Source organism: Henckelia pumila, chromosome 3 (genome assembly GCF_033568475.1).
Source record: "Henckelia pumila isolate YLH828 chromosome 3, ASM3356847v2, whole genome shotgun sequence".
Taxonomy (NCBI): Eukaryota; Viridiplantae; Streptophyta; class Magnoliopsida; order Lamiales; family Gesneriaceae; genus Henckelia; species Henckelia pumila.
In genome coordinates this window covers 83,024,442-83,096,530 of record NC_133122.1, presented here as the reverse complement: position 1 = coordinate 83,096,530, position 72,089 = coordinate 83,024,442, and the positions used below count along the sequence as shown (strand labels likewise).

The following is a 72,089-nucleotide window of genomic DNA, read 5'->3' as shown; positions in this document are numbered from 1 at the left end:
ACTTAGCTCCTTTACACCAGACACGGGCATCATCCCTGAACATGAAAGTTGCACATGTCACTCGATCCGCGTCAGTCAGTTGCATAAATTCAAAGATAGTCTCCAAATATTGCACCCACTCCTCGGCCACTATGGGGTCTGAATCTCCTTTGAACTCAGTTGGCCCCGACTCCATGAACTGCTTGTAAATCGGGTTCCTAACCACTCCCGTGCGATTATTCCCCACATTGGCGGCCTGTGCCTGAATCAACTGTTGAATCTGATTCCCCTTAGTACAACTATGCTCCTGCAACAAAGTGGCTAGTCCCGCCAAGAATTGGTTGTTCTGGTTATTCTGATTACCCTGATTGTTTGGGTCGTTGGTCTATTGGCCTGGCTTCTCCGAGTTGTCATAGTTTATGATGTCCAACATTGTCCACATAATCAATCACATTTTTTTAAACATAATAATTATACTTTCAACATGCGTAACTCGTAATTCTAACATACTTTCATTCATCAAAGTCAATCAATAGTATAAAACTAACAGACATAAAGACAAAGCATTCAAGTCAAGGAGAGTATGCATGTGTGCGCTAACTCTCAGAGCAAAATTGGCTCTGATACCAAGATATAACGTACCAAAATTTCTTCTTGAAATGTTACTCAAACATTCATACTTAAAACATTGCAGAAGAAAAAATTGTGGAAGTAATATCCTCTTCATAAAATAAAATAATTTAAAAGTGCAACATAAATAACGAGAATCAAATTCTTCAAACTTTGTCAATCATGGACATCAAAAGAAAATGTTGAAATTGATTTTCATCTCATCAAAACAAAATATTGTGCATAATAAAACTATTTTCTTAACAAGGCGCTCATGCATCTCTTGCCGACACGACCGTCTGCTCCTCTTCATGCCCTGACTCCATACTCATCAATAAATTCATCGATAGCATCATTACCTGCACCATTAAAGTATAGTGAGTCTAAAGACTCAGCAAGAAAATTCATATAAATTCATATGGAAAAACTTGAACGCAATACACTGCCATAAATGAACGTAACATAAAACTTATCATTTCCGTGTGACTAGATACATGTAAATATGGTAATCATATCATATGAGCACTTGGGGATCCCGTGATCACTGTCTTTGAACATCAAGCATAAATATGTATCTTCCCTACTATCCTTGACCAATATGCGCATTGAATACATTCCATACTATCCTTAGCTAATAGGTGCACCATCTTTGTACCGTCCATACTAGTCTTGGCCAATATGCTCTTTTTCATACCATCCATACTGGCCTTGGCCAATATGCGCTCTTTCATACTGTCCATATTGCCTTGACTAGTATGCGTACCATCTATTTCTTTACCATCCATATAGTATGCGTACCATCTATTTCTTTACCGTCCATACTGATTTTGGTTGATATGCACAACGAATACCGTCCATACATAAACTAATGAGAGAAACATTCGTGCATAAAATAATTTTTAACATTTCATGATTTTCATGAAAAAATAGTGTTCATGAAGGTTGAAGACGTAAACATGCATTACATAATATAATCGGTTCACGTGAGGCATTTCGCCCGACCCGGACATCGAAAACTCGAAACTTCTTCATAAACATTATTAAAATAATTAAAATATATTAAAATATTATAAACATCATTTTTAGGAACCAAAAACATAAATTTTGGGGTTGGAATTTCGAACCTGCTGCGCGAGGGTGCCACTTTGGCGGACAGTGCGGGCGCTTCCTCAAATGGGCGCCCTCGCACGGCCACCAGCAGTGCCCCCGCGCTGCAGCGACGTCCTGCACGAGCAGGACGTTGCGCGCAGGGCGTGACTCCGCCTTTTTTTTTCATACTTTTTCGACCCTTTTTCAATCCTAAAATATTTTGGAACATTTTTCCATCACAAATACCATTCAACACAAATAAAACTTCAGAATATTCGAACCTGAAACAACCCAACCATTCAAAGATTTGAACCAAAAATCCTCCTTCAACTTTTCAACCAAAATTCTGATTTCTTGACTTCAAATAATTTAAATCTCAATAAACTTGAACCGAAAACATCAGGAATACTTCACGTATCACAATTAAGAAACACACTCATGAATTTTCAAGAAAACATGCATACATCAACAATCAATCGCATAGGACTTACCTTGAAAATACTTATACTCTTGAATGAGTTTCAAAACAGTGAAAACTTGCCTGAAACGATTGCTTGGATTTAACCTGGACGGAAGGACGATCTAGTCTCGAGAAGAACAACCCTTGCCTTGGATGCATCATTTGAAACGTGAGAAAAGAGATTTGGGAGAAGAGAAAGCGTTTTAATGAGAAATAAAAACAAAATTTTGAACGCTTAAAATATTTTGTGACTAATGGGCTTGAACTAATCGGCTCATTAGTTAAAATTAAAAGTTTTAAAAACTTTAAATCTCCCAATAAAAAACACACAGCATCAACTTAGACTTAATTAAATAAAATATTTTTCTTAACTCGCTCGAAGGCTAGCTTCGTCCCTACAGCCCAGAATTAAATATCAAACTTGAAAACTTTAAAATAACATCACATAACATAAAATTTCAGGCATTAAAATAAATCATATAATTAAACATAACAATTAAATTTTCTAAAATAACATGAACTAAATCATATAATTTAATTAATTTATCATGATTAAGCTAGCAGGCTTTTTGGACCTTACATTATCTATAGTTCGCGTATCAAAATCAATTTTACTCAATTAGCTACCCCACTTTCAAAATATATTTTTATCCCAAAAAAGTGCATAATCGATTAAATTTTTACAACATGTTAAAATTTTAAAAATTGTGTATAGTTTTAGCTAAAAAAATAAAAATTTCACATACCCACAGTGCGTGTGTTTTGGTGACTAGTTTAAATTGTTGGTGTGCCTGACACAATAATGCCAAAATATAAATAAAATGCAAAAAAAAATACAACTTCAGAAATGTGAGTCTTGGATCGACGTTTAAGCGTCGAAAACTATATTAAAAAAACAAATCTATATATAAATGACTGATAAAAACAAAGAAAAAAAATTCAATAATGATAATCGAAATTAACTCCTCCGTTAACGAATGAAATATTGTTCATACGTGTTACAAATGACAGCAAAAGCTAGAAATTCGACAATAGAGTGCGAATATATATATATATAAATTGGAAAATGTAAGTCTAAAAACTGAAAAATATGAGCATAAAAACCAAGAATAAAATTGAAGCTATTGATTGAATTCTGCAGATTTGCTGCGAAGTGTTTTGGAACTGAGTTGTGTGTTTCTATCAAGCTTTTTGTCCTTCTTATCTATCTGGTTTGCCTAATTTAATTAATAGTATTTTCCGTTAATATTTATTTTATGGAAAACAAATCAAAGGTTTCTTCGGCCTTTGAGACACTGTTAGATGTGTCTCTCAAAGTTAGATAATGACTAATCAAAAAGGCTTAGCTGGAAGCACTAAGAGAAATAAATAACCGATAATAGTTTTAACAGTTAGAGTTGGTTATTTATTATTGAGCTTGAAAGTCAGCTGGATCTTATCTTGAGTGGGAGGACTTTAATCTTGGAAGTATAGCTGTAAAAGAGCTGGTATAAATACTCTAAGGAAGGGTTCATTGAGGGAGCATCGGATAGCAATCAATATCAAGAATACAAAGGAAATCCAAAAGAAGAAATCACAAAGGCTGGGAATCTCTCTAAGTTCTCTTCTGGTTATATTCTATGACTGATTTTGGGATCGCAAGCTTTGTATTTGAATACTTGTCTTGATCAATAAAGTGATTATCATTTCTCCCATGGATGTAGACTCGAAGTGAGTCGAACCACGCAAATTGCTTTTGAGTGTTCTTTTTTGTTCATATATTGTTCTGTCAATTGTCACATTTCTTGAGGGTGTGTTTCTGAGATTCAAAGAATTGGTATTGGTGATTAATCTCAACAGACATCAAACGTAACTTCGGTGGGAACATACTAGTTACTACCAAGAGATAGAAGAGGCGACATTAGCTGAAGTGATTCGAATTCGTTTACGTTGTTAGGCGGCCTCTTTAGTTTTTTGTGATGAGCTACATTTTATATCTTAAGAAAATCAGTGGACTCTCATCTAATGAAAATCAGTAGAACAAATATACCGGTAAACCTTTGCTGCTTTTAGGAAGTATTCCAGTAGACTATCATAAAATAGCTAAACGAGAATTTCAGCAGATCATGTTGTTTTATCCTAAAACAGATGCAACAATATTTGTTAACCTTCTCAGCTATTGTCATAAAAGTAGAAAACCCTTATGATCATAAAATCAGTAGATTGCATTGTATACTCTAATGTTACTGTATTTCAAAGAATGTCCCTATTTATGAGACCATTCTATTTTTTGGTACAATTCATTTATTGGATCGTACAAAACCATTTAATGTATGTTACTATTTCTAAAACAACTAAAAAATGCTATTTGTCGTACAGATACACTTAACAAATAATAGAGTCGTTCTTTTTCGGACGTTGGATAATCTCTATATAAAGGACGTCAAGACGATACAAATCCTTCTTCTCGCATTCTAAATATCATTTTTGTGAAATCATCTTTCAAAGACTCAAGTAACTCAAGCTCATCATAAGTCTCAAACACCCAGCAAACAAGAAAAACTTACATCAGATTCAGACGATCGATCGTGCTACTGCTTTACACACTCACCCATTGTCTTATCAATTGTTCAGTGTGAAGTAATTGTAATATGCATAAAGAGTTTTTCCGAGAAAACTTACTACTATTTTAATTGTACTGAGATGTTGTTAAGAGTTTCAGCAGGCAATGCTAAGACCTATTTAAGTAGGTTTGAACAAAATTATACTAGTCAAAGTTTTCTAGTGATACTTTCTGAAAAAGAAGAAAGGGGGAGACGTAGAAGGGATTTGGTCATTCGAACTTCCAGAAACAAGTGTTGTATGTGCCATTTTAACTTTCTACTGCTTTTTGTTTCATAAAGTGATGTGGATTGCTTCCGCACTATTTCAGCAGTCTACTGCATTTTTTATAAAACGAGATAAGCTTTTGATTCTTCAAAAAATTTAGAGGCATATTTTTCACAAGCAGAAAAGTGAATTATTGATAAGTGCAATTTATGCACTTAAATGTTAAATGCTTTGTCTTGGATTTTGTTATAAATTGAGTGATTTTATGCGTGTTTTGGTGTTGTTTTTATGATATGCAGGAAGTTGACAAAAGATATGAATTGCATGAAAAATGAGTGTTGATGATACAAGGCGGCTGAATAGAAACGAGAGTATGACTTTTGAGCAAAAAGGAAGAGCCTAAGTACCGCCTAAGCGCCTAAATGGGTGGAAGACTCGAAGCAGTAGTGCCTAGGCACAATTTTGGGGTGCCTAAGCACCTAGATAGAGGGGAAGATGCGTGAGTGCAACACGTAGGCACTACATCTTAGCGCCTAGGCGCCGATGACTGAAGAAGGGAAGCGCCTAAGCGCCACATCTTAGAGCCTAGGTGTGTCCCAACAAAAAATAGGGAAATAAATGAGTTTCTATTTGATGAAACTAGGATTGTTGGGCTTTATTTGTCGGACTTAAAGAATATATAAAAGATTTATATTATGACCTAGAGAAGGGACACAACACGTCACACACAAGAGCAAATCACAGAGAGAGAATTTAAATTCGAGAGAATTCACATACGCGAAGCACATGATTGGAAGAAAGGATCGATTGCGAAGACGAAGAACGCTGAATCTGGGGAGAGAGACGCAACTTCGGCTTTGTTTTTTCTTCTCTTTTCCTTTAAATTTTGCAAATTGATGTCTAGACTCATGAACATGTTTGGTTTTTGTTTCTTATCATGAAATAACTTTTTGATTCTAGAGGGATGATGTAGCTTAGTTGAAACGATTTCTATGATTCTTTGATTTATGTGATTGAATTCCTCAGGTTTAATTGTGTTTTTTAGATTTTAATGTTTTCACTTTACTACCATGAATTGAATGAATTAATTATGATCCTATCACTCAGGAGAGGGGATTTGAATTAAGATCACAAGAAACACACTGTTGAATGTTTATATAGTTTGGGAGGCATATAACGACAACAGATCTTAAGTAAGAACATCGTTTTCATTATATTGTTAAGTCTAGATTTTTAATAGGAATATTGAGATCAAAACTTAATTGATACATTATATTTGTTACTTGAAAAATAGAAATAAAATTAAGTAAGTATTCTTGGCTATTAAATGAGTGAAATTCATGAACATAAATTAGATAGAAGTAGTAATCGTGGAAACTAAGTGAAATCAAACTTCTAGATAATTTTCTCTTATTGATAACTCTCAATTGTGTGTGTTTGCTTGCTAGTTCTTCTAGTTAATTTATTTAAGTATGAAAGAATATGATTTTTTGAATTTTCTAGATAAAGTCTTGACATTTTAATTACAATCATTAGTATAACTTTGAATACATACTATTTGTGGGAACGATACTCTACTCAATTTTTATTAAAAATTGACTTCGTGCACTTGCGAGTAATAAAAATTGATACAAGTTTTTGGTGCCATTTTCGGAGAGTATTTTATTTGAGTTAATATCAATATTGTTACCAATTATTATGGATTTTAATTTAGAGGTGTTTTAAATTTTTTAATAGTCACTGAGTCGTTTTTCTTTGTTTTTCAGTTTATGCAAAGAACTCATAGCCTTGATTCTCTGCCTTTTGATCCTGAGATCGAAAGAACCATAAGAGCCTTAAGGAAGAAAAGAAGAGAGGAACTTAAGGCAATGGCTGAGAACAATGAGGACAATGAACAAGCGCTACCCTTGGTTCCAATCAGAGATAACTTCAAACCACTGATCCATGCCCACTGTTCCAGCATAGCTCGTTGGACTATCAATGCTAATAATTTTGAGCTAAAGCCTGCACTAATCAACATGGTACAACAGAACCAATTTAATAGAGGTGCCACTGCAGATCCTCATCTGCATCTGAGGACATTCCTGGAGATCACGGACACGCACTACAAGAAAAACTCTTATTAACAACACTCAAACAACAACAGTTTTATCCAAAAGCTGTTGTCTTTTACGTTATAACAACAATTTTAATTAAAACTGTTGTCTTTGGTCGTTTTTCTAATAAAAAAACAACAATATTTAAAAAAATGTTGTTTTTTGGCGGTATAAGACAACAATTTCAAAAAATGTTGTCTGTTAGCGGGTTTTGAATAGATACGACAACAGTTTTGACAACTTTTTTTGTCTTTTAATCTTTATTGTTTGTTTTTTTAAAAAAAAATTAGTATATAAACGTGTGAGAAAAAGAAAAAAGAGGGAAACACTTACCCCAAACCGCTAACTTTCATTCTCGCCTTTCTCTCAAACCCTCAACCTTTGAATGTTGTCTCCTCCGTCTACCACCGAAATCTCGAACGGTTTGAGGGGTTTTGTTCCTAAGATCAGTAGCTTCGATTTGAACCGTGAGTCACCATTTTATGCTCATTTTTGCTAGAACCGATCCCTATCCAGATCTGCTGTTGTGCGCATCTTCTCCCGCGATTTAATTTCAGCTTCGATTTCTGGATAATATAGCGGAGGATATGAGAGGAAAGCGGAATTTGCGTAGGGAGGAAGTGAAACCCTAAGAGAGGGAGAGAAGAAGACAGTGTTCTACTTCAGGGTCCGGCCCGAATCGGAGATTACACCATTTTCATGGGGTCTCGACAAGAACGCGAACGAGGAGCTCATTAAATATGGTTTTATCGAAGACATATGGTACTTTTTGTCTGATTTTTTCCTGATTTAAATTGATGGGTTTTTTCGCAAGTAGCTGTTTCAATTAGCTTATGTCAGCTGTTCGTGATGATATGATGTTGTTATGATTTTATGGCATTAGACAATCTTGAGAGTAGGGGCATTTTTATAGTGATTAATTTTGATTTTGATGAAGAATCCCTCTGATGGTTGTTTATAGCATTAATGTTTGTAGAATCTCTATTATTGTATGAAACATTGGGGGCAGTGGTCTTGATCCTGCTTCCTCTCCATAGTCCATACTAAGGAGAGGCTCATGCCAATTCCACTCCAGACTCCGTTGGATAATGTTAATTGTTATGAGGTAGTTCCCTTCTGCGGGAAAGCTTTTAAGTTCACCGAATATTTGGTTTTTGCATTTGGACCATGTTTTGTGTTCACTTGCTGCTGGGCAGGCCAGCAATATTATATATAACACTATCCAAAACTTATGGTGATCGAACACCGTTTCCAGGTCTCAATTCTCTATTAGCTCACCGAACCAAGTGCATGTTAAATAATTTCACTTGTTTACTATTATTTTTGAAAAAACCAAAAAATTTCGTTCCCATCAAATTTTTTAACCCCGTTTTTCATCATGGTTCCATATCAAGAACAAGATGTTTGATTAAATGTCAGAGTTGGTAGAAATGGGTGGAAGAAGCATTAAAGTCCGAGCATTCTTTATCTCCAAACAAACCCCATTTATATAGTCGTAGATTATTCCGGTGGTGCTTCGCTCTTGTTGTGGCGGCTCGTAGTTCTCAGATAAAACCTTGTTCTAATACTAGCGAATCCGGGTCTGCCTTCTGCCTTTAAGCTTGATTTGTGGCTAACAGTGGGGCACATTTAACTGATGTATTCTATGATATTTCTTTCAGCTACTTCATTTGGCAGGTCGGGGCTGCCGCTTTTGCTCGATTCATTGGAGATATTGTCTGATGAACTTCACGCCACAGTTCCCTGTCTTCTGGGCTTGGCTTTGGGTATGCATTCGTTTGTTAGTCTGATTTCAAACCTTGCTTTGTACTAAAAAAAAATGTGATGATTTTTTCACAGAACCCAGAAGAGTATGTTTCTGTTGCTGATTTCTTTGCTGCTCACCTCTTTCCTATTGAGGTACAAAAAAAACAATTCTTGATTTTTTTTGGCGTTTATTCAAATACAAAATCTGTATAATATTAGCTTTTTTAATGACTAAACCAGCAGATAATTTGAAATATAGGATGTCAAGTAGTCCATATTTTTCTTTATTTACTCTGTGAAGCTTCGGAGAAAATTCTCTGTTTTTTTGGGGCCATATCTCTTAATGGAGTCCCTTTTTTTCAGTCTTTTCTTATATGATTGGACTTTGATTATGGGATCGAATTCCAGCCTGTAATCTTGTTTGTTCTTAGTCTGACATCTTAGGCATTTTTTAGTTTAATTATTGCTGCCATCTGTGACACTATCTTGTTTCCACTTTGGATTAGCAACCGACAAAAGTTTGGAAATAATTGCAATTTTTAGTTTACAGATTCTTGATATTTTCTGCCGTTTTTCTTTTCAGTTGGGTATGTAAATAAAAAAAGCATAATAATATCGCTATAAATGTCGAGTTTCTTTTTAGCTATGTGGCCTAACAGAACGTTTAACATGGGAGGATCTATTTGGTAGTTATTTCCATTCTTTTTCCATACATGATCTATTTGGTAGTTATCTCCATTCTTTTTCCATACATGTGCAATACCTTTTCCCATACATGTGTGATACATGATTATTGCATCACGTAAAAACTACACAGTTGATGTGGTTATGGCATGGTAAGAACAAAAAAAAACTGAGCTGTACTAGTTTTAACCCATGGTTTTTATTACTTTGGAAGCTTTTTTTATTTTCAAGTGATGAATGAAAATTGAAAACCAAGAAATTTCAAACCCATAACAAAACCTTTATGATCCAAGAATTTCATGATGATTTTGATCGTGTGCTTTCAGGATTTATTTGGATGCGGAGTAGAAGATTCTAATGTGTCGTGTTATTTATGACTGAAACTTTGACAGAAAGTAGTCAACTATCAGTGGCTAGCTAGAGGACTGCTTGAGAATAGAGAAAAAAGTTCCAGAAGATTCGTACATTCTATCTGCTGGTTCTGGGGATACGAAGCATCATTGATTTACGATTCTTCAGATTTGAACAGGAATATAACTGATATATTTTTAGAAGCTCATTGACATTTACAGAGGTGAAAACTTGTTCTGCATATAATATGTAATATTATTTTTTGGATATAGTGATTTTAAAGGCTGAATTTTGTTGCTTTATTTTAATTAAGCCTTAGGTGATGATAGGAGGTCTTTTTAGCTATTACAAAGCTATCCCCAGTCATTGAAAAGCTACCTTTTAGAATTGAAAGTGCAGACCAGGTCAAGCACCAACCTGGGATTGGAAAGTCATTGCAGGATCATGTAAGAAAGTAGCTACAGCATCAGGCTTTGGATGCTTTTATTTCACTATTATTTCTCCAGCCATTCTTTTATCTTCATTTTATGGAACACTATTCGCATTATATTTGGTCTTTACCCTGCTTGGTGATGGAGGTTACAGATTGAGGAGATAGTAAAACACTGGGAAGCTATCCAAGTTGGAGCACTTCGAGAAGGATGAAAAGGTGTAGTATTGTTCTTGAGGCCAAATTTTTTTTTATGAAAGTACTAGTTTTTATCGGTACAATGTGACGTTTTGTTGCATCCGAATTGAATGTTGAACGTATGTTAGTTTTTGTTTTACCATTTGATGCTTGTATGGATTTATTATTACGTGTTTATATATTTAGGCAGAGGCGGATCTATAATTAGGCAGAAGTGATGATTTGTCCAAGTTTGTGATTTGTTGTCTATAAATGTTCCTGAGTCTGTGCTTCTAAGGTAAGGGCCTCCTAGCACTGTCCTTGAGTTATCCAATAAGGACTGCTAATTAAAAGCACCTGACTTGGTATATCTAGGTGAAGTTCATGAAACTATAACAAGAAGAATTTCACTAATTATTTTAATTTAATTTTGGCTACCGATCCTTGGATTCTTGATCTTCTTGATGAAACTAGATGATGGTTGCAGGTATTTATTTCTTCCCTCCAAATTTTGTCATGAAGGATTGTAACGGAGTGTGTTATATAGGATATAATCATCACAAGTTGGAAGTTTGTGGTTCAATCCATAAACAAAGAGAATTACCATATTTTGTTAATTTTTCTAAGGTTCGTACAATCAGCTTATTCGGAGAAGTATGGGCATCGGACCTGCTACGGCAAGTAAACTTTACGAGTAAGGACACAGGACCTGGATGACTTGAGGAAAGAGATTCAATGACAAATTCCAGATGATAGGTTTAAAATACTTTGATGACATCAAGACTAGAATTTCTCGTCATGAGGTGAGCCGTGATGGTTGTTAATTAGATCTTGTGGTCGGTACTTTAATGATGGATCATCATGGTGATGAACCTTAGATTTTAACCTGGTAATTCAATGCAATGAGAGATCGATGTTTCGTCTTATCTTTAAATTCTATTCTCCTAGATATGTTGGTTTTATTTTGTTTCATATTTAGTTAGGATTGGATTTGTTTCTTAAGTCTCATTTGGTTTTCAATACTAGACTTTGCAATTAGCATGTTTTGTAAAATCCCATGTTAGAAAAGAGATGAAATTGAGTAACTACGTGGAATTTGATATTTTCAGGTTGAAAAAGAGTCTTTGCATGATTGAATTAAATAAGTTCAAGAAAAGGCGAAAGAAATCTGTTGGAGAAGAGAATGGTGGGTAGATCAATTCCAACAACCATTAGAATACGCCCGAGTTATTAATTGAACTCTTTATACGTGTTCGAATATGTATTCAAACTGTTGTAAATATTATTTTCGAATGTTCAAAAATTGTATATTAAATTTTATTTTTGAATTTTGTATTTTAAATTACTTATAATATTGAAAAATTGGATATTAAATTTTAATTTTTTTTTGTTATTTATTTGAAAAACGACAACATTTTTTAGTTGTTGTCGTAGGAGTTTAAAATTGTTGTAAAAAGTCTTTACACGTTCAAAGACAACAGCTAAAAATTGTTGTTTTTGAGAAAAAAGACAACAATTTTTAAACGTTGTAAAACTGTTGTCTTTAATAGAAAAGACAACAAGTAAAAACTGTTGTCTTTGAGCGCGATTTTTTACAACATGGCTTTTTACAACATTTTTAAATCCTCTACGACAACTTATAAAAAATGTTGTCTTTAGGAGTTTTTCTTGTAGTGACGATAAAAATTAATAGTGTTCTTGAAGATATTATTAGACTACGTTTGTTTTCGTTTTCTCTCAGGGATCAGGCAAGATGTTGGCTTCAATCATTACCATTGGGGAGCATAAATACTTGGGAGGACATGGCAGTGAAGTTTTTGGAAAAATATTATTCTCCTGCTAACTCCACTCAATTGAAGATTAAGATCAACACGTTTAGGCAGCATGATTCCGAACAGCTGTATGAGGCATGTGAGAATTACAAGGACTTGCTGAGAAGGTGCCCGAACCACAACTACAAAGAATGGGTGCAAATCGAATAGTTTTACAATGGACTGAATGCACCCATGAGGATGTCTGTGGATTCGACTGCTGGAGGCACTATATTTGCAAAGGATCCTACTTAGGCGTATGAAATGCAGGAACAAATGGAGATCGATAACATTCAATGGCCTATTGAACAAGTTGGAGTCAAGAAATCAGTCGGAGTTTATGTTATAGACCCTATCACATCTCTGTCTGTTCAAGTCTCCGCATTGAAAATGTAAATAGCTGCTATGAACAAAGTGAGTACGAGAAATTCTGAAGGTGTGACTATCACCATTTAAGAGTCACATACTTCTGATGAGGCACAATACATCAACAACAGAGGCTATGGAGGCTATCTAGGTAATCCTGTCCCAAATAATTATCATCCAGGTTTGCGTAATCATGAAAATTTCTTTTATGAAAATAAAAAGAACGTATTGAATTTCTATCCGGGATTTAATACGAACAAGGGATAAGAGAAACAATCTTTTGAAGATTTAGCTGGGACTTTTGTTGCGGAATCTGGTCGAAGGATGGAAATGACTACATCTCATCTTGATAGCATGGAAACACATATGAGCAATATGGGTGCCACGATGAAATCTTTGGAGACACAATTGGACAGCTGAAAAATGCATTGAAGGATCAAAACAATGGTTAGTTTCCGAGTAACACTGATGTGAATCCAAAAGAACAGTGCAAATCCATAGCGTTGAGAAGTGGAAAATAAATCGAGGCTGATGAACCCAAAGCTGTGGTTGAGAAGGAAAAGATGGTTGAGATGCTAAATTAGGAGATAACAAGAATATAAAAAACATGCATACAGAGTCAAAGAATGCATCAAAACAAAAATCTGTTCAAAAACCTAATCTTCCTTACCCGTAGAAATTTCTACAGATTTTCAAGAAGATCCACATCAACATCCCATTTGATGATGCATTGGATCAAATACCCAATTATGCAAAATTAATAAATGATGTGATGTTGAGGAAGAGGAAGGTGAGGAGTATGAATTAGTGAACTTGATTGAAGAGTGCAGCGCCATCCTCCAAAAGAAGCTGTCACAAAAATTAAAGGATCCAGGGAGTCTTATTATTCCTTGCTATATTGGTGGAGCTCATGTAAGTAGGGTTTTATGTGATTTAGGAACAAGTATTAACTTGATGTCATTTTCTGTTTACAGAGACTTGGAGCTTGGAGAAGTAAAACCGACCACTATCACCTTGCACCTGACAGATAGAAGCGTCATATATCCACGTGGATTGTAGAAAATGTCTTGGTGAAGGTGGACAATTTTATTTTTCCTGCTGATTTCGTGATTTTGGATATGGAAGAATACCATGAAGCCTTTAATATTTTGGATATCGTTTCTAGCCACCAATAGATGTGCACAAAGGAGAACTCACACTACGAGTTGGGGGAGAAGCTATGATATTTAACATCTGACATGCCATGAGAGGACCCAACGAGGTAAGTACATGTAAAAGCATTGAAGTTATTAATTTTGATGTATCTTTTGAACATGTAGGAAGTAGAGACCTGTTGGAGTGGTGCTTGGTTAGTTCCACTGAAGCTACAGTGGAAGATGATTGGGAACTCCGTGAGCAAGAATTGGCTCCCAATAGTTTTCCTGTAGATAAGAAGGTGAGCTCAAAAAGAGAAGATGTGTTAGAAAAATGCGATACTGAGGTACCATTAGCTACTCATGATCACAAAGAATTGCCTAACCATTTATGCTATGCATTCTTAGGTGACAAGTCAACTTACCTGGTAATATATCTTCTTCCATTACTTTGAATGAAAAAGATAAATTATTGAGAGTATTAAGGAAGTTTAAAACTTCTTTAGGTTGGTCAATTTCTGATATCAAGAGAATTATTCCCACTATATGCATGCATAAGATTTTAATGGAAGAGTCATACTCTCCTTATGTTGATCATCAAAGGTGATTGAATCCCGCCATGAAAGAAGTAGTTAAAAATGGGGTTCTGAAATTGTTGAATGCTGGAGTTATTTATGCTATTTTTTATAGTAGCTGGGTGTTTCCTGTAAAAGTAGTTCCTAAGAGGGTGGAATGACTGTGGCAATGAATGAAAATAATGAATTGGTTTCTACTCGTACTATAACTGGTTGGCGAGTGTGTATCAATTATAGGAAGTTAAATAAGGCCACTCGTAAAGATCACTTCCCACTTCTATTTATTTATCGAATGCTTGATAGACTTGCTGGTTATTGTCATGACTACTGATTTTTAGATGGTTATTCAGCTTATAACCAGATTGCTATAGCACCGAAAGATTAGGAGAAAACTACATTTACGTTTCCCAATGGCACGTTTGCCTTTATGAGGATTCTCTTTGGGTTGTGCAATGCACTTGCTACGTTTCAGCGGTGTATGATGGCCATATTTGCAGATATGGTGGAAGAAATCATGGAAGTTTTCATGGATGAATTCTGGATATTTGGCTCGTCGTTTGATCACTATTTGCATAACTTTCCCTTATTTTGCAGAGATTTCAAGAAAAGAACCTAGTTATTAATTAGGAGAAGTGTAACTTCATGGTCCAATGGTGCATTGTCCTTGGAAATAAAACATCATCTAGGGGATTAGAGGTAGACATAGCCAAAGTGGTGGCGATCGAAAAAATTCCACCATCAAGGAAAGGGCATAAGAAGCTTTTTAGGACATGCAGGGTTTTATCGTAGATTTATTAAATATTTCTCTAAGATTACTAAACCCCTTTGTAATTTACTTGAGAAAGATTCCGCTTTTATTTTTTATGATGACTGTGTGCAGGCTTTCGAAAAGATCAAGAAGGCATTGGGGACAACACCTATTATGATAGTTCTGGTTTGGAAGGAGCCATTCGAGTTGATGCGCAATGCCAACAACTATGCAGTTGGAGCTGTTTTGGGCCAACGAAGGGAAAATATTTTTAGGGCACTCTACTATGCGAGTCGTACTATGGACGCCACACAACAAAACTACACCACCACTGAAAAGGAAATGCTTGTAGTAGTTTTTGCGTGCGACAAATTTAGGCCCTATTTGATTGGAACGAAGGTAGTTGTCTACACTGACCATGCGGCTATTAGATACATATTTTCAAAAAAGGATGCAAAGCCTCGTTTGATCAGATGGATCTTGTTATTACAAGAGTTTGATTTTGAGGTCAAGGACAAAAAGGAAAGTGAGAATAAAGTGGTTGATCACTTGTCTAGACTTGAATTGGAGGGAGAAAAAAAAAAGGAGAGGTAACAATCAAAGAAGTTATTTTTTCGATGAACAACTCTTTGAGGTAATTTCTAATCTCCCATGGTATGTTGACATTGCTAATTTTTTGTCTTGTGGTGTTTTGCCTCCAGAATTGAACCATCATCAGAAAAAGAAGTTCTTTCATGACGTAAAGTACTTTTTGTGGGATTACCCATACGTATTCAAAATATGCGCTGACCGAGTGATTAGACGTTGTGTGGGGGTCAAGAATCACGTGAAATTCTGAAGAAATGTCATTCTGCACCATATGGAGGGCATTTTGGAGCCACCCGAACAGCTACTAAGGTACCACAGTCTTGTTTCTACTGGCCAAATTTGTTCAAAGATAGTTATACCTTGGTAAAATCCTATGATAAATGCAAAAGGTTTGGTAATATTTCTAGACATCATGAGTTACCACTGACAAATATTTTGGAGGTAGAACACTTTGATGTATGGGGGACTGATTTTATGGGACCATTCCCACCATATCTTGACCAATCATATATTTTATTAGCGATCGATTATGTGTCAAAGTGGTTAGAAGCAATTGCCACCAGTACTAACGATGCTCGTGTTGTAGCAAAATTTTTGCACAAAAATATCTTCACGAGGTTTCGAACGCAAAGAGCCATCTTAAGTGATGAAGGTACACACTTATGCAATAAAATATTCTATTCGCTCTTGGCTAAATACAGTGTGAAGCATAAGGTGGCACTGATCTATCACCCGCAATCCAATGGACATGCTGGAATTTCTAACAGGGAGATAAAACAATTCTTGGAGAAGCCAATGAACACTAACCAGAAGGATTGGGCAATCAAGCTTGACGACACATTGTGGGAATACCGAACTGCATTCAATACACCTATTGGGATTTCTCCTTATAGGTTCGTCTATGAGAAAGCATTTCACCTGCCACTTGAATTAGAGCATCGAGCTTTTTGGGTCATCAAGAAGCTAAATTTTGACATGAAGGATGCTGGAACAAAGAGATTTCTCCAGTTGAATGAGATGGAAGAATTTCGCAATGAAGCTTACAATAATGCCAAGATATGCAAATAACAGACAGAGAAGTGGCATGAAAAACTAATCTTCCGAAGGGATTTTGAACTTGAACAACAAGAGTTGCTATTTAACTCTAGCCTAAAATTGTTCCCAAGTAATCTTAAGTCGCGATGGTCAGGACCTTTTATAGTGGAGAAAGTGTATCCACATGGATTCGAGCTAATATGCAATGATGGGCGGACATTCAAGGTGAATGGAAAACGAGTTCTGCACTACTATGATAATGAAGTGAGGAATATTTATAACATTCCACTAAACGAGCCAAACTGAGAAGTGACACCAGTCAGGCTAATGACTTTAAACTAAACGCTTCTTTGGAGGCAACCCAATGAAGTATCCTTTATTTGATTTACTTTATGTTGTTTTGTTTCATTTTTTTTTTCATTTTGTAGTCAATTATTTCTATTTGGTCGGGCATGTGGAGACTAGACAATAATTATAATCATGATTTTTTTTGTAGGTGAAAAAAAATTGTGAAGTCTCATGTGTCTAGGCCTCGAAATCAGCACCTAAGCGCTTAATTGAAGTCCCAAGATGAGAAGTTGCAGCGCCTAACTAGTTCCTCAGCGCTTACCACATTGTGGAATGCCGAAGCTGTAGCTCCTTGGCGCTACATCTTAGCGCCTAGGCTCCTTCTCCATATTCTTCAAGAAGTCTCCATCTCCCCTCACTTTATTTCACAAAATAGAGGCCTATTCCACCAACAATCCAAATCCTAATCTCCATTCCATTATTAATCTATATATGAATGGATTCTCTCCACAAAGAGAAACCTAGAGTTTTTTAAGCTTCGGAGTGAAAGAATCACAAATGACGGATTTGACCGAGATTTGAGTATATTTTTGGGGTTACGTCACAAGGTAACAATTGCTTTTGCAAATTTTTTATTTGTTGCTTAGAATTTGAAGGTGGTTGAAGGAGGTAATTGGTGCACAACAATTGTTTGTCGAATTTTTTTAGTTGAGTACTAAATTTGAAATTGGGAAGTCTTGGTTGTTGTGTTGCTGTTGTTGGATCTCGGTTCTTTCATGCCTGAAAACGCAGCGAAAGTTTAAAATTTTAGGTAAAAACCGATTACTTGTGTAGCATTCGAAAATCATTAAACTTTTGCTATGTTTCCAAGCACGATAGAACCAAAATCCAACAGTGGTATCAGAGACTAGATTGCTCTTTATCGTGTATCATTTTTTGAATATTGTATTGAGGTCAATTTCTAACCGCATGAGAAAATCAAAATCTCTCAACTTAGGGGATGTTTTTGTCTTATTTTCGAAAAATATTGTTGTTCATTTTCGGGTAGCAAGGGGCAACCCTTTTAATAATTAAAAAAAAATTGCCCGAAATCCCATGACGGAGCTTTGACAACGACTATGACGACTAAAGTTTCCAAAATGTGTTTTGGGATATCCAAGGTCCTGAACCTTAAGTTGTTGAGCCATTGAAGTGGTTGATTTTTTGTTTATGAAAATTCAAAATTTATGAAATATATGTATTTTCTCATGAAATAAATAACTAAAGTGAGACTTTGATTATTTATAGTAAATGATGATTTACAAGAAATTCAATTATAAATAAATTAATTGAAAAGTAAACAAAAGTTTTTGTTTATTTTGTTAATTTAATTTATAATCGTGTTCTTAGTGATTGGACCAAGATATATAATATTTTATAAATTGATTATTGTGATAATTAATTGATGGTCTATGATATGTGATATTATGCATGAAAAATGATCAAAAGTCCAAACCCAATTTTCTAGATGTATGTTAAGATATTTTATGTTGAATATGTTGTAATAATTATCAAATTTATAATGGGATTGGTTATAGTCCGTTCCCACCCCATGAGACATATCCCCATTTGTCATGGATATTTTATTGTAAAATATTTGATAGTGGAAGATCAAGATTGGAATATGGTGGACCATGATGAATTATGAAGATTCAAGACATTTAAATATTGGACGCTTATGTAATTGTGCATTTTCATCCCATGCATTTCCTAGGATTGGATCTAGGCTCGTGTTTGGCTCACACGGGCCAAATAGTGTTGGGGCGATTGATCATCCTTGTTAGTTTACTGTTTATAATATATGCATGATATATTATAAATAATGAGTATGTGCGTTATTATTTTATAATAACAAAGTTGCATGAATCCGGAAATCATACGAACAAACATGACGAGTTTTTAAAATTAATGATGAGACCATTTAAAAATTAAAAACCCTAATTTTGAATAAGATTCAAAATTAATATCAAGTATGAAAATGGAAATTATAAAGGCGTTTATAATTTTCTTGTCTTCCATCGACAATGGGTGCATGATGAACGCTATACGCGGTCAGTTTCCAGCTCATATTATTGGGGGTGGGGGGTCCCTGGACGCCAAAAAGTTGTGACATCAATTGAAATTGTGATGTGAACTACGTAGAACTCTCATGATTTTGGCTCATATTATCGGGGGAACTCATGGCCACCGTCCATTAAGCTTCAACACCGATGGGTAAGGATTGACACGTAAAGATGATCGACGTCATATTAATGGATCCTCATCAAGCGTGAGACAAATCATATAGATGCAATTGGAAACTACCTTTTGGAAATTGTGAATGAATGATATTATTCGGGATCATGACTGTCTAATTGGACCTTACGTACCTACTGAGGAAATGAGTTTCCCGTTTTCAATAGAGGTTAGTGAAAATGTCAAAAACAGTGGGAGCAAAAAAATTATAAATTAAAAGTCCATACTTTATATCTTATTAAATATTTTAAAATAGTCATTAACATTTATCTGTTATTATAGTTTTAGTACAAAATTTTTGACATGTCATCGATTCACAATCCATTATCTGCAATATTGGACAAACATGTACTGACCGGTCCAATTTACCTCAAATGGATGAAAAATCTGAAAATCGTCTTGAACTCGGAAAGGATAGCATATATACTTGATGACCCGCCCCCTGCTGAGGCTCCGGCTGAATGTAGTCCTGAGGAGCTACAGACTTTCAAGGATTGGTGTGACCATGACTTGAAATTCAAGTGTTATATGCAGGTTTCTATTTCTAATGAGCTGCAGAGGCGTTTTGAGGATGCTAAGAATACTGCTGACATTCATTTGCATCTCAAGGAGCTCTTTGGTGAGCAAACACGCCCTCTTAGACATGCGACCTTTCAGGAGCTGACCACTTTGTGCATACGAGATAGGGCTTCGGTCCATGAGCATCGCGTGAAGATGATTGGGCTTGTGGACAATATCATTGGCATGGATCATGTGTTTCCAGCCGAGTTGAATATGGACGTGTTACTCTTATCATTGTCGAGCTTGTTTGATTCTTTTGTGTTGAACTTCAACATGAACAAGATGGATCCATCCCTTGAGAATTGGTGAACATTATTGTTACGTATGAGTCCACAATCAAGAAGAAGAAGCCAAATCTTCTTCCTCTACTACTCTGGCAGCCTGCTTCGCCACCTCCTCCTCAGGGTCATAGGCAGTCCATGATATCTTCAGGGATGGCATTGATCACCTTCTGCAGGTCTGGGAACTTTGGTCCTGCATCAGCTTGTATCAGCCCAACCTCCTCAAATTTCCCCTTGCAGCCCTGGAATCCCAACTTCAAGAACTTGAAAGCTTTGGGACCTAATATCTCAAGGAAAGACTGGCTATGAATGAAGGCCTATAGTTGTACGACCTCTACAGCCCGGTACACCTCTAACTCTTCCTGAGCAGCCCTAGCCCCTGCTTCCCTAGCCTCCAATGCCCTCCTATGGCCTGCTGTCTCCGCTGTGATATGGTCACATTCGGTCTACATATAGGTGATGGAAGCCGAGTGTACCTCTTGGAACTTGGATATCTCCCGGGCCAACATTATTACTCGATCCTAGGCATGTGTGGCTTCTGCTCGGGCTTCTTGGCGCAACAAGGCGGACCGGTCTAGCCTACTATACAATTGCATCAGCCCCTGCATATAACATATCGTGATTATCATGAAGCACATATGACACGATACCTAAAAATGGCACTGAATTACTTGAATAATATCACTACTCCTACCCAGGGTGTAGGCCTTGAGTAGGATGGCCGCCAGATGTACCTTCTCTGCAGCAGAGCCCAAGGAGTGTAGAATATGGAACCCGAGGGCAGAGGATCCCTCTTGAATATGTTGGAAGTGGTTGTGTACTCGGGAGATAACCGGGGAGGTGAGAGAGGTTCCAACTGTGGAGTCTGGATCGCGTCAGGGCCCTTCTAGGAAGGACCTTCCCCTTGGTGGCCAATAGAGAGGACCACTGCCTCGGGACCCAGGGTCCCTTTTTTTCACATCCGGGGATGATCCAGAGCAGCGGAGTCATGCGGGGTCGCCACCGATCCAGCAGAATACCTCGAGGACTCGGGACTAGACGTTCAACGCGTTTCTCCTATTGGGGTGGATGTTGAGGCTGCTTGGAGACCTTGCAGCAGGAGCTCGTCCCTTGGTCTTTGAGGAGTTGGCATGACAGAATGGCTTGGAGATCCATTTCTTCAACACCTGAACGAATGGAAAAAGAGTTAGGATTACACAAATATTTGGGGAGGCTATGTAATAAAACCGTGTGAATGTGGAGTAAGGTGAACTCGTAGGATCAAGCGCACCAAAATATGAAATTCTCTGTCTCAACAAAATGAAGGGCCGCTCTCGATCGTGTGAACTCGCACGATCGAGCGTGCCCTCTGCCCAGAAAATATCGGAAAAGAACATGCTATAAACAACCTTCAACAACATTTCAAAATAGGGATTACAACATGGAACATCAACATTCATAACCAAATTCTCCTTATTCAATATAACAAGATAATGAAGTTCAATATCAAAACATGTTCCAACATAACTAGGTAGACATGCTGACACGACTTCTAAACCGAGTCCCACCACTAACTCTCCCTCTTGTTGATAACCGGGTCTTAGCTGACTTGATCCTGCCCCACCTGTTTCCAAGTATACATAAAAAACAAAAAAACAGCCGGATAACTCCGGTGAGAAAGATATTCCCAGTAAAAACAACATAACAAGTAATACAACAACAAACATGCTTTCAAGGCAACAACGTAATCAATATCAATGTAATGAAATGCATGTCTTTAAATCGGGATATCAATTCTGATAAACGATGGATTGCTGCTGTGCTTTTGGGATCCCGAGGATGAGATCACGTAACAACTCACCGACTCACCCAATCGAGGTGGTGCCACGTATCCCACTCCCCTAGACTTTGGTGCAACTATAAGAAGTATGCTGACACTAGGTGAACCTCTACACCCAGGCCAATCAATCAACAAAATACGAGTTCCACATGCTAGAACAAGTATTGATGCAAGTATGTGATTTTAAGGGAAACTCGAGAACCAACTATCCCGAGTATGCTATCCCGCTAACGATGACTGCTTTTACTTTTCAATGCAATAGCTCCAACTCTGGATAAGCTACAACAAAAGATTGTATCAAAAACTATACAACCTAAACAACAACAATGGTTCAAGGAAATCTCTTTACCGTTCTTCGTCCAACTCGCGACGATCAAATACTGCCAACACAGGGCTCGACAAAATCCAAACGAATCTGTACAAAGGCAAGGAAGATCAACAACGACGATCAAAATTCAATAGCCAAAGTTCTATGATTCAAATGGTTCAAAATCTCAAAACTCAAACCGGTGGCATAACGACTTTAACTGAATAAACCGGAAAGGCAGACAGCAGATCAATATCGATATCAACTCATATCAATGCTAATACAACAATAACAAAGCAATTCCAACACATCTCAAAAACCTCATTTTCGAAATATGCTTCCAAAAATCATAAGAATTCCGAACGTCGCTCTATTTCAAAACTGACAGATAATAAATGATCAGAACTCTGCCAAGAACAACATACTCGAAACTTAATCGATTCTAACAACATCCAAAAAATAAAACGTATCTAATCATAGAAAAACTTACGATAGAATGAAGCTCTCGCTGCAGTAATCGCTAATCTGCCTTCATAAATAATTTCTAACGGCTTGATCGAGTTCGGACTGAAATCCCAAAGCTTGGGAGCTCAAAGGGACGTCTTCAATGGAGGGAGGTGGCCAAGGGATGAAGATGGAGGCAAGAATGAGTCAAATATCCTTATAAATGTCTAATAAAACCGATATTTGCGTTTTAGTCCATGAAAAATCCAAAATTTGCAAAATAGACCCTGATCAAAAACAAGTTGGCTCTTGAACTCTGTAATCTCCGATTAACTCAAATAAACTCATTTAAGATAAAAACGGGACTTTACAATTCTCCCCCTCTAAGAAGAGATTTTGTCCTCGAAATCAATAAGAATCACAACTCATAAGATAGAATAAAGAACTAAAGGAAGTAAGAAGAACTCACATCATCCGAATAACTCAGGAAAACGTTGTCTCTTGTCGGATTCTGTCTCCCAAGTTGCTTCCTTGACCCCGTGACAGCTCCACTGTACTTTCACCAATGGAATCAACTTGGTTCTGAGCTGCTTCTCCTTCCGATCAAGGATCTGAATTGGTTGTTCAAAATAGCTCAGAGTCTCGTCTAACTCAGCTTCGTCAGGCTGAAGAATATGAGAAGGATCTGGATGATACTTCCGCAGCATAGAGGCGTGAAAAACGTCGTGAATACCAGATAAAGACGGAGGAAGTGCAAGTCTGTAGGCAAGATCGCCTATCTTCTCGAGAATCTCGTACGGCCCGATGAATCTCGGAGATAACTTCCCTCTATTACCAAATCTGACAGTACCTCTAAAAGGATAAATCTTTAGTAAAACTCGGTCTCCCTGCTCGAAACTCAGAGGTCTACATCTGACATTCGCATATTTCTCCTGTCTATCTTGAGATAACTTCATTCTCAACTGAATGATCTTAACTTGCTCTGCCATATCAGGTGACTCTTATGATCGTCCCAAAACAACGGAGATCGGCACTTCTTACCGTACAATGCCTCAAAAGACATCATACCGATACTCGCTTGAAAGCTGTTGTTGTAAGAAAACTCAACAAGAGGCAAAGAATCTTGCCAACTAGTGCCAAAGTCTAGCACTACCGCTCACAGCATATCCTCTAACATCTGGATAGTCCGCTCTGACTGTCCATCGGTCTGAGGATGATAAGCTGTATTCAGATGCAATCGAGTAACAATTGCCTCCTGCAGACTGTGCCAAAAGTGCGAAGTGAATCTAGGGTCTCGGTCTGAAACGATCGACTTTGGCACACCATACAATCTCACAACATTGTTAACATATAACTCAGTCATCTGATCGTAACGATACGTCATCCTGTATGGAATAAAACAAGCAGACTTCGTCAATCTGTTGATCACTACCCAAATAGCATCGCATCCTCAAACAGATCGCGGTAGCTTCATTACGAAATCCATAGAAATGTGATCCCATTCCCATTCAGGAACAGATAGACTGTGCAACAGACCACCCGGTCGCTTCCTTTCTTCTTTCACTTGCTGACAGTTCAAACATCGAGATACAAACCTCGCAACATCTCTCTTCATTCTCTTCCACCAAAACTGGTTCTTCAGATTGTTGTACATCTTACGACCTCCAGGATGAACACTGAATCGACTGCAATGAGCCTATCGGAGAATACGCTGTCTCAACTCCGAAATATCAGGCACAAAAATACGGTTACTCACAAACAAAACGTAATCTCTAACCTGGAATTTAAACTGATGCCCAGATCTGACTTTTTCTACTGAAACCTGAATGCTCGGATCAGACTTCTGTGCTTCTTTGATCAATACAAACAGCTCTGGCTCGGCTTGAATAGCGCATACTCTGATAGTCTTCCTATCTGATTCAAACTCCAGACCAAAAGTGCAACAATCATCAATCAACTGAGAAACACCAATAGTAAAAAGAGATAAAGAACAAAGCTTTCGGCTCAAGGCATCTGCAACTGCATTCGAATTTCCCGGATAATACTGATTTCACAGTCGAAATCCTTCAACAGGTCTAACCATCTTTTCTGTCTCATATTCAGTTCCGCTTGAGAAAACAAGTACTTAAGACTCTTATGATCAGAAAATATCTTGAAAGACTCACCATACAGATAGTGACGCCAGATCTTCAAAGCAAATACGATCGCAGCTAGTTCAAGATCATGAACCGGATAACGAGTCTCGTGCGACTTCAGCTGCCTTGATGCATACGCTATCACATGCTTATGCTGCATAAGTACACAACCCAAGCCTCTGTTAGAAGCATCACAAAAGACGGTGAAACCTCCAGTACCTTTCGGAATAGAAAGAATCGAAGCACTGGTCAGTCTCCTCTTCAGATCAACAAAGCTAGCCTCACACTCCGCAGTACAGACAATAGGTGCATTTTTATGAGTCAGCTGGGTAATTGGCTTGGCAATAGACGAGAAACCCTTGATAAATCGGCGATAATAACCAGCTAAACCCATAAAGCTTCGGATCTCAGGTACTGATGTCGGTCTAGGCCAATTCATAACCGCTTCAATCTTGCTGGGATCGACAGAAATCCCATCTCCAGAAATAATGTGCCCAAGAAAGACAACTCGATCTAACCAGAATTCACACTTAGATAGCTTGGCAAACAACTGTTCAACTAGTAAAATCTACAAGACGATCCTCAAGTGCTCTGTATGGTCAGTACGGTTCTTCGAATAGATAAGAATATCATCGATGAAGATAATGACAAACTCATCTAAATAGCGCTGAAAGATGCGGTTCATCAAACCCATAAAAACCGCTGGAGCGTTAGTCAAACCGAACTGCATGACTATAAACTAAAAATGACCATACCTCGTTCTGAATGCGGTCTTAGGAACATCTTCCTCTTGCACTCTCAGCTGATGATAACCTGACCTCAGATCAAGCTTCGAATAGACAGAAGAACCCCGCAGCTGATCAAAAAGGTCATCTATTCGGGGTAAAGGATACCTGTTCTTGATTGTAGCCTGATTCAACTGACGGTAGTCAATGCAGAGCCGCATAGAACCATCCTTCTTCCGAACAAATAGAATAGGAGCACCCTAGGGCGATACACTAGGTCTGATGTATCCCTTGGCAATCAAATCCTCAAGCTGCTCCTTCAACTCTCTCAATTCAATCGGTGTCATACGATATGGAGCTTTGGAAATAGGTTGAGTACCTAACACCAAATCGATGCTGAATTCGATCTCTCGAATAGGCGGCAATCCAGGAACATCTTCCGGAAATACATCAGCAAAATCTCTAACCACTAGTATATCAACCAATTCAGGGCTAGATTTCAGTACATCAACTGCATACACCAAAAATCCCTCTGCACCTCTCTGTAACAAATGAGTCATAGATAATATTGAAATCAAAGGAATTCTAGATCGAGAACCCTTACCGAAGAATTTCCACTCGTCTGCCATTTCAGGTATAAACCTGACAACTTTCTGAAAACAATCGACGGTTGCCATGTACGTGGTTAAAGCATCTATACCAACAATACAGTCAAAATATGACAGCCCAAGTACAATACAGTCGAACTCTAGAATATTTCCCTCAAAACAAAGTTCACAGTTCCTGACTAATCTGACAGAAACAATTCCTCCACCCAAAGGTGAAGTAACAACTACTACAGTAGGCAACAACTCAGTAGGCAAAGCATGCAATAACACAAATTTCTCAGAGATAAAGGAATGAGAAGCACCTGTATCTATTAAAACATGAGCAGAATAACCGAAAATCGAACAGTTACCTGCTATAACATCGTCTGGTGCTGCCTGAGCCTGATCCTCTGTCAAAGCAAAGACTCGTGCCTGCTGTCTTGGAGGCTGGTTCGCACTAGGGTTACCTCCCTATCTGTTATGCTGCTGTGGCTAGAAAGAGTGAACTGCAGAAGACTGTCTCTCAGGCTGAGCTGTAAGTCTAGATGAACTCCCACTCTGAGCTCGATCTCTACTACGCTGAGAGCACACCTTAGAAAAATGTCCCGGTTGCTGATAGGTGTTGCAGTTCCCAAAAACTCCTACACACTGATCTGGTGAGTGTCTACCTCCACACTTGCTGCAATACAAGGACGTTGATCCAGAACTCTGTCCTAAACCAAACTGCTTGGAACCACTGGAACTAGAAGAACTGTTCCCCTGCCTCTTGAACTTCTTCCCCCTTGCTTTGTACTGATCCTTTCTATTTCCACCACTGCTTCCACCTACATACCTCTGTTGCTGGTTCTGATACTGAGGTGGCTGATTCTGAGAATGTCTCTGCTGCTGTGGTACCATCTGATTTCCTCTCTGTCTCCACAAACCCGCTTCAGCTCCCTTTGCGTGATTCATGGTATCCACAAAGTTATCAGGTCTAGCAGTTTTTACCAACATGAAAATGTCAGGATTCAAGCCGTTGATGAACTGATCGGCTTTGGCCTCTTCACTATCGGCAATGTGCGGTGCAAAATGCAACAAGCTGTCAAACTTGGCTACGTAATCCTCAATGTTCAGATTCCCTTGCCTCATATTGTCCTTTTTGTACGAAACAGGGAAAAACCGCTTATAAAACTCAGTTTTGAAAAGAGACCAAGTAACAACTGTACCACGATTCTCCATGGATCTCTTCGTCATGATCCACCAGTTCTTAGCAACACCACGGAGCTGATGAATGACTAACGTGGTTCGACGGTCGTCGGAGTAATCAAGGGAATCGAACAACTGATCAATGTCGTCCAACCAGCTTTCAAAATCAATCGGATTTTTTGTACCCAACAACAAGGGCGGATTAAATAACTGAAACCTCTTCAGCAAAGTTTACATCGGCGTCGCTGTAGCATCCAACTGATCAACTTTAGTACTAGCTTGCTCAGTAGTAGGAGTAACTGGCGGTGGGTTTTTGTTAATCAATCAACGAGGAACCATCTAATAATCAAAGGTTAGGACACAAGATATCTCAATCGCTGCAAACGGTGCCTTTTACAACCTCTCAGAAATCAGATACCCGCCGATAACAAAAACAGTTATATCTCAAGTAGTCCATGATTTATAAATTAAATCACATAATCATGTAATTCAAATACTTCTCAATTAATAAAGCATGCTCGCATGGAATTAAATAAACAATTAAATAACTTAAACACATGCGAGGAGCCAATACATGCGGACTCGAACTACCCCGCTCACTCTAGTTCAACCAAGAATCTTAACTCTCTGATACCACTTAATGTGAGACCTCGGTTCTAATCCTCCAACGTTAATATAATGTAAACTAACATCAATTAATATTCAAAAGTCAAGGCAAGACAATTAATTTATTTTTTTATAAAAAAACAGGGCTGCACTCGATCGCATGAACTCGTGCGATCGAGCGCACCAATCATACCTCAAGTTCTGCCGGAGAAACTCAAGCCTTGCGCTCGATCCTATGAACTCGTAGGATCGAGCGCACCAAAATATGAAATTCTCGAGCGCGCCCTCTGCCCAAAAAATATCAGAAAATAACATGCTATAAACAACCTTCAACAACATTTCAAAATAGGGATTACAACATGCAACATCAACATTCGATAATCAAAGTCGCCTTATTCAATACAACAAGATAACGAAGTTCAATATCAAAACATGTTCCAACATAACTAGGTAGACTTGCTGACACGACTTCTAAACCGAGTCCCACCACTAACTCTCCCTCTTGTTGCTAACCGGGTCTTCGCTGACTTGATCCTGCCCCACCTGTTGCCAAGTACACATACTAAACAAAGTAACAGCCGGATAACTCCGGTGTGAAAGATATTCCCAGTAAAAACAACATAACAAGTAATACAACAACAAACATGCTTTCAAGGCAACAACGTAATCAATATCAACGTAATGAAATGCATGTCTTTAAATCGGGATATCAATTCTGATAAACGAGGGATTGATGCTTTGCTTTTGGGATCCCGAGGATGAGATCACGTAACGACTCACCGACTCACCCAATCTAGGTGGTGCCACGTATCCCACTCCCCTAGACTTTGGTGCAACTATAAGGAGTATGCTGACACTAGGTAAACCTCTACACCCAGGCCACTCACAGTATAGACCCCAAAACGTCTAAACAAAAAGGGTTGTTCTGCCCGCTGAAATCAAAGTTGGCTCAAGATGAATGCATAACAAAACATAAAACTTAAGCCACATAATCAAAAGCTCAATCAATCAACAAAATACGAGTTCCACATGCTAGAACAAGTATTGATGCAAGTATGTGATTTTAAGGGAAACTCAAGAACCAACTGTCCCAAGTATTCTATCCTGCTAACGATGGCTGCTTTTACCTTTCAATGCAATAGCTCCAACTCTGGATAAGCTACAACAAAAGATCGTATCAAAAACTATACAACCTAAACAACAACAACGGTTCAAGGAAATCTCTTTACCGTTCTTCGTCCAACTCGCGACAATCAAATGCTGCCAACACAGGGCTCAAATAACTAAAAATGAATCTGTACGAAGTCAAGGAAGATCAGCAACGACGATCAAAATTCAATAGCCAAAGTTCTACGATTCAAACGGTTCAAAATCTCAAAACTCAAACCGGCGGCATAACGGCTATAACTGAATAAACCGGAAACGCAGACAGCAGATCAATATCGATATCAACTCATATCAATGCTAATACAACAATAACAAAGCAATTCCAACACATCTCAAAAACCTCATTTTCGAAATATGCTTCCAAAAATCATAACAATTCCGAACGTCGCTCTATTTCAAAACCGACAGATAATAAACGATCAGAACTCTGCCAAGAACAACATACTCGAAACTTAATCGATTCTAACAACATCCGGAAAATAGAATGTATCTGATCATAGAAAAACTTACGATAAAATGAAGCTCTTGCTGTAGTGATCGCTAATCTTCCTTCATAAATAATTTCTAATGGCTGGATCGAGTTCGGACTGAAATCCTAAAGCTTGGGAGCTCAAAGGGACGGCTTCAATGTAGGGAGGCGGCCAAGGGATGAATATGGAGGCAAGAATGAGTCAAATATCCTTATAAATATCTAATAAAACCGATATTTGCATTTTAGTCCCTGAAAAATCCAAAATTTGCAAAATAGACCCTGATCAAAATCAAGTCGGCTCTTGAACTCTGTAATCTCCAATTAACTCAAATAAACTCATTTAAGATAAAAACGAGGTGTTACAAAAAGCTACGTCGTTCGGACATCGTCCTAGGACATCTGTCTCCGTGACATCAGCCTGTCAGAGGGAAATATTATCCAACTGTTGCAAATATTTGTTATGGGTTGGGACCCATTAGCCTCAGTCGGGTCAACGAATGCTATTCTAGCCCGACTGGGGTGGGGGGACTTGTGATGTACATGTAAGTGTACGACTAAGACCCGCTAAGAGAAAACTCGGGGCAGTAGACCCAAGATAGAAGGAAAAGGTGGGGTAAGGGCCGATCTGGGTATGGTTCGATCCAGAAGGCCGAGGACCCAGGGTTGAGCTGATGAGGAGCTCGTTCCAGGCGCGATGAAGATCGGTTCGGATAGGAGATCGAGGATTGGGGGTAGCGCCGAGGAGGAGCCCGATCCATGCACGATAAATGCCGATAACCCGAGTAGCTGGGGTCTGTGATGAAGAGCAAGGCTAGGGGAGGAAAAATGAGAGGATTGGGATGCAATAGAAAGGGAAGGGTATCGGGCTCGATAGCGCCGAGATCACCACAAGGGATATCAAGACAGTGGCGAGATATTTACCAAGATCTTGTTTCCATATCAAGATATCATCATATCTTTAAGCAAGTATCTTGGATCATGAAGAAAGTTTGAATTCAACTAGAAAAGTAAATCTTTATAGACGGTAAGACTCTCTTAGAGTTCACTATAAATAATCAGGTTTGGTTCATTCTTACAGACAATTACATTGCAAACATTTTTCACATTACTCTTCGGTTTTACTTTTCGTAATCATATTCTAACTTGAGTGTCGAAGTTGTCACGTCGGAAAACTCTTATGGTGCCCATTCACGGGGTCTTTTCTCCGTGCAGATAACTGGCCCTTATATCTACGCAAAGGTGGAAAGTCAACACCTCTGACACCCATTCATGCGGAATTTTCTCTGTGCAGATAACCGGCTCTTATATCTAGACGACGGTGGAAAGATAGATCTGCTGGGATAGGTTTTCGCGTCTAACAACTTTTTTCGATGATAATAATTCACTAAAATGGTTTGATTGCATTTCCACTGCATTGGACATTTCTCGTTTTTCTCACTTGTTTATCAATGTATTCTATCTATATCTATATCTATATCTATAATCTATAATCTATATCTATATCTATTCTATTATATTCTATAATCTCTAATCTATCTATAATCTATAACCCCTATAAATCTATGGTTTTGATTTGTGTTTTGTCCTAATTAACCTCCTTCTCTTCATTATTTACTTTTTTAATTGACACCATCATTAATTAATTAACCTCCTTCTCTTCAATTATGGTCCTTTGACTACGATTTCTGCTTCTAGACGTCTCTTCTATTGCCCCTATTCTGCCGTGATTGACTTCATCGTGTCTCCTTCTTTTCTTTCTTTCTACAGAAAATTGTCCGTGGCAGGAACTAGGAAGCCCGCTCGAGTTTCTGGACTCGTCTCAAGGTATGCTTACTCAAATCCACGATCTTTTCTCTTCACTATCTCTAAACTCTTCTAAACTCTTCTTTTCTTTACTGTAATTATTCTCACTTCTCCTCACAGGTTTGTTTTGCTAACGTGTGTGCCGATGCTTCTCAATTCCTTACCCTTGATGGTTGGTATCCTTCTGTCTGGGTTGCTGGTTGTTCGTGAATTGTTTTCATTTTTCTCTTTTTTCATTTTCGCGTTTTTTTAAAGTTATCTATTGGGGTGGATATATGTTAAATTGCTTCACACATAAGACCCAAAAAAATAACTTCAATGTATGCTTGTTGATGCTTGTATTGTTTTTTCTTTTCTTCACGAATTGCAGGCTCTGCGGATGGTTGTTCGCTTCGTTATTTGGGAAGCATAGACAAGTGAGTTACAACTAGCTTCATTTTTTCCCAATAATAATATTTTTTGTCAATTTGGGTGTCCCACTTGGTGTCTTGTAAGTAATATAATGTTAAAAATAGCTTTTAGAGATTCAATAAAATAACTGCAATGGATAATTTTAAACAAACACCACTGAAAGAAATAAAAAACGATGGCAAAAAGATTGCTCTCAAGATATTTGTTCTTCGACAAAGTAACGAAATTTCACTCAAAGTAGGAAAAACTATACGAAAAATGATATTCATGGATGAAGAGGTAATTACTTTGCTATTACAACAAATGTTTCAAATATACATGCTTTTACAGTTACATGAATTGAACCTTGCTTTAATTTTAAGCATTGGAAAATATATGATTTGCTTTTTTATTATACTTGATATATCTTTGCATTTTATATCTAACCATCACATTTTATTATTTGCTTCCCTTTTGTTTTTATTGCAGGGAACACTTATTTATGAACTTATTTTCTCAAATCTAATCCACAATTTTCGTGTATTACTTGAGACAAATAAAAACTACATGATCTATAATCCACTCGTCAGATGCATAAACAACAATTATCCAAATTTTAACTCAAAATTTGAACTATTCTTCAAACGAGGTACGGTTTTCGAAGAGTTACAATACAAGCTAACACTGTCTCGGATACATTTTGCTTTTACAAGATTCAATGATGTAACATCAGATCTTTGCGAAAATGAAGATCAACGTAAGTTATAAAAAAATTCATTGATTAATTTTTTTCCAATAAATACAGAACATGTCTTTTAATATTTAATAATAATATTCTTCTGCTGCAGATATTATTTGCGTACTAAAAAAACGTTGGATATTTGCATGAATTTAACAAAGAAATTGGATCAATTGGGTACATAAGAGATATAATATTATTGGATACAGAGTAAGTACTTAAACTATATTTTATACATTATTCAAATAATTGAACGATCATTTAAAAAAAAAGTTTTGTGGTAGAATTAATTTGATTAGGATAAAAATCTGGGATGATTTTGCTGTGAACGAGGGCCAATTGATGAAATTTATGGAATTAGAGAAACCGATTATTGCTTTCATTAATCTCAAGATGCAAACATACCATGATTATTCTTATCACATAATCAATCATTTATTGATTAATATATACACTTATACTCGTAAACTAACTAATTTTTATATTATCATTAAGGAACTTCTCAATTGGGGTCTACTCAAACTACAACGTCTTTTTTCAACCCTCAATGTGATGATATAGAAATTATAGACTCATGGTAAATGATTAATTTTCAGATATATCAAATGTTTTAATCAACTTACACTGCATTTGATAAATTTATTCAATGTACATAAGTGTTGTAGACTGATTGATGCATATATATAACAAGAAGTGTAATCATCATAATCACTTCTTTTGCACCATGCACAAAAACATTATAGGTTAATAACTTAGTTACGTGTAGTCATTATATTATTTTCCAGCATATTTTTCATGAACCTTTTTTGATCGAATTGTTATTTTTTTCACCTTTTTCAAAAAAAAAAACTTTAATTGACATAATTTTTGCCTACTGAATTGATATCTTTGATATCTATCTATTAATAAGCCATTACGTAGAAGTAGAAATTTATAGTGGATCCTAGATCTTTTGTTCATATTAATATAAATTTATTATTTTTTAATCTTTCGATGCAATCATGATATTAAACTACTTAAATAATCAATTGACGGTAATCCTTTTAAAAAGTTATTTGCCTTTGAGAATAAACTGTTTTCTCCATGTGGTTATATTATTCACATTTTTTAAATTAACTATCGCACCGAATTAATTTTGAAAATGAAACAACAAAATCTGCTTTTGAGCTTTTACACATTACCATAGGATGGACGTTAACAAAAGACAAAAGCATCTAAACAGCTTGGACCGAGAAGATGTTCAAAATCGCAACAAGGGTGACGACAAAAGATATGCTCAACAAAAAAGGGAGTTTCACATAGGTTTGGACAATTCTTTATAAATTAATATAAATATAATACAACTGTTTCCATTCTAAATGATTCAAAAATATAATTACCAGAAGTTATTTACATATGATGCGAATAATATTTACACAATTAAAATGAATTAAGTTGATACAATTTTCTTTGAATGTTGAATTTATATTACTTTTTTAAAAGTAGAATAAAGGAAATAGAAAATAGATTATCAATTTGGTATGAAGCATGCGATCATTGCTTCAACCTAGCCACAGAGAAGATGAATGGTCTTATTTGTTTGAACTGCAAAAAGTTAAAGATAAAGATAGTCCCACGGTATTGTACTTCATATATATTATTATAATCATAAAGCTTTATATACAAACACAAAAATTAATTAATCGATAATTTTATTTCAATATATAAAATATCATTGTTGGTGGATAATGGAGATGATGTTGCTAGAATCATAATCATCGACGATGTTGTAGCAATGTTCATTGGACATCCTATTCAAGGACTACATCAACATCCAAAAAAATGTTCACATTATCTAGCAGATATAATTACTTTGTAAAATATTCATTTACAATTATATAAAGTAAACATATTTTTTATGTGTTGCTTGTTTGATAAATGATGCAGCTTAGCTCGAATAAAGAAAAGGTTGTTGATCCATTGGATGATGTGGTCAAAGATAACTACAAATTTTTGTTTATGATGGGAGAATCAATGGATACAAATAACAAAATATTTTATGTGATAGTTGATGGAATTGAGAAGGAGCCTAAAAAGTTGGAGAAAACCAACAAAGCGAAAGCGCGAAACAACAAAAAATTGCTCAAGGAAGAAAGTGTCACTCCCAAAAGCAAGAGAAAGCAAAAAAATATTGGATATTGATGATGAAGCTTTGGGTGATTACAAAAAGAGAATAAAGTTGGGTTCGTTCGACCCTGGCAAAAAGGTAATACCCTAAGCCATTTGTTTTTTTGACACTTGTCCCACTCTCAATTTATTTTATAATTTCTTTGTTCTTTTATTTTTTACCCTCATTTGACCACCGTAGTTTTCTAAAAATTAATCCGATACTTATTTTCAATTATAAAATTAAATAATACATATATATCTCTAAATTAAATTTGTTTTTTATAATCTTTGTGACTAGTTGGAAAATTTTCACTTTGTTATTAATTTCTTGTTTTCCAGAAAACATCATATGTTTAATTTCTCTTATATTTTTTGTTTATCTTGTAAAAAATTTTACTTCGCTTACGATTAAGACCAGTGTTCTAAAAAGCGCAAAAAAGCATCGTTTAAGTGCGATTAAGCATGAAGCGTGAGCAAAAATCTTTGCTTTGGAAAAAAGCATGAAAAAATCTGTTGGGGATCGTGTGTGTGTGTGTGTGTGTAGAGGGAGGAGGGGGGGGGGGGGGCGGGGGTGAATACATACTTATAGATTTTTCTTTTAAAAACACGGTGATTGAGCAAATGTTAGTCTACTCAACCAATTTTTCTTTTAGCTTCCTAGATAAATAAGAACTACTAGAGTAGTGCGAAAACAGTTCTCACTAGACTAGGTGGTAAAGAAGGAAAGTGGTGAAATGCAGTAATGTAAATGAACACAGATATGTTTATGGATGTTCGGAGATCAATCTCCTACGTCACCCTTTTTTTTCTCACGGGAAGGATACACTAGAAGATTTTGGTTATCACAACGTCTTGTAATACACCCGATCCAAGTTAGGACTTATCAATTGCCTAAGATGGAACTCCTAGATTTACACTGATAAGATCTCAAGTTATTATCAAACTTTTCTTCAGTTGATGATGATGAACGTCTAAACTGCTTGATAGCTTGGAATCTCAAATCCTTGTAACGATGAATGTTCTTCAAACAACAGCTTAGATCTGAGTAACCCTTGAGTAGATCTCTTGATAGATCAGATGTGCTTTGGATGAGAAGGGTTAAACGAGCATTCGAGTGTTCAGAGTAATGTCAAGTGCTCAAGTATGTAAATCTTCGTATAAACGTAGCTCTGTTTCTTCTTGGCGAGCTTTGATATTTATATCAGTTTTTCCAATGTCTTTTTCTTTCTGTCAATGGTAAGAAACGTCCTGAGTGTCAGATATCATTTTTTGATTTGTGAAATATGACTTTATCTTTTGGAGTATCTGTACTCGGAATGCCTTAAATTGTCTATTCAATGTGTCTCGGCATTAAATGCTAATTATGGTTTTTCTCACTTTATCAGACGACTCCTTAAATGCTCCGTCTTTTGCATTTAAGTTGTCTTGTCAACTATCCGATACTAGGGATTCGTGACTCTTTGAATTCGGCAGATATTTAGCACTAATGAATTCAGCCCAGATCAGTTGAGCACTATTCGGTTGATGTGCTTAGCTCAGTTGACAGATAACGGTTGACATGCTTAGATCAGCTGGTACTGCATATTCCAGTCGATATCTTCCATTGTCAGTTGATATGTTGAAGTCGGTAGATTTCTATTTGTCACATGTTATACACATAAACGACGGCCGAACTATAACAATGAAGTGTTGTTTTGTTATCACCAAAATTTAGGATTCAAAAATTTCTCCCTTTTTGGTGTTGACAAAACCTAGGCCCCAAAAATCAATACAAAGAAAATTTACGAGATGAATTCATTGCGAAAATGAATTGCATTGATACATAACATGTTACAAGCAATCATTGACAAAAACGCAATAAAAACCTATTACACCTACGTTGCTGAAATGTGATAAATATACCTTATAAATCACTATTGCATGTGTTGTGGAGCATCTCGCTTTTTTCGTTCAGTGTCAACTGATTTTCTGGATATTTTCCCTTTTTTACATCCCCACGGTTAAGATGAGAGATAATCTCTCCAAGTTTTGCACCAATAGTGTCTTGAAAGGAGTCAATACAAGAGTCAATATGATCAGTCAAGTCATCTTGAAGAATTGAGATCTTTGCTGTGGTGTGCTCATTCATGCGACGAATAGTTTGTGACACTTGTTCTGCAACAGTATCCATGGCGCGAATATTGCGTTCCTTGTGGTTTTTTGATTCAGTAGTGCATCTGCCAATCTCAGAATATAAGCTATTAAGGAGAGACATGATGGCAGATCTAGAGCTCTCAATACCAGCATCTTGCCCTTGAATGCGATTGCTAAGGCTCTGCGTCGTAGAGCGAAGATCTTCTATAATTCATTCCAGAGCATAAGTCGAAGATTCTTGTTCAACAATAGATGCTGAGGCAAGTTTGTCAATGTTAGCTTCTGAGGCATCGATTGTAAATGCTTGAGCGTCTGCAAGAGTTGTAACAGGGGAGGAGATTATGTTTTCATCAGGTATGGTGGTGTTGTTCAAGGCATAGGGTGCAATTACCCTGATCTCCTGATCAACATGACTGACTGTACTAGTAGGATGAGTGTCTTCAATATTCGTTTTTGGAGAAGAATCAGCAGAGTGCATCTCATGAGGTGAGGATGTAATCTGAACTTCATCCAAATCGGATAAGGACTTTAGAACGTCCGAAACAGAGGTGAGTGGAATCTCAAGGAGAGAATCATCTGCAATAGTTGTGATTGGTGAGATCGGTCATGGTTCGGAAGCAGTAGGATGACATGATGTTGTTGGTTCCTCAGGGTTAGAGACAAATGATGAATACCCCAAAGGAGATTCATCTTGAGCTGCAATGAATTCTTGTTCCTCTGAAGTGAAGATGAAGTCAGGTGGTTCTGAGTTATCATGAGAATCCAGAGTTGGAATCATCGCTGTAACTTCTGCAAGATACATTTGAATGTATTCGGCGGTCGGTTGAGGAATGTAGTGCTTCAGCCAATATTCTCGTAAAAATGTGTCAGTAACATCAACTGACTGTTTGAGACGCAAAATGACTTCACTATTATCTTTGGCAGTTTTGCTCATTGGTTGAAAATTTTGTTCTCTTTGGGAGAGAATGTAGCGAGCGAGGCTATCACGTAGTTGGACATCTACCAATTTATGTCCCCTGAGGGCGGTCTCAAGATGTGGGGTAGCTGTGAGAATGAACATTTTATCCTCTAATTTGGAGAGGTATTCTAGCTTGTCCTCGTTCAAAATCTGAGTGTATGAAACGTTGAGACAATAGTTGACCCACTCATCAAATTCTATTAGTTTGAAGCGAAATACTTTGAGTATTCCATAGATGATGAGTTGTACTTCCATTTTGGCTACATATGGAGCTTTTGGAGGAGGTACGAAATGCCTTTGCCTTTTCCTTGAATATCAGTCATGGTGTTGTTGCCGATAGCTGAAATTAATGGCTCAGTGAGAGTGATTCCTTTGGATAGAGAAGCTTGGGAGTTGATGATGGGGTCAGTGGAGGTGAGTACTGCATCAATTGACGGAGAGGAGACTGCAACCGATATTGGTGCAAGTGCAACAGTGGCACTTTCAGTTGGCTTGGATATCAGCTGAGAAGTCGAGACTTTTTGAGCAACTAGATTCATAGAGGCTGAGACTGCTATGGTTGTCTTTGTGACTTGAGAGGGCGGTGTGTGAACCATTGACAACAACTTTATCCTTTTGGGTTTCGGTTGAGATGGCTTGAGTGTTGTTTTCTTCCTTGGAGGAGGAGAGAAACTGCCGAAAACCTGAACCAACGGAGCATTGTCACTGGCATCGTCATCTGCATCTGATTCAATGATCACAGTGCGTCTGCTGGTTCGAGGACGCTTCTGTGGAAGAGCTGTAGTGCCCATAGTGCCTTGCTGTTGTTCTGCGCCAATTTCTTGTTTGATGGTTCGCAACTAATCAGCTGTTACTTGATTCTTTTGTATGAACAAGGGAATGGTGACCGCGTTGAGTCATTTCAAGACATGCAATGCCTCAAATTTAGAAAAGTCAACATCCAAGGCCGTAAAAATGTGGCATATCTGGACTGTGAAGCCTTCGGATTGTCCCTTGCCCCGAATCATTTCACAAAGAGTGGAATAGAGAATAGAAGACCAATTGATGTTCAACTGAGATTCAATGGAGACCATATACTGAAATTTCTCGAGAGTGGTCTTGTCATAAGATCCTGTTTTGACCAAAAGTGTTTTTTCAACGATGTTGGCTAGGAGTCGATAAGCTGGCTTCAAGCTTTGTTTGAGGCCGTTGAATTTATAGGTGATCCATCCAACGTGAATTCAGTTGCCTAATGAGCTGCATTACCATCTGGTAAGTTTGCGCATTTAATCAAACCACTGGTGGGCAACGCAAACTTTTCACCGAAGAAACTTTGATTGAATTCCACACGTCGTCCCTTGATGACACAAGTAATGCTGCCATGATGGAGTTCTGCAGAGTCAAAGAATTCCTTGACTAGAATGTAATCAATAGTCGAGCATGAGCTAAGAAATTTCCGGAGTCCAGATGCTTCAAGCATACGAAATATCGCAGAGATTTCGGTGTTGTTTATGGAGTATACTTCATCAAAATTGATTGCCAAACATGTTTTCTGGATAGATATGGTGAAGTGCTGAAATTAAGAGATACAATTAGGGTTTTTGAAGAGATAAGTAATGAAAGGATTGATTTTTGGGCTTTTGCAAAAAAAAATATAAATATGTTGGTGTTAGGAGTTCATATTGCCACGATGTGGTATACACATCATTAAAATTTAAAATTTGAATTTTGAAAATACAAATTGAAATGTGCGCGCAAAAGTACGGATGAGTAATAAAATATATCAAAATATAAAGGCGGTTGGCATGATATCCAATGTATGTATACTACTCATGTCAGACATCAGGAGTTGTCGTTTCGGATACACTGTCAGGTCCTGTAATCATGATTTGCGACTTTTGAGTGTATCAGTAGATAAGGGAAAGGCGAGATGTATGTCTGCCGACCCTTCACATTCCTTGTTATTCCTATAAATACAAGATCATCAAATTAGTAAGGCATCAATTGTTCACAAAAACTCATATATATATATATATATATATAAAAGATCAAAATGTCGGGTCCTGGAGGAGATTTGGCTACTGAGTTTAACGCTGCGTTAACTCGAGTTTGAAAGCGAGAGTATGAAGATGTAGTGTTTGAACGAGTCATAGCGGAGTGGGAAGCAGTAGAAGAGCTGCGTCTTCACTTTTCTGCTGTCCTTCCACCGAGTTCTTCAGATTCTGCTAGTGATTATGCTGTCCAGATGCTACATTATGAGGAGATGCTGGGGTCCAATATTCAGGAGAAGATCTTCAGTTCTGAGGGTCTGTATCTGATCTTGCTCTATAAGGAGCTCAAAGAGCTGGAGCTCATCCGGTCGGAGGATATCAGATTTGTTCGTTCTCCTACCAGAGAGCTTACGCTCTTCATGTTTTCATGGAAGTTTGCAGTGGAGAAGGAGATAGCTAAGGCAGTACGAGCCTTCGAGGCTCTTTTGTAACTGTTAAAATTCCTGCAAAACTTATGTTAGTTTCTTTTGTAATGAGCTTGAAATGACTATGAAATTATTTTATGTGCTATATCTGCTCCCAGTGCAACAATCTTAAATAGATTAAGGATATAAGTATCATAAAATCTCATTGTCAAAGTTGAGCATTAATGTGATGTGACTAAAGATGCGTATACTCATGAATATAGGTTTCAGTTGAGATCATAAAATAAGCTTAAGAGATATAGTGAACAGAAATATACTGCGCTAAATGTATCTATTTCAAGCTTTAATAATGTAGTAGCCCGTAACCAAAATCAGTAATCAAGAAATTAATCATAATCACTTGGATAGAGTTCAGAAGCTCCGAAGGCAAGTTCGGAAGTTCCGAACTGGATCGGAAGCTCCGATGCAGGATCGGAAGCTCCGATCATATTACGTCAGGCATGACGTGTGGCTAGATCGGAAGCTCCCATCACCCTTATCCGAAGTCAACAAGTGATATTTTGACACGTGGCAGATAAGGATTTTCGGAAGCTCCGATGGCAGGATCGGACGTTCCAATCTAGGTTTGGATGTTCCGATCGAGGATCGGAAGCTCCGATCGTTGTCTATAAATAGAAGGCCGAGGCTTCACTTTCATTTGCCAATTCCGAGAATCCCTCTCTATTCCAGGCATATTTGAGTAGTTCTAGTCTTCATAGGCTTGACCCGGGAGTCGTCGAGGCGTTCGATAGTCGTAGCGGAGTTGTGCCCAAGTTCTGGAGGCATCGACATCAAAGGGCTAACAACGGACGAAGGTATAACTTTTGCTTCCTATAAATATTTAGGAGTATGCAGTAGCTTAGTTAAGGCTTTTAGAGCACTTTAATGATAGTAGTATCATTTGGCAGTGTAGAGCAGACTATAGACATGGACCTAGAGTTGGTAGAGCTTGCACTGTTTTGAGGTACGGAAGTACTGTTCGAGATATCCTGACTGATTATGCATGTATTATGTGACTGCATGGTTTATATGTCATTGATTTATGCTGCATTCATTTGCATACTGAGCTATCTCCTTCGAGATATCTGTTAGTAGGGTTGTACCCTATCCTGTTATTGGATGGACTTCCATGACTTTGGGTCCGGTAAATCCACTGGTATTTGGTATGGGAGCCACCTCCTGAAGTGACGGGACAACGTGCTACATACCAGGGCCCGGTCTGTCTCTGTTATCTGATCCTTGACCTCGAGTTTTTAGGGAGTTCACTTTGCATGCATGTATACTCATACTCTCGTACTGAGCGTCTTATGCTCACGTCTCGTACTCTGTGTTTCTGGACACCCTATTCCATGGGACAGGTTTGCGATTGGACGAGGCGGGTGGATCCAGGAGGGGCTAGTCAGTGGTTGACCAGCTGGAGCTTCGTCTAGGTTTTATTTGTGTTGTTTTGAGGTTGATACAGCTATTTGATTTGGTTGTATATTATTTGGACAAATTACTGATGCTTTGAGTCGCAAGGTGCGAATATCCGCACTTCAAACTTGTTCGATGTCTAGTGCGATCAGTGACTGTTGTACTTCAGGTTATACCTTCAAGCATAAGAAAGGTATGCAGAGTATCCAGATGTTTGCGATATTATCTGAGCCAGCTTTGTATTCGCAAATTCGAGATGCTCAGATGTCTGATTCGAAGACCCAGCGTTTAGCTCATCTAGCTAACGAGGGTAGCTCGTCTGGATTTCATTATCAGTCAGATGGCTTTCTGTGTTTGTCAGGTAGGCTTGTGATTCCGCAGGATGAAGAGTTGCGAGAGGAGATTTTGTCTCAGGCACATCGCACTAAGTTGAGTATTCATCCTGGGAGCAACAAGATGTACAACGATCTACGTACTCGTTTCTGGTGAAAAGGAATGAAACGCAGTGTTTATCAGTTTGTTTCGAGATGTTTGGTGTGTCAGCAGGTCAAGGCGGAACATCGAAGACCTGGAGGATTGCTTCACAGTCTGCATATTCCTGAATGGAAATGGGAGTTTATCACAATGTACTTTGTGACCCATTTGCCGGTGTCCCCGAGGAACTGTGATGCTATCTGGGTTGTGGTGGACCGACTCACCAAGTCAGCGCATTTCATTGCCTATAGCCGGGAGTACAACGTGGATCGTATGGCTCGGCTGTACATTCAGGAGATCGTTCGACTTCATGGAGTGCCTGTGAGCATTGTCAGCGATCGGGACCCCAGGTTTACTTCTAGATTCTGGGGGAGTGTTCAGCGTGCGATGGGTACTACTCTCAGTTTGAGTACTGCCTATCATCCAGAGACTGATGGTCAGTAAGAGCGCACTATCCGTACTTTGGAGGATATGCTTAGAGCGTGCGTCATGGATTTTGGTTCAGCCTGGCAGGATCATTTGCCATTGATCAAGTTCGCGTACAACAACAGCTATCATACTAGTATTGGTATGGCACCTTTTGAGGCGTTGTACGGACAACGTTGTCGTACTCCACTCTTCTGGGAAGAAGTGGGGGAGAGACAGGCTAAGGGACCGGAGTTTATCCAGCAGGCGATAGACATTGTTGATCAGATCAAGAAACAGATTAAGACTGCACAGGATCGTCAGGCCAGCTATGCTAATACCAAGAGTAGGCCATTGCAGTTCGATGTCGGGGAGAAAGTGTTTGTGATAGTGTCACCTTTCCGCAAGATTCTCAGATTTGGCCTTAAGGGCAAGTTATCTCCCAGGTTTATCGGTCCGTTTGAGATCTTGGAGAGCATTGGCGATTTGGCTTATCGACTAGCTTTGCCACCGCATCTATCCAGTATTCACGACGTGTTCCACGTATCTCTGTTGCGACGGTATGTGGCGGATGAATCTCATATTCTGCAGCGGTCTGAGGTTCAGGTGAACAAGGATTTGACCTATGTTGAGAAACCTATTCGTATCCTGATTATAAGGATAAGGTTTTACGGAACAAAGTCATTCCTTTGGTTTTAGTTCAGTGGCAGCGCCGAGGCACTGAGGAAGCTACTTGGGAGCTTGAGGACAGGATGCGTGAAGACCATCTTGAGTTGTTTTGATTTCATTCTTAAGTTGTATTCAGTTACAAACTCTGTAAACGTTTGATTTGAATAAAGAATGTTTCTGATTTTTGTATTACATTCAGTACTTAAGATCTGATTTCGAGGACGAAATATCTTAAGTGGGGGAGAATGTAGTAGCCCGTAACCAAAATCAGTAATCAAGGAATTAATCATAATCACTTGGATAGAGTTCGGAAGCTCCAAAGGCGAGTTCGAAAGTTCCGAACTGGATCGGAAGCTCCGATGCAGGATCGGAAGCTCCGATCATATTACGTCAGGCATGAAGTGTGTGGCTAGATCGGAAGCTCCGATCAGGATCGGAAGCTCCGATCACCCCTATCCGAAGTCAACAAGTGATATTTTGACATGTGGCAGATAAGGATCTTCGGAAGCTCCGATGGCAGGATCGGACGTTCCGATCTAGGTTCGGACGTTCCGATCGAGGATCGGAAGCTCCGATCGTTGTTTATAAATAGAAGGCCGAGGCTTCACTTTCATTTGCCAATTCCGAGAATCCCTCTCTATTCCAGGCATATTTGAGTAGTTCTAGTCTTCCTAGGCTTGACCCGGGAGTCGTCGAGGCGTTCGATAGTCGTAGCGGAGTTGTGCCCAAGTTCTGGAGGCATCGACATCAAAGGGCTAACGACGGACGAAGGTATAGCTTTTGCTTCTTATAAATATTTAGGAGTATGCAATAGCTTAGCTAAGGCTTTTAGAGCACTTTAATGATAGTAGTATCATTTGGCAGTGTAGAGCAGACTATAGGCGTGGACCTAGAGTTGAGCTTGCACTGTTTTGAGGTACGGAAGTACTGTTCGATATATCCTGACTGAGTATGCATGTATTATGTGACTGCATGGTTTATATGTCATTGATTTATGCTGCATTCATTTGCATACTGAGCTATATCCTTCGAGATGTCTGTTAGTAGGGTTGTACCCTATCCTGTTAGTGGATGAACTTCCATGGCTTTGGGTCCGGTAAATCCACTGGTATTTGGTATGGGAGCCACCTCCTGAAGCGACGGCACAGCGTGCTACATACCAGGGCCCGTTCTGTCTCTGTTATCTGATCCTTGACCTCGAGTTTTTAGGGAGTTCACTTTGCATGCATGTATACTCATACTCTCGTACTGAACGTCTTATGATCACGTCTCGTACTCTGTGTTTCTGGACACCCTATTCCATGGGGCAGGTTTGCGATTGGACGAGGCGGGTGGATCCAGGAGGGGCTAGTCAGTGGTTGACCAGCTGGAGCTTCGTATAGGTTTTATTTCTGTTGTTTTGAGGTTGATACAGCTATTCAATTTGGTTGTATATTATTTGGACAAATTATAGATTCCTTTACTTGGGATTGTATAATGATTATGGTTTTCGCAAGATTATTCTGATACCTGTTTTATTAAGTTAATTGCATGCCTAAGTTTTGTTAGTAGGTGATCCGGGTAAGGGTCACTACATATTAAATGCAAGGTGCACTATTATCGATAAAGTAGGTTTATCAGAAGTCTGTACGAATATCTTTTGAAGATATAAACGACGATTCGGTGTAGGTGACTGTTGATCTACTAAACCTTTAGCCTTCTGCTTTTCTTGTCTATAAATATGTTACCATGCAACGAGAAAAATTAGTTCAATCACAATATCACAAATTCAAACATTAACATGGATGAGTTAGAGTTTGAGATAAGGAAAAACCGATATAGAAGCAGAGTGATAGCAAGGGGTATGTGAATATGGTTTCTCTTAGAGACCGTTCGTCGCAACCTTCCTTCAGGTTTAGCTCTCATGGAGCCACGTTATGCTGAGGGGTTACTACGATGCAAGCTTCTTTTGCGAACACAGAGCACTCGTGATGTGCTAAATCCTGCTGGTTCGCTTCTTGATGCTGGATTTTGTCATGTATCGAGTGGATTTTATGCATATTTGTTTTTGTTTTGGTGAGATGCAAGGATTAGAAGAAAAGTAGCGAAAAGAGGGGGAATGATGAATTATAAAGCAGCAACTTCAGAAACTTATTGGGAATTTTTTATACATCGAAATCCAATCTCCACCGTTCATAATAAAGTTTAGGATGTTTTGAAGCTTCTGTCAAAATTTCAGCTTGATCTAATGGCTAGAATTAGGATATGATTTTTTCAAGAATGTTGCGCGCTGGACACAAGCTGCAGCGCCCCAGCGCCATAAAACCAGCGCTTCAGCGCCAGACTTTTTTTTTCCGAGAATTGTTTATGCCGATCAGTGCCCCAGCGCCAGATACTAGCGCTCCAGCGGCGTCTGTACGAAAAACCAACATAATTTTGAAATCCTAAAAGTCTCGATTTCACGGGCTTTATTCGACGGGCTTCAAGGACATATACAAGAGAATAATCGGACCTAGAAGAGGGGGAGAACACACGCATCACACAAGGGAGCCGCATAACACAGACACAACAAGCGGAAAACAACAGAACCACAAACAACTACGCATTCAAGTAGGCTTGGGACACGGATTTGAGACGTGGGAGCGAACGACAAGGGATAATCGAATCACACGACAGAGGAAATTCATCTGGGGACAGACTGTGATTTTTATTATCTGCATTGATTTATTATGAGATTTTTGAATATGTCTATGTGTTTAATTATTTCATTATAAACTTATTAGTTGTTTCTAGAGATTGACGGATCTTGATTGGAGTTTCATGTTTTGACTATTATTTTGTCTAATATTATTTGTTCTTAACAATTTATTTGTGTATTCCTGATTTGATTGTCTTTCAATTACTTTATCAATAATTGAATTTTTATATTTATTTGAAATCTGGCACTCGAGAGAGGCGATTTTGAATAGGATCATATGAAAACACAACCTAGGTTTTTTGTAGAGTTCGAAAGGCTTACAAGTTCCTTTGAGGTCATTGAAAGAGAACCATAGAACTTGATTAAATTATTTTGTTGTTTCATTTCTGATAGAGATATCGAAATTAGCATTAGAATAATAATATTTACTCGGCACTTGAGAAGGACAGTAAATAACAATTAAGGGTTCTTGGCCTATAAATTGGAATAGATGATATAATCAATTGATATGATTTGCATGAATGAAAATCGAGTGATATCTTGTATCTAGAACTCGTCTCAGATCGTGTACCCAAAGCCATCCTTAAAATTCTGGATTCTTTATTTTATTTTATTTTAGTTTATTAAATTTTAAACTTTGATTTTCTAAACAAAGTTGAGATTATTTTAATTACAGGACTTTGGGTTAATATAAATTTTCAATCCTCGTGGGAACGATACTCTACTCATCATATATTAAAACTTGACACCGTGCACTTGCGGGCACAAAAATACGCAACAAGTTTTTGGCGCCGTTGCCGGGGATTGATTCAATTTATTGTGCACTAATACTGTTACCGAGTGATCTTGATTTTGATTTAAAATTTTTATTTTTATTGTCTATTTATTATTATCATTTTTTTGGATTAATTTATTTTATTTTGTCTATGTCTGCAGTTTATTCACAGATCTTAAAGTTTTGAAAGTGCAAACGCAGTCGGGCTGAGGACTATAAACTAAGCGCTGCTTGGGAGGCAACCCAAGAGTTTTTTTTTATTATTTATTTATTATGTTTATTTGATTTTTATGTATTTACTTCTTAAATTTTTGTCCCTTGTCATTTTTTTTAGGTTGTGTAGAGATGAAGTTTGGTGGTGTTACCCCTACTATACCCCAATTCGCTGCAAATGACGGTGAAAAAGATGACGACTACTGATGGTCATTGTCACAGGTACGTGTATTCCTCTTCAATTTAATTTGTTTATTTTACATTGAGTACAATGCACATTTTAAGTTTAGGGGGGGTGTTTAAACATTTTGAAAAATTTTTATCAGTTAGTTTGAGTTGAATACATGATGGGTACTTGTTTTGGCCTATGATGAAAATAATTTTTGGTGTTAAAAATGTCAATGTTAGCTATATTTAATCTTGAGTTCTCACCCATATGCACTATGCCTTGATTGTCTAGAACCTAGTGATTAGAGAAACTTTGTGATATTGTGAGTGAATTGGATGATTTGATTCTTAACTTTGGTGATTTATACTTAAAACCAAGGTAGACTTCTACAAGCTTATAAATGATTTAGGAAAAATTTTTATTGAATGCTGAAAAGTTGTCAAAGCAACATAGAAAATTTTTGTTAAAACAAACTCCATCCGGGCATGGAAAGGGATTGAAATTTTAATCACCAATCCATGGCTAAGTTTGCGGACAAAATGGGTTTTATGCTCCATCCGGGCTATAGACGAGTGGATTAAAATCCGAATCCTATCTTTAGTTATAGCTAAGTTTGCGGGTAATTTATGGAGCTAAAATAAAATTGGGTGCAAAATACAGCGATGTTATGAAAAATCTTTGATATAACTTGAAAAGTCCTTTTGATCTTAGTGAGTAGAAGTTGAACATGGTGGAGATTGTTTTGAAACTAGAGAGCGGAGTTGATGATTCTATGAAAAAAAACTTGTTGCACTAGTGTATCGAAAGCGAGGAGAATAGACAAGATTGGTGAATCACACACACACGAGAACTCTTGAAAAAATTAGCTGACATGTGTATGTAAAAATTTGGAGGTCGACTATATTGCTAATTATTGTTTTTCTCGAGACTAGCAAAAGTCTATGTTTGAGGAAATTTGATAAGTGCAATTTATGCACTTAATTTATATATGATTTAACTTGGATTTTGTCATGTATCGAGTAGATTTTATGCATATTTGTTTTTGTTTTGGTGAGATGCAAGGATTAGAAGAAAAGTAGCGAAAAGAAGGGGAATGATGAATTATAGAGCAACAACTTCAGAAACTTACTGGGAATTTTTTATAGACGAGATCCAATCTCCACCTTTCATAATAAATTTTAGGATGTTTTGAAGCTTCTATCAAAATTTCAGCTCGATCCGACGGCTAGAACTCCGGATATGATTTTTTCAAGAATGTTGCGCGCTGTACACAAGCTGCAGCGCCCCAGTGCCATAAAACCAGCGCTCCAGCGTCCGACTTTTTTTTTCAGAGAATTTTTTATGCCGATCAGCGCCCCAGTGCCCGATACTAGCGCCCCAGCGCCGTCTGTACGAAAAACCAACATAATTTTGAAATCCTAAAAGTCTCGATTTAACAGGCTTTATTCGACATGCTTTAAGGACATATAAAAGAGAATAATCGGAACTAGAAGAGGGGGAGAACGCAAGCATCACACAAGGGAGCCGCACAACACAGACACAACAAGCAGAAAACAACATAACCACACACAACTACGCATTCAAGTAGGCTTGGGACACAGATTTGAGACGTGGGAGCGAACGACAAAGGATAATCGAATCACACGACAGAGGAAATTCATTTGGGGACAGACTGTGATTTTTATTATCTGCATTGATTTATTATGAGATTTTTGAATATGTCTATGTGTTTAATTATTTCATTATAAACTTATTAGTTGTTTCTAGAGATTGACGGATCTTGATTGGAGTTTCATGTTTTGACTATTATTTTGCCTAATATTATTTGTTCTTAACAATTTATTTGTCTATTCCTGCTTTGATTGTTTTTCAATTACTTTATCAATAATTGAATTGTTATATTTATTTGAAATCTGGCACTCGAGAGAGGCGATTTTGAATAGGATCATATGAAAACACAACCTAGGTTTTTTGTAGAGTTCGAGAGGCTTACAAGTTCCTTTGAGGTCATTGAAAGAGAACCATAGAACTTGATTAAATTATTTTGTTTGATTTCTGATAGAGATATCGAAATTAGCATTAGAATAATAACATTTACTCGGCACTTGAGAGAGGCAGTAAATAACAATTAATGGTTCTTGGCCTATAAATTGGAATAGATGATATAATCAATTGATATGATTTTCATGAATGAAAATCGAGTGATATCTTGTATCTAAAACCCGTCTCAGATCGTGTACCCAAATCCATCCTTCAAATTCTGGATTATTTATTTTATTTTAGTTTAGTTTATTAAATTTTAAACTTTGATTTTCTAAAAAAAGTTGAGATTATTTTAATTACAGGACTTTGTGTGAATATAAATTTTCAATCTTCGTGGGAACGATACTCTACTCATCATATATTAAAACTTGATACCGTGCACTTGCGGGCACAAAAATACGCAACAAGAACATCTATTTCGAGGATGATGTCTGCAATGTTCAAGGCGCACTTACTCTGTGGATGATTGAGTGGAGTCGTGAAATGAGAATCAGGATATCTGCAGCTCGCTTGTCATATCAACATGCTCAGTAGATTTAGTAGGGGAATTTTTGTAAAACAAATGTGTATGCTTATTGTAATGAAATTTTATGCAATGATATGCAATATTCCCCCTGAAATCATGTTTTTCTTAGCTTAATTCTATCAAACCAAGTATATTACGAAAGTAAGAAAACTTAGCGTCCGGTAGCGGTTTAGTGAATATATCTGCTGTGTTGTGAAAATTACTCGCAAGCGTACGAGTGTCAAGTTTTAATATAGTGAATAATTCAGATATCGATCCCACAGGGAGTAAAATGAAAATCTTAGTGCTTGTAATTAAAATAGTCTAAACTTTATCTAGAAAATCAATAATCAAGAATTTTGCAATAAAATAAATAATCAATGAAGTTTCGATAGCACACACACAACTTTCAGGAATAATCAATCAGAGAATAATGGTCTAGAGGTATAGATTTCACCTGGTTTCAACAACAGTCAATCCTAATTAATTAATCTTCATGAATTCCAATCAATTAATAACCAAGAACACTTACGTTTATTATTTCCCTCTTCCGAGCAACAAATAATGTTTATCAACTACAATTCAATTCCAATATCCCTATTAAGAATTTATCGCAGTGATCTATCACAAAACAATTTTCTCTTTAAAAGCTCTGTTAAAGTTATAAGCTCTCCCGAGTCAGATAAACAATTAACAGTGTAATTTCCAATGGTCCTATTCAAAATCTCCTCTCCCGAGTGCCAGATTTCAAATAAATATAACAAATCAATTATTGATCAGATAATTGAAAAGACAATCCATTCTAAAAAAAACAATTAATCTAGAAGAAACTCAATTCAATAAAATCAAAAATTCATGAAAGTGTCTACACTAGGTTTCATCCGACCTCTAGACTCTAAAGGTTTAGTTCATAATAAAATTCTGAAAACAATAAATAATAAATCCAAACATGTTCAGAATTAAATAAATAAAAGATAAAAAAATCAAATCCATCGTCGACGTCGTGTCCGGTCTATCGAACTCCGTCTTTGTTCTTCAGTTAAAGCTCCAAAACTCTCAGCAAATCACGATCCAAAACCTGTTCTCTGATTTCTGTGTTATGAGTGGCGGCTCTCCCAAATCTGATGAAAAAATTCCCTTTTATAGTGTGCACAAAAGCCCACCCAAAAGCCCATAAAATATAGAAATTTCCTTCCGCTAAAATATGGCGACGCGCGCCCGCCTCAGAATTAACGCGCCCGCGTATAGCCCTCTGATCTCAAGTTTCTCACGCCAAAACAATTCTTGCGTGATAGCTCTCTTTGAGAGCTAATGGGAAGCGCTGATCTTTTGGCCCAATAAGATGGCCCATCACTGTTCCTTTCTTTTGTCTGTACGTTTCTTTACTTTTCTTCTTTCTTCTTCCCTTTTATTCTTTTAATTCTTTTCTCTCAAATCTCATTTTTCTCATTTTTCCTCCTTTTCCACATAAATTCCATAATTTCCTACAAACACAAAAACAACAAAATACCCACATAAATCTGCTCGAAACAAGCAATTAACAATTAAAAGCATATATAAATTAAGTGTATAAAATACACTTATCATGCTGCTTGCTGATCTCTGGAGATGAGATAATCTGAATCTCTTTCTTTAGCACATGCTCTCTTATGAAATGATGTCGTACGTCAATGTGCTTTGTCCTCGAATGCATCATGGGATTCTGAGTAATTGAAATTGCACTAATGTTGTCACAAAATATGGGAGCTTCTCTTGACTGTATTCCATAGTCTCGAAGTTGTTGTTGTATCCATAGTATTTGTGCACATCAACTGCCAGCTGCCAAGTATTCTGCTTCGGCTGTAAAGGTGGAAATTGATGTTTGCTTCTTGCTAAACCATGAAATAAGTCTATCTCCCAGAAACTAACAAGACCCGCTAGTGCTTTTTCTATCAATCTTGCATTCTGCATAATCTGCATCTGAATATCCAACAAGATTAAATTATGAGTCTTTGGAGTACCAAAGACCCACGTTTGTAGTACCCTTAAGATATTTAATAATTTGTTTAGCAGCAATATAATGAGATTGTTTGGGTGCTACTTGAAATCTTGCACATAGACATACTGCGAACATGATATCAGGCCTGCTAGAAGTTAATTAAAGTAAAGAACTGATAAGTCCTCGATACATTGCTACCTCTACCGGTGCTCCTGCTTCGTCTTTATCAAGCTTTATGAAAGCACTCATAGGAGTAGATATGACAGAACAATTTTCCATGCCAAACTTTTTGATAAGTTCCTTGGTATACTTAGCCTAATTTATGAAAATGTCATTTTCAAGCTGTTTCACTTGCAGCCCAAAAAATAAGTTTAATTCACCCATCATGCTCATTTAGAATTGTTCCTGCATCAACTTACAAAATTCCTCGCAGAGACGAGGATTAGTTGATCCAAATATTATATCGTCTACATAAATTTGAACAAGTAAAATGTGATCTCCTTTAATGAATTTTAAATGGGTTTTATCGACTGTTCCTATAACAAATTTATGATCTAATAAAACTGTGATATGGTTTCATACCACGCTCTTGGCGCTTATTTTAAACCATAGAGAGCTTTATCAAGTTTAAAGACATAATCCAAAATCAAAGAGCTGATAAAACCTAGTGGTTGTTCAACATACACCTCTTCTTGAAGTAGACCATTTAGAAACGCTGATTTTACATCCATTTGATAGACTTTGAAATTCTTATAAGCAGAAAATGCAAGAAATATCCTGATAGCTTCAAGTCTTGCGACTGGAGTGAATGATTCGTCAAAATCAATTTCCTCCTCTTGTCTAAATCCTTGAGAGACCAATCTGGCTTTGTTTCTTATCACTGTCCCATCCTCATTCAATTTGTTGCGGAACAACCATCTGGTGCCTATGATATTTTGATTTTTCGGTCGAGGGACTAGATTCCAGACTTTTTTCTAGTGAAATGATTTAGTTCCTCTTGCATTTCTTCAATCCAGCTAGCATCTTGTAAAGCTTCATCGATGTGCTTAGGTTCTAACTTTGAAATAAATGATGCATGGAATAATTTGTTGATCATTTGATTTCTAGTACGTAGAGGGGTGATAGGATTACCAATGACCAGCCCAGGTGAATGATCTTTGCTCCACCGGAGACTTGGTCCAAGAGGATTTGTGTCCTGATTTCTTGGAGTATCATCCTCATTTCTGATTATGTTATCTGGTTCGATGATTTCTTCCTCGATCCTTCGTTCTTCATGACCTTGACCCAACTGTTTTTAGTAGTTTGAGTAATCACTTCTTCAGGTTCAATGTTTCTGACAGAAGGATCATCACTATCGCTTTCATCATTTAGAATAGTTGATTCTAGCCTGTTTGCTAGATCTTTGATATCTGTTTGAGATTTATCTGTGAGACGACCCTAACCCTCTAAAATATAAATAATAAATAAAGGATTTGCGGAATTTTTTTTAAAAAAAAAAATTGCCATGACTCGCTTTAAAATATTGTAAGCCCAACTGACACAGTCAGCAATTCAAATCAACATAAAATAAACACAAGATAAAAATCCAAATACGATAGCCATAGAATCCGAAAAAGGGAAATTAATCCCACACAGTTGCGAAATAATAAACTGTTAAGTTTACATGCCAAAAATTCTAAAGCAGGGAAAACACATCCTGCAATGACTGACAGTGTAAGGAAACATCAGAGTTTGCGGAACAACTAAAAGCACGTCGGTCAAGGGCCTGCACCACCGGTGACCTCGCCCTGGGGATCCTGCCCCTCGATCTTAGTGAAAAACTCCTCACCTGAAAGCAATATGTGTAGTGAGCCAAAAAGACTAAGCAAGAATATGGGGGGGGGGGGATAACGAGTACTACATAGATACAAGCACATGCAGATTGAAAATAACTTGTAATAAAATACTTTTGTGCCCTTAAACTTAAATAGATGATCTCAGGGTAAATGATGTGAATATAAATGTAACATATGCATGGCTAAGTCAAACATGAACAATGAAACCGCATATAATGCGCTGAACATGAATATAAATGACTTGAACTGAAACTGTGAACTTAGATCCTTGAATTGTGACTCTGGTTTCGATCTAAATCATGGCTGCAGTGCACTATGCCGCAAGGAAGTCGGGATATCTTCCAACCCGACTTGCCAATGATTGGTATGGAAAGCCAAGTTTTCTCTCAGCCCGTACATACACGTCAGGTGGTAAGGGAAGCCAGAACGTCTCCCAGCCCGTCCATACATGTCTTTCTATGGTCACAACCAAGTCACTTCGTTCAAAAAAAAAAATTTTCCTTATTGATTCATGTACTTAGCATGAATACGTAGATGTAATGTACATGAAAATATTTACTCAATGATCAGGCAAGTGACTCAAATGAGGATGACTGGGATGGTGATTTAGGAAGTAGTACCAAGGATGTAGATCTAAACCAAAATTTAGCTCTTAGGTCATTGGAGTGTTTCGCCCTAAAAACTTATAATTTGCTCAACACTTATTCAAAAGGAATTCCGCTTGAAACGACATATTCCTAACCTCTTAGGGTAATTCCTGACCCGAGGCCTTATCCCAATTCCAACCTTAACTCTGTTTTAAACATTCAAACCCGGGCATCAACTTAACGCCTAAAATTCTGTCTCTCTTAAGTCCAAAGGCTTAGAACTTAGGGAAAACTCAATCAAATTGAATTTCGTTCAAAACGTCGCTTCCTTAACATCCCACGGTACCACCAAACCCGAGACCTTAGCTAAATCCAGACTCTAACCCTGTTATAGGTGCTCAATCCCGGACAGCACCCGCCCAACCTCCAATTCTGCCCATGACTTAGTTACCTAACCAATGAAAACCTTGGCTATTTGACTCTCATCTCCCAACCCAATGTACTTAGGACCATAACCAATGCATTAGTCCCACTCACACCACTACACCTGACCCACAAAACTCACCAGCAACACAGCTCGATGGCATTCCCAGCCGTTCTCAAACCGAGCCCTTAAGATAATTGGCTAGACCGAAACCTCCAAGACAATACCCCATTCCAAATTCATCACTTCTAATGCTGCAATGTGAACTACGTATCACCCATGATAGCTCCTAAATCACCAACCCATCATCACCATCAATAACATCAAATTTCGAAAATAGAAACCTTCCATTGTATTACTTCTCAAATGCTTCAAAATCAATCATTCCTCGACTTATAACATGATTAAATCAGTAGCAAAACAATAAACAAACAAAAAAAACTCATTTTTGTGACTGGAAGAAAAATACAGGGCACGCATTCATGTATTTTTTCGAAAATGGAATACACAAAACTTAATACCAATCAAAACATACATAAATAATCTACAAGGTAAGCAAATGAAACCATAATCTTGCCTAGTTAAGTGAAGAAAGAAAAAAATCGAATGAAGTGGGCTCAATGAGCTAAGCCGATCGAAAAGGAGCTGGAATGGGATGGAATCGAGCTCAATCGACAGTGCTACAGCTCGCCCTTACAACCTTGAAGATGCTTTGCCAGAAAATGAAGAAGAACGGGTGCTACGAAGAAGAAGAAAAAGGAGCGAAGGATTTCTTTGGGGAGAAGAAGAACAGGGGAAATGGTGGGTGTCGTGCGGTGTGTGTGTGTGTGTGTTTAGGCGCCAGTGTGTGTGTGTGTGTGTGTGTGAGTATATATTAGAAGCTAGAGTTTTCTTTGAGTCCAAGTGTAAAAGTGCTACTAAAAATTTAGAAGTGCTATATCAAAGCTAGAAATTAGGACTACAATTTAGTCGTACTAAATAAAAATACAAGCTTTAAAAATCCTAATTTAAAATATTAAAATTGATTTTACTAACCCGGAAATAAAAATACTAATTTTTCCAAAAGTTAACAATAATAAATTATAATGCGCGGGAAAAATATAACATTTAGCCAATTACCACCGAAAATTAAAATAATTAAAATCATAAATATTAAAGTCTGATTTTAGGCATGAAAAATTAAATTAAAAAATTTTAGGCGTTACAATTTCTCCCTCCTTAAAAATGGAATTTCTGTTGGAACACGCGTTCTCTGATCACACGGATGTGATACCCGGAGCAGCGGAAGTTTAAAAATTTTTATTTTTCGATATGGAACGATTCCATATCGTGGGTATCAAATCCTAACGATTAAAATTGTTGCAATTAAAAATATAAATACACAATTAAATATTTTTACCTATTCAAGCAAAGGCTTGATTATGGACTCCAACAGAATTTAATCTGCTCTTCTTGTAAATCCCGGGAACCGATGACTATCACGATCAACCTCCGGAATTAAGTCCACGAACAGAAAACTTAAACCCTCTTATTGATTGCACTAGAAATCAATCAGATGTTTATCGATGAGATTAAACAGATTTGATCTATCAATTCAGAATGTAATTTTTCACAAAAATCACAGACTTAATTATCTCAAAAAGGAGTAGAGAATTTCGAAAATACCCTTAGAATATTTAGTGTGTAATTCGAAAATTGCAAGAATAATTCTCTTATTTTTTAACACTACACATGTATTTATAGATAATTTCTAGACTAGATTAAGTTATAATTGTATTAGGACTCTAACTCCTTAGGGCTCACAATCCATAACTTAAGCCCAACAAGCCAAGCATGTTATTATAGAAATTAATATAAAATTCATCATGACTCCGATTGATAAACTGATTTCACCAATGTGCACAGAAACCATTTCTGCATCTTTTAAAGTCCAGATAATTTTTCAAATCCGAATTCAGTGATTTCCAAAAATGCCCATCCATATGTCATTTTAGGAAATTCCACTCCCTTTAGTTAAGATGTCCAATTTCTCTTTCATTAAATTTAACTCTTTAAATTTAACTATCTCAACGGGATTTAGTAATCCATTACTTGTGTGACCCTCAATGGTTCAGGAATACAGCTAGCCGTGGGCTCACAACTCCTTGTGACTCGGAACAACGATTTCCAACTTGCGCAACGAATCATGGTAAGAGCGTCTAGCAACATCGCCCCATGATTCCCTAGGTATCACTGATAGTGCCTACAAGAACCAGTAGATTTTGGTTAGCGTACAGTACGGTCCCTTCATCCATATATCCCGATCGAATCAACAACCATTGGTGCATCGAGAGTCGTTCGAGATTCGATAACTATGCATTACATCTTGGAGATCAAATAGTGACATCGCATGTGTTACTAGGAAAACCGAGTAACCTAAAACACATCATGTACTCTGGCCATAGATTCGTCACACTAATATCTCCTCAGATCGCATAGGATATCCACACTCGCAAGTATGTGGTAAATCCTTGACAACAAAGCATCGACTCCTATATGTGTCGTAACTGTACCCAATCCCGACACCTGATGACCCCAATAGAGTCGGTAAACGAGTCAAAGTACAGTACTAGCATATAGAGTCTCAATGATGTTTCAAGTAGTAAGGACTAATGGTGTACAACCAAAACCGCGGACTTTATCCACTCGATAAGTGATAACCACTTGGAAAGTTCGAATAGGGTAGTTCGATCATTCATCATATGAATATCCATTTGCATGCTTTGAACATCTCCATGTCCATTTCCAATGAAACGTGGTACTTGGCATCACAAATGCTAGTCTCAATCTCGAGCGATCCTTATCCTTATTAGCGGACGGCTCAATTGACTAGGAACTGTTTAGAATATACAGTGACTATAAGATGTGTTTCATAATAGTGATCTCTCTTTATTCACTATCTCATCTTACTTACACTATAGTATATTCAAGGTCTTTATCAAAACATCAATAGTATATCACAATATAACAATATGAAGAAAGACAAAGAAAATGCCATTAATGAATGTAAATTATATTAAACAAAGATTGTTTATACATAGAGTCATAAAAGCCCTTACCCACAAGTTGGCTAACCGGGCACCCACTCTTTCAATCTCCCACTTGCCCTAAAGCCAACTAGTCATACTACGCAATCCCATTGCTTCGCGATGTTTGTCAAACAATGGTCCTGGAAAGGGCTTAGTAAGTGGATCAGCGATATTGTCTGTAGAGGTCAATCTCTCGACAGTGATGTCTCCTCTTTCCACAATCTCCCAGATGATGTGGTATTTCCAATTTCAATTATCTTCCTCCATAAGCCATGAACATATTTTTAGTCCTTCTCAAGTACTTAAGAATATCCTTCACGGCTTTTCAATGCATTTGACCGGGGTTGGCCTGATATCTGCTCGTGACACTCAGAGCAAAGGCTACATCCGGTCTGGTAGATATCATCCCATACATAATACTACCTATGGCTGACGCATATGGTATGTGTGTCATTTTCTCTATCTCTTCGTCAGTCTTGGGACACATAGACTTGGATAGAGAAACTCCATGACACATAGGTAGATGTCCTCTCTTGGACTCATCCATAGAAAACCTTTTCAATATGGTGTCGATGTAGGTTGCTTGAGTGAGTCCTATCATTCTCTTAGATCTATCTCTATAGATCTGTATCCCTAGAATATAGGAGGCCTCACCCAAATCCTTCATCGAGAATCTACCTGATAACCATATCTTTGTTGACTGCAACATCCCTACGTCATTCCCAATGAGTAGGATGTCATCAACATAAAGCACTAAGAACGTCACCGCATCCTTAACTATTTTCTTGTACACGCACGGTTTCTCCGGGTTTTTGATGAAACCAAAGTCCTTTATTGTTTTATCAAATTTCTAGTTCCAACTTCTTGATGCTTGTTTGAGACCATAAATTGATCTCTGAAGCTTGCATACCTTATGCTCGCTTCCCATGGATGTGAATCCCTTGGGCTGCATCATATAGATTTCTTCCTTAATGTTTCCATTAAGAAATGCAGTCTTCACATCCATTTGCCATATCTCATAGTCATACCATGCTGCTATGGCAATAAGGATTCTTATGGACTTGAACATTGCGACTGGTGAAAAGGTTTCATCATAGTCAACTCCTTGTCTTTGAGTATAACCTTTTGCTACCAATCGTGCCTTGTAGGTTAGTACCTTGCCATCAGGCCCAAGTTTTCTCTTGTAGATCCATTTACACCCTATTGGAACAATTCCATCGGGAGGATCTACTAAATACCAAACTTGGTTTGTATGCATCGAGTCTATTTCCGACTGCATAGCATCAAGCCATAAATTCGAATCCTCATCAGAAATTGCTTCCTTGAAGTTTCTTGGATCACATCCAATGTCGGGTTCACTTTGATCCCCTTCAAGAAGAAGACCATATCGAATAGGAGGTCTAGAAGTCCTCTCGGATCTCCTAGGTGTTGGCGTGTCCACTGAAAGTTCTTGAGGTGTGGGATCGTTATTTTGTATTTCGGGTTCTTCTCGAATTTCTTCGAGTTCCATCATCTTGCCTTTCTTATCTAATAAGAACTCCTTCTCCATGAAGGTGGCATTCCTTGAAACAAACACTTTTGTTTCAGTAGGATGATAGAAATAATATCCGATTGAATTCTTTGGATATCCTACAAAATAACATAAGGTGGATCGACTATCCAACTTATCTCCCACTGTCTGCTTCACGTAAGCATGACATCCCAAAATCCTTAAGTACGAATACTTAGGAGATTTGCCATTCCATAACTCGTATGGAGTTTTATCTACTGCTTTAGTGTGGATATTGTTCAACAACAATACCGCCGTTTCAAGCGCATAGCCTCAAAACGAAGGTGGGAGCTCAGTGAAGCTCATCATAGATCGAACCATGTCCAACAAAGTTCGATTGCGATGCTCCGAGACACCATTCAGCTGAGGTGTCATAGGAGGAGTCCACTGAGAGAGAATCCCATTCTCTTTTAGATAGCTCAAAAACTCGGTACTTAAGTATTCTCCACCTCGATCCGATTGAATTGCTTTAATACTTCTACCTTGTTTGTTTTCTACTTCAGCCTTGAATTCTTTGAACTTTTCAAATGATTCAGACTTATATTTCATTAAATATAAATACCCATACCTAGAATAATCATCAGTAAAAGTAATGAAGTAGGTGTGACCAAATTTAGTACCGATACTAAATGGTCCGCAAACATCTGTATGGATCAAATCCAACAGATTTTGACTACGCTCAGGCTTCCCTTTGAAAGGAGATTTAGTCATTTTTCCTTTTAGGCAGGACTCACAAGTAGGTAGAGAGTTAATATCAGACATATCAAACATGCCCTCTCCCACTAGCTTGTTCATTCTCCTTGAGGAAATATGACCTAGCCTAGCATGTCAAAGGTTTGCCGGGTTTTGACTATCGTTTTTCCTTTTATTTGTTGTTACCGGTTTATCAACATGATTAATTGGAATGTCTTTTAATTTTAAGTTATATAGATCGTTTTCAAGTTGTCCATTTCCAATCAAACATTCATTCTTGTAAATATTGCAAATCCCATTTACAAAATTACAAGAAAAACCATCTCTATCAAGCATAGAAACAGAAATAATATTTTTAACTAAATCTGGCACAAATAAAACATCTCTCAATAATAACTTAAAATTGTTCTGCAAAACTAAATAAACTTCTCCCACTGCTTTGGCTTCAACTCTGGAACTATTTCCGTGGCTCAGCTGGGTCTCACCCATCCTAAGCTTACGACTTCTTGTCATCACCTGCAAATCATTGCAAATGTGAGATCCACATCCGGTATCCAATACCCAAGAAGTAGTATTAAGTGAAACATTTATTTCAATGTAAAACATACCCTTTGCAGTTCGCAACTGCTCGAGGTATTCCTTGCAGTTACGTTTCCAATGACCGGGTTTCTTGCAGTGATGGCAAACATCTCCAGATATGTTCACGTTTGAAGCTTTTGTCTTGCCCTTCTTCTGTGGTACAATTTTCTTGGGTGGGGCAGAACGTTTCTTACCCTTTCCACTTGGCCCCTTCTTGGAGTAAGAAGAGGAGCCAACCAAGAGTACCGGTTTATCCTTCTTTAATGTGGCCTCATAAGACACAAGCATATTGACCATCTCTTCAAGGGTGGCCTCTATCTTGTTCATATTGAAGTTCACCACAAATCCGTCAAACGACGAAGGAAGAGAAAGAAGTAACAAGTCCGCGTTTAGTTCATGCTCCAAAGTAAAATCGAGTGTTACCAATTTTTCAATGAGCCCAATCATGTGTACCCCATGCTCACGGACCGAAGTCCCATCTCGCATGCGGCATGTCATGAGCTCTTTGACGGTGGCATACCTCTCTGACCTTGACTGAGCTCCAAAAAGTTCCTTGAGGTGCATGTGTATGTCAGCAGCATTCACGGCATCCTTAAATCGCCTCTGGAGTTCATCAGACATTGAAGCTTGCATATAGCATTTAGCCTTGACATCATGGTCCCACCATTGACCAAGTTTTGCTAATTCTTCCGGACTTATATTAGCCGGTGCTTCCTTTGGAGGATTCTTTTCTAACACGTAGAAAATTTTCTCCGAGTTTAGAACAATCTTTAATTTACGGAACCATTCCGTATAGTTTGCGCCAGTCAATTTGTTTTGTTCGAGAATTGAGTATAGTGGATTGCGCGAATTCATTGTAATGAAATACTGAAAAGAAAACAGACAATAATCAGTGATTGTTTAATTAATTTACTAAGACATAAAATATGGCGAGATTTAATTTTATGAATTTCACTCCCACTATTTTAACGATTTCACTACCCTCTAGTGAAAACGGAAAACTTGTTTCCTTAGTGGGAACATGAAGTTCAATTGACAAACTATAGTCCCGAATAATATCAGCCAACCATAATTTTCAAAAGGTAGAGCACAATTGCTTCCAAAGCAACCCCCATGTTTTTACCTCATGTCCAATAAGGGCCCAATAATATGACGCCGTTTAATGTGATATGTCAAGATGTCCCATCAATATTAAGTTGTGATGGACGGTCGCCATGTGGATCCCCAATAATATGAGCCAATCCCATGGGAGTTTCACCCAACTTACAACATGTGTCGATCCAATGTACAGCTTTCCGACGAACGGGCCCCCCCAATAATATGAGCCGGACCGTGCCTGCGGGTAGCATCTCATACATTGATCGTTGATGGAAGGTAGGAACATTTAAACAACATTTAAATTCTCTTTTGTTTATCTTGATATCAATTTTAAATCATATTTAAAATGAGGGATTTTTTAATTTTGAAAATTGTCTCATCATGCAATATTTGTATGCTTGCGGGATTCATACAATTTAGTCTAAACATGCATATAATAATAATATCATATATTATTTATATGATGATCAATCCCAATCACTAATCGACCCGTGGTTGTCAATCACGAGTCTAAGTCCAATCCTAGGTGATATGCAAGTATGCAATGCAATCCTATTACATTGAGCTTCCAATTTACATTTCTTTGATCTTTATTGTCTGTTGGGCCCATCTTTGTCTTCAAATTTTTATCTCCCACTAAGTCTAATAAATTTACAATAAATTTCGATGACAAGTAGGGGATACATATTTAAGGGTGGAAACGGGCCATAAACCAGGCCCATTTTTTATTACAAATGACAATTCAAATTGGGCTATAAACCAAGCCCATTAATAAAACCCAACAACAATAAAACCAAATGTAAATTACCTAACATACACCTACCAAATTGGTCATGGCAATCTATCATCCTTTTATCCAATAATTAATTCAATAATTAAATAATTGAATAACATGCAATGGCATCATAATTAAAAAAATAAAATCAAATTTTATCTTATCCTTTCATAAGATCATATCTTATAATCAATTGTACCAAAATAATTAATTTTATAAATCTAATTTAACGGATAAAATTTATAAATTTTCCAAAAATTCAAATTTATCCAAAAATCAATTTTAAAAATTTCGGACTCAAATAATTTGATCCGATGCCTCGTGGACCAATCAAAAACAATTTTTGATCGGACCAAAAACTAAAATTTCAAGAATTTCAAAAATTAAAATTTTTAAATTTCCGGACTGCCCGGGGCATTCCCGGGCAGCCCCGCCTCCACGTGGGACAGGGCTGCCCATGTGGAGGTGGGCAGCTCGTCGCTGCCCCTGGGCAGCAATCAAATCGCTGCCCGATTGCCTTGTTTCCTTTCAAATTTAATTTTAAAAATTTTCGTTTTGTTTCAAAAAATCGAGGCTAAAAATTTTGTACAATCGATTAATTTTAATGGTTTGATCAAAGATTACGACCTGTCTCCGATACCACTGTTGGAACACGCGTTCTCTGATCACACGGATGTGATACCCAGAGCAGCGGAAGTTTAAAAATTTTTATTTTTCGATATGTAACGATTCCATATCGTGGGTATCAAATCCTAACGATTAAAATTGTTGCAAGTAAAAATATAAATACACAATTAAATATTTTTACCTATTCAAGCAAAGGCTTGATTATGGACTCCAACAGAATTTAATCTACTCTTCTTGTAAATCCCGGGAACCGATGACTATCACGATCAACCTCCGGAATTAAGTCCACGAACAGAAAACTTAAACCCTCTTATTGATTGCACTAAAAATCAATCAGATGTTTATCGATGAGATTAAACAGATTTGATCTGTCAATTCAGAATGTAATTTTTCACAAAAATCACAGACTGAATTATCTCAAAAAGGAGTAGAGGATTTCGAAAATCCCCTTAGAATATTTAGTGTGTAATTCTAAAATTGCAAGAATAATTGTCTCTGATTTTCGAACACTACACATGTATTTATAGATAATTTCTAGACTAGATTAAGTTATAATTGTATTAGGACTCTAACTCCTTAGGGCCCACAATCCATAACTTAAGCCCAACAAGCCAAGCCTGTTATTATAGAAATTAATATAAAATTCATCATGACTTCGATTGATAAACTGATTTCACCAATGTGCACAAAAACCATTTCTGCATCTTTTAAAGTCAAGATAATTTTTCTGAATCCGAATTCAGTGATTTCCAAAAATGCCCATCCATATGTCATTTTAGGAAATTCCACTCCCTTTAGTTAAGAAGTCCAACTTCTCTTTCATTAAATTTAACTCTTTAAATTTAACTATCTCAACGGGATTTAGTAATCCATTACTTGTGTGACCCTCAATGGTTCAGGGATACAGCTAGCCGTGGGCTCACAACTCCTTGTGACTCGAAACAACGATTTTCGACTTGCCCAACGAATCATGGTAAGAGCGTCTAGCAACATCGCCCCATGATTCCCTAGGTATCACTGATAGTGCCTGCAAGAACCATTAGATTTTGGTTAGCGTACAGTACGGTCCCTTCATCCATATATCCCGATCGAATCAACAACCATTGGTGCATCGAGAGTCGTTTGAGATTCGATAACTATGCATTACATCTTGGAGATCAAATAGTGACATCGTATGTGTTACTAGGAAAACCGAGTAACCTAAAACACATCATGTACTCTGGCCAGAGATTCGTCACACTAATATCTCCTCAGATCGCATAGGATATCCACACTCGCAAGTATGTGGTGAATCCTTGACAACAAAGCATCGACTCCTATATGTGTCGTAACTATAGCCAATCCCGACACCTGATGACCCCAATAGAGTCGGTAAATGAGTCAAAGTACAGTACTAGCATATAGAGTCTCAATGATGTTTCAAGTAGTAAGGACTAATGGTGTACAACCAAAACCGCGGACTTTATCCACTCGATAAGTGATAACCACTTGGAAAGTCCGAATAGGGTAGTTCGATCATTCATCATATGAATATCCATTTGCATGCTTTGAACATCTCCATGTCCATTACCAATGAAACGTGGTACTTGGCATCACAAATGCTAGTCTCAATCTCGAGCGATCATTATCCTTATTAGCGGACTGCTCAATTGACTAGGAACTGTTTAGAATATACAGTGACTATAAGATGTGTTTCATAATAGTGATCTCTCTTTATTCACTATCTCATCTTACTTACACTATATTATATTCAAGGTCTTTATCAAAACATCAATATTATATCACAATATAACAATATGAAGAAATACAAAGAAAATGCCATTAATGAATGTAAATTATATTAAACAAAGATTGTTTATACATAGAGTCATAAAAGCCCTTAGCCACAAGTTGGCTAACCGGGCACCCACTCTTTCAATTTCGTCCTCGAAATTCAAGACTCATCAAATAGTTTCGGATAGTAATCCCTGATATCTGCCTCTGCCTTCCAAGTTGCCTCTTCATTTGAATAGTTCTGCCATCTCACGTTGATCATTGGAATCGACTTGTTACGGAGTCTCCTCTCCTGTCTATCCAGAATCCGGATGGGCCTCTCCTCGTAAGTCATGTGAGGAGATATCTGAAGAGGTTCTAAACTGAGCACATGTGACAGATTCGAGAAGTACTTTCTCAGCATTGACACGTGGAAGACATTATGGACTCCATCAAGGTTAGGCGGCAAGGCCACCCTATAAGCCAATGCCCCTACTCTGTCCAATATCTTGAAGGGTCCTATGAACCTCGGTGCTAATTTCCCTTTCTTCTCGAATCTCATTACACCCTTCATAGGTGCTACCCGGATGAACACATGATCTCCCCCTGAGAACTCCAAGTCTCTCCTCTTGTGATCAGCATAACTCTTCTGCCTGCTCTATGCAGTCCTCATCCTATCGCGGATATTGGCTACATCCTCGGCAGTCTGCTGAACAATCTCGGGTCCCAATTCTGACTTCTCACCAATCTCGGTCCATAATACCGATGATCTACACGGTCTCCCATAGAGTGCCTCATAAGGCCTCATACCAATGGTGGCCTGATAGCTGTTGTTATTAGCAAATTCAACCAACGGTAACCTCGACTCCCAACTATCATGGAAGTCAATAACACAGGCTCTCAAAAGATCCTCTAGAATCTGAATCACTCTCTTGGACTGTCCGTTCGTCTGGGGGTGAAAATCAGTGCTAAACAAAACCTTCATCCCCAAAGCTGAGTGAAGACTCTTCCAAAAAGACGAAGTAAGCCGCGGATCTCTATCAGACACTATGGAAATAGAGATACCATGTAATCTCACTATCTCTCGGATATAAAACTCCGCATACTGAGTCATAGAGAAATTTGTCCTTACTGGCAAAAAGTGCGCCGAATTAGTGAGACGGTCGACAATAACTTAAATAGCATTCGAACCTCTCACTGTCCTCGGCAAGACAACAACGAAATCCATGGTGATATTCTCCCATTTCCAATCGGGAATAGGGAGTGGCCTAAGCAATCCTGCAGGTCTCTGATGTTCTGCTTTGACCTGCTGGCATGTCAGACACTCTGACACAAATCGGCCGATATCGCGCTTCATACCCGGCCACCAGTACAACTACTGAAGATTTTGATACATCTTTGTACTGCCTGGGTGGATAGAGCACGGTGATGTATGCGCCTCTACCATGATGGTTACTCGCAGAGAATCACCTGCGGGCACCCAAAGTCTTCCTCTAAACCTCACAATCCCGTCCACTACTGAATACAAACCATTGCCTCTCTCGTCGGCTCTCTGCCTCCACATACTCAACTGCTCATCAGCTGCTTGAGCAACTATGATACGGTCAAACAACGTAGTCTGCACTGACAAGGCTGACAATCTAGGAGCTCTACCCTCGGCATAGAACTCTAGTCCAAAACTATGAATCTCATCCTGCAATGGTCTACACACCTTCAAGGAAGCAATCACTGCTGTCTTTTGGCTCAATGCATCTGCGACAACATTAGCCTTACCTGGATGGTAACTAATGTCGCAGTCATAGTCTTTCACCAACTCTAACCATCTTCGTTGCCTTATGTTCAGTTTTTTTTGGGTGAAGAAGTATTTGAGGCTTTTATGGTCGGTGAATATCTTACACTTCTATCTATAGAGATAGTGTCTCCAAATCTTGAGAGCGAACACCACTACTGCTAACTCCAAATCATGAGTGGGGTAGTTCTCAACCAAAACTCACATTTCTCAAACTTGGCAAACAACCTCCGGTCACGGAGCACCTCTAAAACAATCATCAAATGCCGCAAATGATCCTCTCTATCCTTCGAGTAAATGAGGATATCATCAATGAAAACAATGACAAACTGGTCCAAGTATGGCTGGAACACACGGTTCATAAGATCCATGAAAATCGCGGGCGCATTCGTCATTCCGAACGGCATCACAAGGAACTCGTAGTGGCCATAACGAGTCCTAAATGCTGTCTTGAACACATCAAATTCCTTTACCTTCAACTGTTGATAACCGGAACGAAGATCAATCTTCGAAAATACAGAGGCTCCTTGCAACTGATCAAAGAGATCCTCAATCCTAGGAAGTGGGTACTTGTTCTTTACCGTCACTCCATTCAGCCCTCGGTAATCAATGCACAACCTTAGGCTTCTGTCATTCTTTTTCACAAAGAGGACTGGTGCGCCCCACGGAGAGAAACTAGGGCGTATAAATCCCTTATCAAGCAACTCTTGAATCTGCTCTTTTAGTTCTTTCATTTCTGTAGGAGCCAATCTATACGGTGCCTTAGAGATTGGCACAGTATCCGGTATCAAGTCGATAGAGAACTCGACTTCTCTATCAGGCGGAATACCTGCAACATCGCCTGGAAACACATTCTCAAAATCTTTGAAAACGTCCACATCTGAAATACCTGGACGTGGTGGCAACTCTGTCAAAGATATACTGGCTAAGAATGTCTCACCTCCATCATGCACCAACTGCTGATCTTGCATGAAAGATATAATCTGAGTCCTCCTCGAACCCCTAGTAGTCTCAAACCAAAATGGTTCTTCTCCCTCCGGTCTGACCATTACTGAACGCTGCTAGAAGTCAATCACCACAACATGCTTTGTCATCCATTCCATCCCAAGTACCATGTCAAACTCAGGCATGGGCAACACTATCAGATCTGCACTCACTGATTGCCCTTGCAGCAAGAGCTCAAGATTCTTCACTATATTCCTCATGGGCAGTTCTTCCTCTGATGGGATGGTCACTGTGAATCCACCAAACAGCTCTTCACACTCAATACCCCTCTTACAGGTAAAAGCCTCCGAAATAAAAGAATGAGTAGCCCCCGAGTCTAACAAGGCTCTAGTGGCTACTCCGGCTACTAATATTCTACCTGCAACAACAGTGGTTACAACCTCAAAAATATTGAAATCAATTATGTCAAGTTCTACTTGAATTCATCCTAAGTCATCTAATTTCCAAATTCATCACTACACATGTTAACACAATCAATTTTCTCAAATCATCCAACATAATACGAGTTCTCATGCAACCTCAAGTTTTAAGAATTACCCAAATAATAGCATGATACACAAACCCAATAAGAAAACTCATAATCAAAATTGCATCAATAAACCATTTAGGTTGCTCTTAACTAAATACTCTAAGTGTTACCTGTGATGAGTGTGGTATCAGGATCGGCCTCCTTGGCCTGCATCACGTAGACCCTTCCCTGAGTCGGCATATTGGGCTGTGGACAAGCAGGAGCCATGTGCCCTGGCTTCTTGCACCGAAAACAGACTCCGTCACCTGCCAAACACTTCCCATAATGAGCACGCTTGCAATCCGGGCATATGGGCTTCTCCCCAGTCCTGGGAGGAGCGGGTCTCGGGGCCTGGGTTCTGTCGGCATGATGTTCCTGGTGCCTATGGGCCAAATGCCCCTGCTGTCTCTGCGGCCCAGTGAATGGCCTCTTGCCCTGCTGCTGCTGGTGACCCTGAAGAGTAAAGGATCTCTTTCCATGAACCTCAGCACTAATGTCCTTCAAGGACTGCTCAGACCTTAGAGCCTTTATGACAGCGGCTGCATAGTCCATGAGCTCATCCATCATCATATCCCTACGAATAGTAGGCCTCATACAAGAAAAAAAATGATGCAACTTCTTCTCCTTATCATTCTCTATCAATGGCACGAAGTGGCAGCCCCTCTCGAATTTGCGTACAAACTCGGATACAGACAGATCTCCCTGCCGGAGACTCATGAACTCTTTCTTCAACTGCGACCTCACCTCAGCTGTATAGTACTTCTCATAGAAGAGGGTCTTGAATGCTTCCCAAGTCAGTGTGGTAACATCAACAGTCTTCTCCACACCCTCAAACCACAGGGCAACGTTATCCTTGAGTAGGAACGTCATATAGCGAACTCGGTCCCCATCTCCCAACTCCATGTAGCGGAAAATCGCCTCTAGTGAGCGAATACAGCCCTCCGCTACCATCGGATCTGTAGTACCAGAAAAGTCCTTAGGATCCATCTTCTTGAACTGCTCATAAATTGCACTAGGTTTAGCCCTTGGGGCCTCGGCATGCTGCTCTAAGATACGAGCTAATCCAGATAGCACCTGAGCCCCAACATCTAGTGGTGGAGGGGGCGGAGGAGGTGGTGGTGGAGGTGCATGGGGATCACAACGAGGTGCCATCTGTACGCAAGTTCAAATTCAAAAAATCAAATTACATGCCTTAAGAAAAGATTTCTTTAAACTTATATAGGTTCAAATAATTTAGGAAACTAATGCTACTAAACTTAATGAATGGCAGTAAATAAAACTTAAATCTTACACACTTTGAGGCGAGATCCCTTGAGTTTCGGCGATCGGCAGTAGGTACAACCCAAACCAAGACCGTGCTCTGATACCAATTGAGACGACCCTAACCCTCTAAAATATAAATAATAAATAATGTATTTGCGGATTTTTTAAAAAAAAAAAAATTTGCCATGACTCGCTTTAAAATATTGTAAGCCCAACTGATACAGTCAGCAATTCAAATCAACATAAAATAAACACAAGATAAAAATCCAAATACGATAGCCATAGAATCCGGAAAAGGGAAATTAATCCCACACAGTTGCGGAATAATAAACTGTTAAGTTTACATGAAAAAATTCTAAAGCAGGGAAAACACATCCTGCAATGACTGACAGTGTAAGGAATACTACAACTCATAAATAAAACATCAGATTTTGTGGAACAACTAAAAGCACGTCGGTCAAGGGCATGCACCACCAGTGACCTCGCCCTGGGGATCATGCCCCTCGATCTCAGTGAAAAACTCCTCACCTGAAAGCAATAAGTGTAGTGAGCCAAAAAGACTCAGCAAGAATATGGGGGGGATAACGAGTACTACATAGATACAAGCACAGGCAAAGTGAAAATAACTTGTAATAAAATACTTTTGTGCCCTTAAACTTAAATAGATGATCTCAGGGTAAATGATGTGAATATAAATGTAACATATGCATGGCTAAGTCAAACATGAACAATGAAATTGCATATAATGCGCTGAACATGAATATAAATGACTTGAACTGAATCTGTGAACTTAGATCCTTGAATTGTGACTCTTGTTTCGATCTAGGTCATGGTTGCAGTGCACTATGCCGCAAGGAAGTCAGAATATCTTCCAACCCGTCTTGCCAATGATTGGCATGGGAAGCCAAGTTTTCTCTCAGCCCGTCCATACACGTCTTTCTATGATCACAACCAACTCACTTCGTTCAAAAATATTTTCTTTCCTTATTAATTCATGTACTTAGCATGCATACGTAGATGTAATGTACTTGAAATATTTACTCAATGATCAAGTAAGTGACTCAAATGAGGATGACCGGGATGGTGATTTAGGAAGTAATACCAAGGATGTGGATCTAAACCAAAATTTAGCTCTTAGGTCATTGGAGCGTTTCGCCCTAAAAACTTATAATTCGCTCAACACTTATTCAAAAGGAATTCCGCTTGAAACGACATATTTCTAACCTCTTAGGATAATTCCTGACCCGAGGCCTTATCCCAATTCCAACCTTAACTCTGTTTTAAATATTCAAACCCGGGCAGCAACTTAAAGCCTAAAATTATGTCTCTCTTAAGTCCAAAGGCTTAGAACATAGGGAAAACTCAACCAAATTGAATTCTGTTCGAAATGTCACTTCCATAACATCCCACGGTACCACCAAACCCGAGCCCTTCACTAAATCCAGACTCTAACCCTGTTATATGTGCTCAATCCCGGACAGCACCCGCCCAACCTCCAATTCTGCCCATGACTTAGTTGCCTAACCAATGAAAACCTTGGCTATTTGACTCTCATCTCCCAACCCAATGTACTTAGGACCATAACCAATGAATTAGTCCCACTCACACCACTATACCTGACCCACAAAACTCACCAGCAGCACAGCTCGACGGCATTCCCAGCCGTCCTCAAACCGAGCCCTTAAGATAGCTGGCTAGACCGAAACCTTCAAGACAATACCCCATTCCAAATTCATCACTTCTAACGCTACCATGTGAACTACGTATCACCCATGGTAGCTCCTAAATCACCAACCCATCATCACCATCAATAACATCAAATTTCGAAAATAACTTGTCAAGATAACTGGAAAAATTTCGAACATAGAAACCTTCCATTGTATTACTTCTCAAATGCTTCAAAATCAATCATTCCACGACTTATAACATGATTAAATCAGTAGCCAAACAATAAACAAACAAAAAAAACTCATTGTCGTGACTGGAAGAAAAATACAGGGAACGCATTCATGTATTTTTTCGAAAATGGAATGCACAAAACTTAATACCAATCAAAACATACATAAATAATCTACAAGGTAATCAAATGAAACCATAATCTTGCCTAGTTAAGTGAAGAAAGAAAAAAATCGAAAGAAGTGGGCTCAATGAGCTAAGCCGATCGAAAAGGAGCTAGAATGGGATGGAATTGAGCTCAATCGACAGTGCTATAGCTCGCCCCTACAGCCTTGAAGATTCTTTGCTGGAAAATGAAGAAGAACGGGTGCTACGAAGAAGAATAAAAAGGAGCGAAGGATTTTTTGGGGAGAAGAAGAACATGGGAAATGGTGGGTGTCGTGCGGTGTGTGTGTGTGTGTTTAGGCGCTAGTGTGTGTGTGTGTGTGTGAGTATATATTAGAAGCTAGTTTTTGCTTTGAGTCCAAGTGTAAAAGTGCTACTAAAAATTTAGAAGTGCTATATCAAAGCTAGCAATTAGGACTACAATTTAGTCGTACTAAATAAAAATACAAGCTTTAAAAATCATAATTTAAAATATTAAATTTGATTTTACTAACCCGGAAATAAAAATACTAATTTTCGCAAAAGTTAACAATAATAAATTCTAATGCGCGGGAAAAATATAACATTTAGCCAATTAGCACCGAAAATTAAAATATTAAAATCATAAATATTAAAGTCTGATTTAGGCATGAAAAATTAAATTAAGAAATTTTAGGCGTCACAATCTGCGCATACAAAAGCTTAGTCAAAAATAACATTAATGGTTTCTTCTATTGTCAGTGACTTCTGTTAAATACTCTGTAAGCGACTGACTGAGGAATATCCAATGAATATGTCTTATTCTGCTTTTTCATCAAAGGCTGTTAAACGATGTTTACCATTGTCATGGATAAAAAATTTGCAGCCAAAACTTTTGAAGTATAAAACGTCTGGTTCTGTGTCATTCCAGATCTCATATGGTGTCTTGTTGTGTCTCTTGTTAATCATAGATCTGTTTTGAGTGTAACATGTTGTGTTAATCGCTTCTGCCCAAAGTCTTTGAGAGACGTTAGAGTCAGTAATCATAGTTCTAGC

General features: G+C 38.0%; 4 protein-coding genes and 1 long non-coding RNA gene across 6 annotated transcripts; 4 read left to right on the top strand and 1 right to left on the bottom strand.

The window, feature by feature from the left end:
- The first annotated feature begins 7,749 nt into the window (after positions 1–7,749).
- Positions 7,750–9,892, top strand: LOC140886253 (uncharacterized). Of its 2 annotated transcripts, XR_012151492.1 has the most exons (4): positions 7,750–7,803; positions 8,703–8,807; positions 8,881–8,940; positions 9,798–9,892. It is a non-coding gene; the product is annotated as an uncharacterized lncRNA (long non-coding RNA). The 2 variants fall into 2 exon arrangements; XR_012151491.1 differs by lacking the exon at positions 7,750–7,803 and having other exon boundaries at positions 8,632–8,807.
- Positions 9,893–12,231: 2,339 nt separating this feature from the next.
- On the top strand, positions 12,232–16,718 carry LOC140889111 (uncharacterized). The gene is made up of 7 exons (XM_073296821.1): positions 12,232–12,396; positions 12,511–12,615; positions 13,295–13,396; positions 13,581–13,599; positions 13,926–14,167; positions 15,195–15,652; positions 16,352–16,718. The coding sequence occupies exons 1-7, from the start codon at positions 12,232–12,234 to the stop codon at positions 16,716–16,718; spliced, it is 1,458 nt and encodes a 485-aa protein (XP_073152922.1).
- A 2,674-nt stretch (positions 16,719–19,392) lies between these two features.
- LOC140889110 (uncharacterized) lies at positions 19,393–20,117 on the top strand. The gene is made up of 2 exons (XM_073296820.1): positions 19,393–19,416; positions 19,782–20,117. The coding sequence occupies exons 1-2, from the start codon at positions 19,393–19,395 to the stop codon at positions 20,115–20,117; spliced, it is 360 nt and encodes a 119-aa protein (XP_073152921.1).
- A 10,113-nt stretch (positions 20,118–30,230) lies between these two features.
- LOC140889109 (uncharacterized) lies at positions 30,231–48,771 on the top strand. Its single transcript, XM_073296819.1, has 7 exons — positions 30,231–30,331; positions 31,232–31,360; positions 31,460–31,515; positions 31,710–31,755; positions 33,655–33,770; positions 34,516–34,713; positions 41,500–48,771. Exons 1-6 carry the CDS (start codon positions 30,231–30,233, stop codon positions 34,647–34,649), a joined length of 582 nt encoding a protein of 193 aa, XP_073152920.1. The 3' UTR covers positions 34,650–34,713; positions 41,500–48,771.
- Positions 48,772–64,630: 15,859 nt separating this feature from the next.
- Positions 64,631–65,023, bottom strand: LOC140889108 (uncharacterized). The gene has a single exon (XM_073296818.1). The coding sequence runs from the start codon at positions 65,021–65,023 to the stop codon at positions 64,631–64,633; it is 393 nt and encodes a 130-aa protein (XP_073152919.1).
- Between the last annotated feature and the right edge of the window lie 7,066 nt (positions 65,024–72,089).

Excerpts from the sequence above, each read along its gene's own strand:
- LOC140889111 (XM_073296821.1), top strand. The coding sequence starts at position 12,232 with ATGGCAGTGAAGTTTTTGGAAAAATATTATTCTCCTGCTAACTCCACT. Across the intron at positions 14,168-15,194 it reads GTGACAAGTCAACTTACCTG|GCTTTCGAAAAGATCAAGAA; the intron begins GTAATATATCTT and ends GACTGTGTGCAG. Across the intron at positions 15,653-16,351 it reads GGAGAAAAAAAAAAGGAGAG|TGTGAAGCATAAGGTGGCAC; the intron begins GTAACAATCAAA and ends GGCTAAATACAG.
- LOC140889110 (XM_073296820.1), top strand. The coding sequence starts at position 19,393 with ATGAGTTTCCCGTTTTCAATAGAG. Across the intron at positions 19,417-19,781 it reads GTTTCCCGTTTTCAATAGAG|GTTTCTATTTCTAATGAGCT; the intron begins GTTAGTGAAAAT and ends TGTTATATGCAG.
- LOC140889109 (XM_073296819.1), top strand. The coding sequence starts at position 30,231 with ATGAAGATCGGTTCGGATAGGAGATCGAGGATTGGGGGTAGCGCCGAG. Across the intron at positions 31,361-31,459 it reads GTTTCTGGACTCGTCTCAAG|GTTTGTTTTGCTAACGTGTG; the intron begins GTATGCTTACTC and ends TTCTCCTCACAG. Across the intron at positions 31,756-33,654 it reads TATTTGGGAAGCATAGACAA|GATGGACGTTAACAAAAGAC; the intron begins GTGAGTTACAAC and ends ACATTACCATAG.
- LOC140889108 (XM_073296818.1), bottom strand. The coding sequence starts at position 65,023 with ATGAAGGGTGTAATGAGATTCGAGAAGAAAGGGAAATTAGCACCGAGG.